A 72,089-nucleotide genomic window follows, 5' to 3' on the forward strand; every position below is an offset into this window, starting at 1 on the left:
ACTTTCTAATAAAGCAACCAATTAGAACAGTCCAGGGCACACACTAATTTGAGAGCGTACTATCGAATTTATCATTGCCAAGTTGCTGCTGGCTTTAGGTGTATTTTCATTCTGGTTGTTGATTCTTGGGTCTATGACATTTTTCCCGCGTTTTTGATGTTTGTACATAATTTTCTAATATAACATCTGGGTATGGTTATTCTTTACGTATGCTTTTTTCTGATATGCTCTGGGATATAGATCATGCTCATGTAACAAAAATTTATTAAAGTAAACAGTATTCATTAGATATACACTTAATAAACTAATCAGAATGCATCTCTGAAGAGGTCGACTTCCGAGGATAAGGCGGGCTCTACGTTGGGAAACAGATTCAAAGTACATCAGTTGTGGTTAGCCCCTGTCCGCGTCTACTCAGGTTTCATGAATTTTAATTTAGCTACAATTAGAAGCTGCAAAAAAATTTCTAAGTGAGAGATTAGCTAAAAGTTTGATTGGTGTCGTCCAGATACTCAAAACAGCCACGCGGAGTAGCGTAACGATCTCACTTCAGTCAGTGAACTTAACCTTCAAATGGCAGGCACAAGCTAGCGACCCTCGATAAGCTTAGCTACCTAGGATTTCTGTGTTCGGCTCATGTTCGTAAGACAGATTTTTTTCGATTGTGCGGAAAATATTCCTCTCTATAGCGATGGCATCATTCCACATCTGAATTCCACTAAAAAAATTTTTAAATTGGTGATTGACATGCAAATAATTTTATTTTGCTGATAGCGCCGACATTTTAGAGTTTAGACAAGTGGTTCCTAAAGTGGGCGATATCGCCCCCCTGTGGGCGGTGGAAAGATCTAGGGGCGGTGAGGAAGAAGAGGGCGTTTGGGGGGCGGTAGGGAGGTGGCAGTCCGCGAAGTCGAAGTCAGAAGTTCGTACGTTTGTTTGACGATTTGTACACGACACGTGCAGAACATGATTCCGACTCGGATAAATTTTCACGAGCTAAAAATCATCGTTTGGTAGTTAGGAATTTATATTAAAAATTTCGTTCGAATCTGTTCATTAGTTTGCGAGATATTCCTTGGTCACTGAATTTGGAGATTGGCAGTAAGACCGGCCACCAGTCCACAAGTCCGGCCGTAAATTTGTCCGAGCCGTCCTGAATTTCTAGTCTAACTGTAAAAGTAACTGTTTTCTAGTTAAAACTGTAAAAAAATATATTGGTTAGCTAAATAGGGCTCTATTTGTGAAATACACATTTGTGTTTAACCTTTCTCTTTTAAAATTTCATCATACTAAATATCAAGAGAGAGGCGTTTGTTTTTATATGTCTGTCGGGGGGGGGGCGCTAGAGATTCATTGGGGAGCCAAAGGGGGCGCCAGCCTGAAAAAGTTTGGGTACCACTGCTTTAGACCCATCGGGCCCCATCCACAGCTGCCGCCTACTGCCCCCCGTCTTATCAGTCGATCTGTGACTGTCGTAAGGGAAGGTACGTAAGGCAAGCATTTCCTGCCTGCTTCGCTAGTCTGGGATAAAGTTTTTTCCTGCTAGGTACCTAGAAATTAATAACTTTTATTAATAATAAAAGAAAATTTTGCAATATCCCCTCTCTTTGGCGCCTGCAACACTCACCATGGACGCATCTTGGACGTCAATTTTATTATTATTTACTTCTTTCAATTACCTTTAAGTCAACATCTTAAAATGCTGTTGGCTTAAATATTATGATAATAGTATTGATAATATTGTTATAATATAATATTCTCCATATCGATGAAAGTTAACTCGAATTGAATTAGTTTATGACGGTTGTAAAAATCTGCAAGAATTTGACTTTTCCTCTTTAAACACACAAAACTATCATTTCTATCGATCTGATTTAGTTTAGAAGTAAAATTTGCAACACATTCGATTGTATATTTTTATTGACACCGTATGTACAAATTTTCGTGAAGTTCATGCATATTGACGTCTCCATAGGAAAAAATCAAGAAAAATTTGTTTCATCACTGTTTGCAAGAATTTTTCAACTTTTATTGTGGCTCATATATTGACTTACTATACAGAAAAATCTAATAGGAATAAATAAAGTTCTCGAATGAGAATTACAGTAGCTACGCCTTTTTGCCGCAGTCCGATTTTCAAATTATGAGACGCCTCAAACTTGGATATGGAAATGCAAATGATTCTTCGGTTTGTCCTTATTTTCTTTTTATCACCTAAATAGCATACCCAGAAATTTCTAATTTAAAATACTCTTCAATGTTTCGTTCATATATTACCTTGGATAATCAGCTTGGATAAATGTTAAGTATGATTGTGAACATTGACATCAATCTGAAGTTGATTATTTTTTCCAGAATTTGCTTCCAACGCTCTTTAAATTATTGAGTCAACAATTTTTATAAGCTCAGAAATTAACTTTCTTCTATCAATTTTAATTTACTTCTATCATTAATGGCTACATATTTTTTTAGATTTCCGGGAAGGTTATCGCATATTTAGTTGAAGACTTTGCCAAAGCGAAGCGAAAATACGTAGGTACAGTGAATTTAAAATTTTTCGTTCAGCAATTATTTCACATGCAGCATTATTTCTCATTTTTAAAACCAGATGATAAATAAAATATTTAGGGGAACTTCTAATAGTTTTTAATGTTTCTTCTGTTGAAATCGGTGTGATGGTTCAATTTTTTTCGTGTCACTCAGAGAACTCAGTCCTACTTTTGCAAATATTTTCATGTGTGTTACAAGACTACATGGCAGGCCAATTGTCAACTTATTATCAACAAATTTTCTATACCGATGCGCTGATGACACTTGTTTTACTTTGCAATCAATCTCGTGTGGATCTTTTCTTTGATAATCTTAACATCCAACCTAAGTCTTTCAAATTCACCGTGGAGTTTGAATATAACAATACTTGGTCTTTCCTCGATTATTTTGATTGCTAGGCAACTACCGCGCAGCAGTCTCCGCGATTGCTCACTTCACTTGCATACCGGGGTAGTGGTAACCCCCCACCTAATGGGGAAGTTAAACATTTTACATGACTAGCAAAAAATTTTGCGCAGCAAACAGAATAAAGTAACTATATGAAATCAAAACCGTACAGCATGGACTTAGTTTTGTCATCGATGTCGTTTGAACCGTCGAATATAGTTTGTATTAATTTGTTGAAGAAGTAGCGAGGTGCCATGATACTGGCGCCGCGGTGAGTCAGGTCCAGCACGCACAACCGCCATTGAATTAAACGATCTTAATTCACTAAAGAAGGAAAAAATAATGTCAACCGCACTACAGTATCATTTTGACATAGAATATCGAAATTTTGAAGACGTGGTGTGTGTAACCGAAGGTACATTGTATAATGCCTGTCATCTTGAAGGGCGCTGCCATCACTGTATCAAGCAGTGTCATAACAACAACACAAACCTGAATATATAATAAAAACTTGTGGGCCCTGAATACAAAACGAGTGTTCATCAGTTATTGGTTTTGCCAATTAACAGCTTAAATATTAATTATATATGTCATGATGAGGATTTAAAATTATCTCATGGAGCTACAGGCACTGAATTTTTTCGCGGTCCTTCAAGCAACCTCTGGTTTTTAAATATGATAAGGTTTAAAAGGGGCATCTTTTTGTTGAAAAACCATGCGCGTCATACAAATAATAAAATTATCTAGCTACCACGTAACCCAGTATGCTCAAAATTTTGTAAAGTATCGTATCATATGAGTTAACAAATGTGCGCGTGCACATACACCGAGGCCATTCTATGAGCTGGAGATGTCATGGTTCGCTCAGATACCAGCATCTGACGAGAGACATCGTGAGGAAGCATGAATTCCCGAAAAAAAAACGTGTAAAAAGAAGCGTAAAATAGCAGAGGAGCAGGTGGCCGAATAACGACTGATTCACCTCAAAGGCGACTCGATCGACTGCGAGGCGACCCAAAATTGAATCCAAATTTCGACTGGGTATATGTTCGATAACATTCAGGTTTGGTGATTGTGGTGGCCAAATGAGTTGCTCAACTTCATTAGAATGTTCCTCGTGTCATTTTTAACAATTCCAGCAGTGGTCATTAATATCGTGAAAAATGTCGTTCCCCTCCGTAAACAGTGCTTGAACCAGTGGATGATCTCGGTCCTCCAAAATTCTCAAATATTCACGGCTGTTGAGTCCTCCATGAAGAGTAAATATTGGTCCGCCAGATTTCTTATAAATAGGAACCCAGATCATGATAGATCCCCCGCCATTTTATACGGTTGCGAGGAGGCAGTCGGGATTAAGGGACTTTTGACTGTCTCCAAAAGTAAACTCGGCCAGAGGTTGGAAGTAAGGTAACCGATGATTAATCAGAGAAAATCACATTTTTCCACTGCCCGATAGACCTATTCTGGAGGTTTTTACACTACTTTAAGTGCTTTGAAGCATTTGTATTTGAAACCTGAGGCTTTCTAATTGCAGCTCTTCTATAAAATCCAGATCTGTGCAGCTCTCGGCAGACAGCCTTAATGGAAACTGGGTTCAGTGGGTGTCCATTAAGGACTGTAGTAATTTTAACAGCCGTGTTCTTTCGGTTGCCCCTCACAATTTGATTTTAGGTACCGACGGTCTCTCTTAGACAACTTCGACTTTCGGCCAGACCTATGCTCTGCTGAGAACTTCTTTCATTCTCTTTCAAAAGCAGTCATAACTTTTGAAACAGTACCTCTAGAAATTTCAAGCATTCGGGAAGTTTCTGTCACACTAGCATCTGCTATACGGGCACCAACAATTTGGCCTCTTCGAAAGTCAGAGAAGTTTGTCACTTATAGATTATAACTTAGGTTATAGACACAAAAATTTTCTAAAAATATCTGTGCAAGGCTAAAATATCAATTAGCAGCAACAATTAACAATAAAATATAAAAATATGTCACGTTTACATTGTTTATAACAGTGGTTCCCAAACTCTTTCAGGCTGGTGCCCCCTTTGGCTTACTAGTGAATTTCTATCGCCCCCCACAGACACATATAGAAACATACGCCTCTTTCTTGAAATTTAGTACGCTGCAATTTTAAAAGATAAAGATTAAACACAAATGTGTATTTCACAAGTAGAACCCCATTTAGTGAACCAATATGCTTTTAAGCTGTTTTAACTGTTTCAGCACTAGAAACCTAGGACGTCTCGGGCAAATTTACGGCCTGACTCGCAGCGATCGCACGACCAATCTCCAAATAATTCAAGTATCAAGTAATATCTCCTAAACTAATGAACGCAGCTCAATGAAACTTGGAACATGTATTCATCAGAACCTAACGGTGATTTTTATCTCGTAAAAAATTTTCAATTTTACCTTCATTCGTGAGTTATATTGCGATAAAGGCCGAAATTCGCAGTGATAAAATAATTTGAACGAAAATTTGAAATTGAACGAAATTTCGAATATACATTCCTAACTACCAAACGGCGATTTTTTAGCTTCAAAAAAACTTTCGATTTTACCTTCGTTTGCGAGCTTTTTTTTCATTTTACCGTCATTCTTGATTTCACACTTCCTTATATTCGGCATGTATCGCCGGATAATTTGTCGCTTAAATTCGCGGCGATCAAGAAATTTCCTCTAAACTACTCAATAGATTTCAACGAAACTTTGAATAAAAATACCTAACCTTCCAACGGGGATGTTTAGCTCGTGACAATTTTTCTATTTTGCTTTCGTTCGCGAGTTATACAGATATAGGAGGAACAACCGGCTTTTATACCGGCCGGTTTAACTAAGAGCCGTTTACGAATATCCGTATACTTATAGCCGTATAACTCGCAAACGAAGGCAAAACGAAAAAAAAATTTGTAGCGAGCTAAACATCACCGCTGCTGAGGTTAGGTATTTAAATAATAAGTTTCGTTCAAATCTATTCAGTAGTTTTGGAGGATATTTCTTGATTACTGCGAATTTAAGCAGGTATTGCTGTTTAAATAACGAATGAAGGTGAAATGAAAAAAAAACTCGCGAACAAAGGAACAATCGAATAAATTTTCGAGCTAACATTACCGTTTGGTAGCTAGGACTGAAAATTCAAAATTTCGTTCGAATCTGTTCAATAGTGGGAAGAAATTCCTTGTTCACTCTGAATTTCGGCCCGTATTGCCATATAACTATGGCAAAAACAAACGAAGGCAAAATTCAAAAAAATTCACGAACTAAACAGTACCGTTAGGTCCTAATGAATACGTGTACCAAGTTTCAACGAGTTAAATTCATTAGTTTGAGAGATATTCCTTGATCATTGAATTTGGAAATATGCCGTAAGAATGGCCGCGAGTCCGGCCGTTAATTTGTCGGAGACGTAAACCAAGGAGAGGTTAAAAAAGCAGATCTGGGTGAAAGAACCATCGCTGGGAGTCATGATGTGCTGCACGTGTTGTGTACAAATTGTCAAACAAACGTTGGAACTTCTGACTTTGACTTCGGACTGCCGCCCCCCTTATCGCCCCCCAAACGCCCACTTCTTCCGTACCGCCCCCCCCCAAAATTTTTCCACCGCCCCTAGGGGGGCGATATCGCCCACTTTGGGAACCACTGGTTTATAACATGTTCGAAAATTACAATATCAAGATGTCAAATGTTTCCCTTATTTTTCTCAACCCGTGTATAATACGTTACGGAATTTAACAATTATAGTTATAATTAAAGTAGTGACACCCAAATTGCCACCTGGCTAGCGCTATTAAACCCATCGCCAGTAAGCTAGTGCTTGTGAACCAACTGTCAGTTGGCTATAAATGGCAACCCAAACTGTCATGCTAGCAATCAAATTGTCAACTTAAAATCGCTAGCAAACCGACTATTAATGTAAAATCAATTACCGTCAGGCTAGTGATAGCAACCTAGTTACTAGCTAGTTAGTTACAGAAGCCCAACTAGAGTAATCTAAAGATAGGAAACCGTTGTCCACTAGGTTAGTGTTTGGAAAGCAATTGCCGGTTGGTGTCTACTTAACGAATTCTCTCTCAATGTGTTTTTATTATTCTCACTCAAACAACTCATATTTTTTAACTTTTTGACATGTTGTTATTCTGTTCGCCCTAATGTCACAAGTTTCACCAGACAACTTTCTATTACCAGTTTAACTTTTTCTACTAAGCCTGGTAGACACCAGCCTTGTCAGGCATTGAGGCATATTTAAATATCGAAATGTTAATACCATCCCATAACTACCAGGGATGAAATGTTACGTGGAATAAATGTTATACAAGAGGAATAGAGTACAATTAAATAATCTGCAGCCCCTCCTAGACACGTGTTCGAAACATTCTCTGCCTCGGTCAACCTATTCGTAAGAAGGTCTAGAAGAGGGTTGTGACGCGCGCATCGTGAGCCATCTGCCGGTGTCTTATAGAGGTTTGAAAAACCTTCAAACTGCAATAGATTTACGTTTAATTATTAACATACAATGAGTTAAATGATACTCATTCCGGATTAATCAGAACAAAAAAATCTGATTAACTTCTGAAAACCTATCACTAAAGCCAAAATAACGCTTAAAAAAATTATAGTTTTTAAATTTCTTTGCAGAAACTCTGAAATGGTTTGATAGAAAATATTTTAGTTGGGACCCAAGTGGTAGGTGTCCAAGTAAAAGGATCATCAACATCAATCTAGAAGCTCATGGCACAACGGAATCTAGATCGTCAAGGCACAACCACAGTCTATAGAAACTCAAGGCACAACCGCAATCTAGGAACTCAAGGCACAAACGCAATAAAAAATCTCGAGATACAACCCCAATCTAGAACCTAAAGGCACCAACGCAATCTAGCTAGAACCTCGAGACATAACCCCAATCTAGGACCTCAGGACAGCACCAATCTAAAACCTAAAGGCACAACCATAATTCGAAACCTCAATATCCAACCTCAATCCTCAATCTTGGCCTCAAAACCCAACCCAATCTACGTTCTCAACACACAACCAGCCTGGGCCTCCAATGACAACCGTAATTGATGATATCAACACTCATTTCTAATTCAGAACTCTAATATACTACCATACTTTTAAACATCTACACTAAACCCCTATTTTGCATCCCAATACCCGACATTTCTCATGAACAAGATGGGTCACGATACCAACTCGAATTAAGATCTCAGAAGACCAAGTAACTACTACTACTACTTTATGAACTACTTTATGACCACAACACAAGCCTTATTATTTAAGACCCCAATTCCTGACACTTGAGCATGAGCACGGCGGGTCAAAGGGACCAAGCTTCCTCCAAGAAGCACCACACCGACAACACCAGCAGGAGCTCCAGGTCCCTCCAGCATGACAGCATCAGCTACCAGGACAACAGGGGTCACTGGGGCAGCAGGATGGAGTTCCTACTTGCCTGCCTCGGCTACTCGGTGGGCTTGGGGAACTTGTGGCGGTTCCCTTACCTAGCGTACGAAAATGGAGGAGGTGGGTGGCTGCATTGCTGAATTCCCTGGTGTTTTATGTGTAACAACGTGTTTTTTTGTACTTTTGATCTATAATTGTTTTGTTGAAAAAGATATGTAAATATTTTGAATTCGGTGCGGACCGGCCAGACCGACACTGAACCGGCCGGATAATATTTGTAGTACTTAAAATAAAACTGGGTAGAAAATAATCTCATACAACCTATGACTGTATCCATGCTAAAAGAATTTATTAATTCTGATTTAAACTATTTTGTGACTTTATTGCCACTGATTCCTAATTTTTACTTCTCAACTCTTCTAAGCTCCTAAGCTGTCTTTAAATTTTTTGCGCATTCAAGACTCACGATATTTTAATAATGTGATTCATCATTCTTTAGTTTTTTTTACAGATTTAAACCTACTCAACTGATGAATGGGCCATTATTATTAAATCGCCATCGGATGCAATTGTTGATTGTACTTACATGAGTTATGGTATAAATTATAGCACATCCTCATCAAGATACCGCGTCTTTTTCAAGTGTTAGAATAGTGGTCTGAAGTTTTATGTACCTTGTCAGCGCAGAGGCTGCCGCTTCATGGATGTTGTCGAATCATTCATGTATTCATTCCTTTGGGGAACAGATAATAAAGATAAGTTTTACTGCTTAATAAATTGCATACTTGACTTTATTTTGCTGAAGAAGCATCTACTGAGGTCTCTTTTTCAGCGGCGTTCCTGTTGCCGTACCTGCTGCTGCTGGTGATCGTAGGTCGTCCCCTCTACCTGACGGAGGTGGCGCTCGGGCAGTACAGTCAGCTGGGGCCCCTGCACACCTACAGGAAAATTGCACCTCTTATGGCTGGTATGTGGGGCCTTGTGTGAAATCTATTTTAAAACAGTCGTGTTTAACGGTGCGGTCATATTGGTGCAGCATTGAGCAGTAGATGAAAAGGTGCATAGTGCATAATCATTTTAGCGGAAGTTGTACGGGATTTGGTTAAGGTTGGAGAAGGGTGGGGGAAATCCATCAGGGCTCTGGATGGTCACGTGGGAAGTGAAGGGTTAATCGTAGTTCAAAATTCAAGTTCTTGAAAATAAAAAAGTAATTTTCACTGTTCACGTGCATTTCGCTCTTTTTAATTTTTTTTTTTTTTTTTTTTGCTTTGTACAATAATTTTTACTTTTTATACAGGATGCTATTATTTGGGGATAGTATTGGAAATGATGATATCGATAACCGTTCTGTGATGGGTGAGTCGCTCGAGGCACATGAGGTAGGTTTGAGTAGTCAGTTTATGCATGGGTTCGCGCAAGGGCATCGGTTTCGTCTTAACCGCAAGTGACTCGGTGAGTTTTGTCAGTCCGTACTCAGCAGCATCGGGACAACCGCACCTGAGCGCGTGAATTCAATAACTGTCGACCATGCAGGCACATGCCATTTGTGTATGTGTTATGTTTCTTTAATGGTTACGTGTACATGAGTGGAGGAGGGGACTAGTGCTGGTACTTTGGATCTTTGGAATGACATGTGTCTGCTTGTGTAAACCCTGGTTTTACTTCTATACGTCAATGAGGTCGCCATGCAGACGTCGATAACATAGATTTGGAAGCTATATAATCTTTAATCTTTCTTCATGAAACTTGCCCTCAAATCTTGGAATTATCCTTGTTGCCCGTTTTTGATCACTCACTACGAAATTTTTGGTCCTTTTCAAGTTTTGGTGACCACATGGCGTCGCCAAACTCTGGGTCCTGACGCACGACAGCAACTAACAATAGCTTCATCGCTTTTGCATCTAGGTACTATGCTATCTAGATGCAGAAGCGAACTATCTATCTACTACTCTAGGTACCTCTAGCTGATCAATCCAAGCTGTTTATACTGAATCGACACTTCTCCGGATCCGCCTGCGGACTCAAACGCAAAACCTAACTACACGCTCAACCGAACTACTCATAACTCCTGCAATACTGAACGGATTTGATTGAATTTTGGAATGTGAGTAGTTATTAATGATACGCTGCGGTAGGAATTATTACAGATTTTTACATAGATTAGTTTTCAATTAAAAGTAATAAACGTATTTTTTAATTAACCGAACTACTTCATAACTCCTACAATACAGAACGGATTTGCTTGAATTTTGGAATATAAGTAGGTAGCATTGATATGCTGCGGTAGGAATTATTACAGATTTTTACATAAATTAGTTTTCAATTAATACTAATAAACGTATTTTTTAATCAACCGAACTACTCATAACTCCTACAATACTGAACAGATTTGCTTGAATTTTGAAATGTTAGTAGTTATTAATGATACGCTGCGGTAGGAATTATTACAGATTTTTACATAAATTAGTTTTCAATTAATACTAATAAACGTATTTTTTAATCAACCGTACTACTCGTAACTCCTACAATACTGAACTGATTTGCTTGAATTTTGGAATTTAAGTAGTTATTATCGATACGCAGCTGCAGGAATCATTACAGATTTTTACATAGACTAGTTTTTAAATAATACGGAAAACCTAACTTCACGTTCACCTCGCAGGTTAACCTGTTTCCGTATTATTAAAAAATTAATTTATGTAAAAATCTGTAATAATTCCTACCGCAGCGTATCGATGATAACTACTTATATTCCAAAATTCAAGCAAATCCGTTCAGTATTGTAGGAGTTATGAGTAGTTCGGTTGATTAAAAAATACGTTTATAAGTTATTAGAAAACTAATCTATGTAAAAATTTGTAATAATTCGTACCGCAGCGTATCATTAATAACTACTCACATTCCAAAATGCAATCAAATCCGTTCAGTATTGTAAGAGTTATGAGTAGCTCGGTTGAGCGTGTAGTTAGGTTTTGCGTTTGAGTCCGCAGGCGAGTTCTTAGGCGGGTCCGGAGAAGTGTCGATTGGGTGCTGTTTATTGGCTTTATTAACTTGCGTTTCAATATGCTTAAAAATTGTCAACTCCTTGTCGACATAAACTTCCAAATCTTTTTCCATTGTTGACTTCGCAATCATCACTCGCTCGTTGCAACCATGTCTTCTCTTGGTTGCAACGAGATCATGCTGTTCATTGTTCTTACTAAGGTGAATTACTTTAAAAGTGGCAGCATTAGAACGCAGCTGCCCCGTATCACTATCAGACTCTACAAATATTTCGACTCCACATATACATATTTGTGATGATTAACGTATTCGGGGCGACTAGCTGGTGCATTGCAACCATAACACCGCAAGTTGTTTTGAGCCAGTTGAGTCACGACTCCGTGAGTGTGCCCACCAGCGTTGTCAGATGGTATATTTCTATATGAGATTTCACAAACCTGGTATTTTCAGAAGGTGTCTGGCATGAATATTATAGATCTGGTATTCTGGTATATTCGCCTAAATCTGTTATTTTTATGGCATTTTCTGACTTACTGCAAATTTACTGCATTAAGTTCCACCTCAGAAGTTTGAACTTTCTCCAGCGCAGGCGTGGATTATATAGATTACCTTCAGACCGGCGCGACTAGAGGTTTCCCGCCATTTTTGGAACCGCAAGTTTACCGCTTGATGAAATAACCCCAATCTAATTGTCAACATTTAACAAAAGTGCTTAGTGCAATATAAGCACGAGAGTGATGATCCTTGATTGATTTCTGATCAGTGATGATATGGCCTTAGGACGAGTGAGGTTGTCGAACCGATCTCTGTGACGCAAGCTCCACCATTTTTGTTTTGTGGTTTTGAAATCTGGAGTGCCACTTATTGAAGTGTCACTTGAATTCTGGGGTGCCATTCAATATTTCACTGATTTTGAACATCGTCATCCATTCATGGAACTGGCTGCCTACTGCATCACTTGTCTACTTTGACCTGTCTCCAATGCATACGTGGAGCGAGTGTTCTCACAAGTCACTTATGTGAAAAACAAGCAACGAAATCAAATTTCAACTAAGGTGCTGGAGTCCCTTATTCGGATCAAAAGCTATCTTCTCAGCCGCAACAAGTGATTACTACGGAAATGTTAGATAAATGAAATATGCAAGCATGTACGAAAATAAGCAAAAGGAAGATGACCTGTTTCCGTGGCTTGCTCATGTTGAGCGAAGGGGAAGAAGTGCCACACTGACACTGATAAAAAAAGGAAAAAGTGTCAATGTAATCAAACACAGGAAAAGAAAAGTGTCAAAATGTTCCAAACAGAGGGAAAAAATATAACGTGTTTAATTTGGCAAATTATCGTCAAGCCAGATAAATGCACAGTACATAAGATAAAATTGTTTGTTCTTTTTATAACCAACGTTTCTGACGAATAACTTCATTAAATTTTGAGGTAATAGTCTGTTTTTGACCAATAGAATTTCTGGTATTCTCGCCGAGAAAAAAACCTGGCAACACTGGTGCCCACTGCCCAGTAATCGCTTCGGCCTTTGTAGTGTGCGGAACTGTGTCGCTCTCTCTCGCTTGCTTGTCTCTTTGCCGCTGTAGTGCGCACAACTGTGGAGCTCTCGCTTGCTTCCACCATGCACACACCTTACTCTACAACTCCCAACGTCGCACTGGTGCGGTGGACAGTCGGTAGTGCCGGCGGACTCACGGACTGTCCTCGTGTACCTACTAATAGAATAGAAGTGTCGGCTTTGAAGAAATAGGCCCATGGCCTGTTGCCGATTCTTGAACTTTTCGTGACTTGATTCACAAGGGATCCGGCCTTTGGAACCCGATCTTACTTATTGCCTGATCCGTAATTTGCTAGGCATTTTAAGACTGAACATATGCTCCTGCATAGCTTCGTCTAGTCTGTTAGCACAAATGTTGCAGATGGTATCCCCGCAACGATCACAGGCCACTGTAGCGTCATTGACGTTAAGCGATCCTAGCTTGCAAAATTTACAAATTTCTCCTCGCTCATTTTGCAATTTGATCTTCGAATTCGGTTTAACAGGACTGGAGGCCTTCTCATTTAATTTTTTTTCCTCTCTGACCAGCCATCATGAAATGCAAGAGCTAGAAAAAGCACAAGCTAAAACTGAATCAAGTTGAGTAAAAATTGTAAAGTTTCCAAAGTGCTGTAAAAACTCGGTTACAGACTTGAGAGTAAGTGACTTACAGTCAGCGGCTGAAAAGGTGTTCAGGGTAGGGGAGGTAAGCCTGGCTATAAAACAAGGGCTCTATTGTTCTACGCTGGCGGGGCAGTGCTCGTTGCCCTCGCTTGACGACCCTCGCTGACTCTAGATCGCGTTATTTCAGATGGAAACACTTTTACTATAGGCTTCTTTTTTTCTATTCGCACTCTCTTTTACTGACTTCACTGAAAAATTCAGTCATTCACTGACACGGAACATAAAAAAATGCAAAAAGAGTTCCGAAAATGGCACAGTAAAAGTTAAAAGTTGAAAATCTGGGACCGCAAAACACGAGCGTCCGCTCTCGACCACGGTTGAAACTTGACTCAAAATCTATATATAGGCTCTCGATCAGCCGGCAAAACTGTAGTCGACACGACTACTCGCCGGGCCCATACTTTCAAAAAAAGTTAAGAGATCGTAAGTTCATCCGCCAATCATTGACGGCCTTTCAAGCAAAATCTACCAATCATAGACAAGAAAATAGAGCGCAAGTACTTACGTTCAATTAGCGAGTTTTGAAAGTATGGCCCAGATAGCTAATGTTGTGTGTGTCTGTTTGTGTTTCATACAACCATGTTGTCTTGCATTGTACCTTTAGTTTTTGACGGGAAGCATCTACCCGTGTTATCACTCGACCAGTCTGTTTTTCAATTAATTATTTTTCAGTAACTTTGCATTCAATTAAATTACTTTCTTTCTCATTTTGATTCAGAGTAATTTTTCCAAACTAATAACAGTTACATTCAGATCAGTTTTGTCATTTAGCATCTAGCACTAGCAGTCACAGGCATTCCATGTGTAAACAAGTCTGGAATTCTCAATCTTAATGAGTCTGTTCTCTTAAATTTGAACCTTATTTTTTATACATTTCGTTAGTTATTTTTATTGCATTTTTCATAATTCTTGTATGACTGTTAGTTCTCCTGTTCATATTGCTAATTAGCTAATGCAGATAATGGTTCTTTGTTTATTCCTGCATTATAGTTAAACAAGCTTATCTAAATTATTTTAGTAATGATCTTTGAACAAAATAATTATTTCTTGTTCGACGGTCACAGTATTTTATGCAATTTAGATTTTTAATCATAATAAATATTTTAGATTACATTCTGGTATTGGTTTAAGAATTTACTTGCTTGTAAATTCTTCCATTAGAACTAGGGTTATTGATGTTATTTATGTTCCTTTAATTTCTCTTGCAATATCACTCCTACCCTGTGCTCCCTATAACCTAAGGTTTTGACCCAGCATTTATAACCCTTATTACTCTCCGTGACTGTACTGCAATCTGAAGTCACTGCCCAATGCCACCTGTTTTCCCTAATTGTTCACTGTATTCATCACCCAATATACTCTTCCTTGGACTCTTTTATTTCAACCACATTAATAGCTTCCTCTGCTAAGTCTCTACAGTGGACAACGCGAATGTCCCACCCGCTAGTACGGTAACATTGCTAGTCGTGAGGTATTCGTTTAATCTGTTGTTTATACAGGGTGCGGCGCGGGAACTTACTTATTTGAATATGGGGATACTTGAAATCCTTAGTGTACACCAATCGTCCGAGGACCCTAGCTGAACTGAAGAACAACATTCGCGTTGCTATTGCTGACATTGGTCCAGACATGCTTAAGAAGGTGGAGCGAAACTTCCGATCTCGTCTGACAAAATGTATTGAACAGCATGGAGGTCACCTACAAGATGTAATATTCAAGAATTAAACTTGTAAGTAAACCCAACGAAACTTTAAATGTAGCTCTTTGTAAAAAAGAAAGAATTAAAACGCTATCTTTAATACTTTTTACTTTGTGATTTTTTTAAAAGAGTAAGTTCCCACGCCGCACCCTGTAGTACTTCATCTAAGAGTTTTCCGTGCATGTCTTGTAGTGAAATCAGTCTGTCGTTTTCGACTTGGTATTGGGAAGGTGTTGGGTTGCCGGAGGAAGATTATGATGGTGTATTTTAGTGAACCGAGGAAATAGTCTGCCTATATGGTTGGATTGGATATGTAAAACAGGTGATAGAGCATGTTTTTGGCAAGGTGTTTGCGTTGGAGGGTTGTGGAGCCAGAAGTACCCGGTGCCCTTGGTAATAATTCAGTGTGACATGGTGGGGATTGAGGTAACGGTTGCGTTATGTACGTTTTCTGTCTAATTTTCTAAGTGTTCCTATTTCTAATAGTGTAAAACCGGATTGTGCATGAACTGTGTGTTGTGATTGAATTTGTTTGAATAAATTGCTCTATGGAAGGATCTACGAAGAAGAATGGGCTTTACTAATATGTTTGCAGTAATAATGGCCATTATGAGAACGTGATTGGCGGGTATGATTGCTCCTGGTAGTAGGTGTATGTTATGGAATTCCTTAATATTGTATATGACTTTGTCTGGTGATTTTGTGTTGTTGTGGGTTATGAGGCTTGGAAAGTAGGGGCCGAGATGAGCACATCTGCGTTGAGCTATTGGAGAGTGTTATTGCCTGCCTATAGATGGGGTTGGAGTTGCAATTTACGAGTGTTGTGTGTCTAGCGTTTAAATCTGACGTGAGGTAAACGGGATGGGTTCTATTCAGTAGTGTGTGGTCATCGATATAACTGATGTAGTCCGCACGTGGTTGGGTGGTTGTTGTAGCTATTTTGAAGTCCTTTTTGAGTGTCAACTGCGATGGCGTGCATGCCTGTGTGAAACTTGTCGTGGAGTTTATAAACAATTCAACTGCTAATGTAATATGTATCACAATTTAACAAATTATTTTTAAATGGATCTAAGCAGCATATTTCGTTACGAGCTTAATAGTTCGCCAAAATCTTTGAACGGAAAAAAAGGAATAACAGCTTAAAATTACAACATCAATTGAACTACAGGGTCCGCCATATTTATGGCAACGCATGTTTTTTGTTATTTGTCAAAGAAACAAACAGGTGCATTGTTTTTTCATTGGATGAGCTAGTAGCCAAGAATTACCTAAACAATTCTCAGACATATTTATTCAATATGACCACCCTTATTTTTAATGACGGCCTCCAATCTACGCGGGAAAGCTTCACAGTAGACACGCAGCATTTCTTGAGGGATCAAGTCCCATTCTCGTGTCAATTTAGACTTCAAACTATCCAAAGAATCATGAGGTGTTCTGCAGACCCTACTCTCTAAAATAGCCCACACAGAAAAGTCGAGAGGATTCAAATCAGGGCTTCTTGAGGGCCATTCATTTTTGCTAATGAACGCTGGGATGTAACCCTGAATCCAGTTTTGGGTCAGTTTGAGCCATGTTTTGGGGCAGAGTCTTGTTGAAAACTCCATGGTGAGCCGTTAAAGTGTTTACGGGCCCAAGGTAACAACACAGCTTCCGAAATGTATCGCTGACTGTTCAATTTCACTCATGAGGGGACAAAAACGAGTGTGGACCTCCCAGTGGCGGTTACCGCGGCCTAAACCATCATGGACATTGGATTTGGACGTCGTGTTGCTGTTCTGGTTGCCACAGATCCATCCCGACTCCAAACTCTGTCATTTTGACGGTTGACGCTTTGTTCAATGTCAAATTTTTTCTCGTCACGTACTGAACACCAAGTTGGGCAGCGTGCCATCCTCAATGAGATCCAGAACGTGCTGGCATCTTTCGAGCCTCATTCGTTCATGACGGTCTGTTAGTTCATGCCTTGTTTGCATCTTGTAAGGCAGTGGTTCCCAAAGTGGGCGATATCGCCCCCCTAGGGCGATGGAAAGATTTTGGGGGCGGTAAGGAAGAAGAGGGCGTTTGGGGGGCGATGGGGGTAGGTAGTCCGAAGTCAAAGTCAGAAGTTCGAACGATTGTTTGACGATTTGTACACAACACGTGCAGCACATCATGACTCCCAGCGATGGTTTTTTCACCCATATCTGTTTTTTAACCTCTCCTGGGTTTACGTCTCGGACAAATTAACGGCCGGACTCGCGGCCGATCTCACGGCCAATTTCCAATTCAATGTTCAAGTAATATCTCTCAAACTAATGAACTTAACTCGATGAAACTTGGTGGTACACGTATTCATTAGGACCTAACGGTAATGTTAAGCTCTTGCTTTTTTTTATTTTGCCTTCATTTGTTTTTGCCATAGTTATATGGCTATACGGGCCGAAATTCACAGTACCGGGTAATCAAGTATTTTTTTCCAAACTATTGAGCAGATTCGAACGAAATTTTGAATTTACAGTCCTAACTACCGAACGTTAATGTTTAGCTCATGAAAATTTATTCGATTGTGCCTTTGTTCGCGAGTTTTTTTTCCATTTCACCTTCATTCTTGATTTAAACAGCAATACGTGCTTAAATTCGCAGTAATCAAGAAATTCCTTCCAAAACTACTGAATGGATTTGAACGAAACTTAGTATTTAAATACCTAACCTCAGCAACGTCGATGTTTAGCTCGCTACAATTTTTTCGTTTTGCCTTCGTTTGCGAGTTATACGGCTATACGTATACGGATATACGTGAACGGTTCTTGGTTAAACCAGCCGGTAGAAAAGCTGGTCGTTCCTCCTATATCTGTATAACTCGCGAACGAAAGCAAAATAGAAAAATTGTCGCGAGCTAAACATCACCGTTGAGAGGTTAGGTATTTATATACAAAGTTTCGTTGAAATCTGTTCAGTAGTTTAGAAGACATTTCTTGATCGCCGCGAATTTAAGCGACAAATTATCCGGCGATACGCGCCGAATATAAGGAAGTGTGAAATCAAGAATGACTGTGGAATAAAAAAAACTCGCAAACGAAGGTAAAATCGAAAATTTTTAAAGGCCAAAAAAAATCAACGCTTGGTAGTTAGGAATGCATATTCAAAATTACGTTCAAATCTGTTCAGTAGTTTGGAAGAAATTCTTTGATCACTGCGAATTTCGGCCTTCATCGCAATATAACTCACGAATGAAGATGAAATTTCAAAATTTTTACGAGCTAAAAAGCAACGTTAGGTTCTGATGAATATATGTTCCAAGTTTCCTTGAGCTGCGTTCATTGGTTTGGGAGATATTACTTGATAATTGAATTTGGAGATTGGTCGTGCGACTGGCCACGAGTCCGGCCGTGAATTTGCCCGAGACGTCCAAGGTTTCTAGTGCTGAAACAGCTAAAACAGCTTAAAAACATATTGGTTCACTAAATGGGGTTCTATTTGTGAAATACACATTAGTGTTTAACATTTATCTATTAAAATTGCAGCGTACTAAATTTCAAGAAAGAGGCGTATGTTTTAATATGTGTCTGTGGGGGGCGCCAGAAGTTCACTGGGGAGCCAAAGGGGGCGCCAGCCTGAAAAAGTTTGGGAACCACTGTTGTAAGGGGAGGTTTTGAGTTCATCTCTGAGGACTCTACGCATTGATGTCTGACTGACTCCTGCTTCTGCAGCCAATTTTGCAGCTGAGCGACGAGGGTTTTTCCTCAACTTCTCCCTCGTGTTTTTGACCAATTGTTTTGTTCGGAAACTTCGTTCCTTCCTTGACCAGGTCGATTGCATGTTTCACCAGTTTCCTTGAATTTTTTTACCACCTTCCACATAGTTTCACGACGAATTTTGCGCTTATTTGCAATGACTGAATTACTCTCGCTCTGTTCATGAAGGGTTAAAATTGCATTTCTATCTACTGCCATAAGTAATAGTAAATTTAGACACCTTAGACTTCTGCAATATAAAATAGATGAATTAATAGATGATATTGAGCTTTATTATAAAAGAAAAGTCTCCTAGCAAATTTATTTTTATATAGCAAACATGTGTTGCTATAAACACGGCGCGTACCAGTCATGGAAAACCTGGAAAGTCATGGAATTTGATTTTTCATTTTCCAGGCCTAGAAAGTCATTGTATTTCATTTCAGGTCATGGAAAGTCATGAAATAAAAGGCGTTTTGATTTACCTCAATAATGTTGATGTTGGTTACATGGGGGGGCGCAGCCGTGCACCACCAATTTTGTGCACCAATAAGCCCTGAATCGAACGCCTAGGATCTCAGAACATCCACGAATCAGCCGTGAACGGAACCTGTCATTCTGCTTTGAATATTTTGAGCTCTACACCCCCCCAGACACGAGGTCGAAGAGCCTAGAGTCGAATGGCCGTCCACCACTGAACGTTGCGTTAAAGCATCACTTCATACCCTGGCCACCGCTCGAACTGGAACTTGCGCGCAACAGCATGCAACCAATCAGCTTTGTCCTCCTCCGGCCTTGCATAAAACCTGCGGTGCACCACCAGACCGCGGATCGAATATGACTTTCGGGCATCGTTAAATTACGTAACTTTACGTTCACCGCATCTGAGGTTAGGTTTCAGATAGCATAGTTCTGTTCCAAAATTTATCGTCCTTCGACCAGTGGCCGTTCAACCAAGGGCTGGTTCTACGAACGGCCTAGATACGGACGGCTTGGTGGCAGATATCATATTCGCTGCACGGCGCCCTACGTCCGAGCGGTGCAGAATTTTTTCGCGGTACGGCGGATGATCCTAGGCCATTCGATCTCCGGCTGTTTCTCCTAAACGCTGATTGGTCAAATTCAATTGATTCGTTCTGTCTGGTGGCTTTCGGCTGCCTATGTGATTGTCCAGAAGTGTTGAAGGCAACGTTCCGGAAGGCAGGATTCATTATGGTCCATTACATCCAGGGCAATTGTGGTCTTCGACAGGCGACCCTTACATGGCCAGGACCACGTTAAAAAAACAGCTTACAGACAAGAAGGCAAGTGCACTGCAAGTTCTCACTTTCAAGACAAGAGCGCGCGACTTCATGCAGGCTGTAGTCCAAAAGCTATTGGACAAGAGCCCTATCACGTATGGGCTTGGTAGGAACCTGAGATGGCTGGTGCTAAAAGTTTTCATCAAGAAGGGCTGTAAGGAAGCCGACAAGACACAGTTGAAGAACTGTCTCACTTTGCTTGTTGATGCTAAGAGATTCCCTAACACAGATGTGGATGGTATTGTGCGATGAGATGTGCAACATTAGAGATGAATCACAACATTGCAGTGAATTGAACGCACAGTTTCAAGCATTTTCAACTTCTGATCGACTGGGCACTTTTTGGCATGCCATTCTGTCAAAGAGCACCTACAAGAAGCTCTGGAATGTAGTGCAGATGCTCATGCTCCTGTCTCATGGTCAAGCCACGGTTGAAAGAGGGTTTTCGTTCAACAGGAAAATCATGACACACAACATGAAAGAGCGAACAGTGGTTGCCCTGCGTGCTGTGGTTGATCATGTTGCACATGTTTGTGGCCTGGACAAGATGACCATCACCCAGAAGATGCTGCTTGCAGCTGGCAGTGCCAAAACAGCCTACAATTCTTATTTGGCAGAAGAGAGAGAGCAGAATGCGAAGGCCCAGAAAACCCATGCAGAAGAGGAATGCTTTGATGCATGAGCTAGATGACCTAAAGAAGAAGAAAAGGCGTACGGAGGAGGGCATCAAGGCGCTTGACAAGCAGCAGATGAATATGCAGAAGCAATGGAGAGAAAGGGGGATTTGAAAATTATCGCAAAGTTCAACGCCATGAGGCGATCTTTGAAAACAAAGCTAGACACTCTTGAACTTAACATTAAAGAAAAAGTTGATGAAATAGCTGCCAGTTGAATGTTAGGATAGTGGTGTTGAAGAGTGTTCTAAACTGTATTGACATTATCATGTACAATCTTGTGTGCTCTACTCAATATTTGTTGTAATTAGACGCTTGAATTCGTACTAATATCAGTGTGGGCTCGATTTTCAGATTTGTGTCATTTTTGTTACTCTGTGTCTGCCTGCTCTATGCATTTACACGTTTGTTATTTATCAACTGTAGGAGATGATAGAATATGCACGGTTAGTCTCAGTCATGCTAAACCTGTCGTATATGAGTCTTGAAAAATTATATTGATGGTCATGGAGAGTAATGGAAAAGTCATGGAATTTTTTTTCTAAATACCAGTACGCACCCTGCTGATAAATATGGCGGACTCTGTAGTCAATTTAGACAATTGATAGATCAATTTTTAATTTAAATTAACTTCTGTGAACGGGAGCTTAGTAAAAGCCTCTGAATATCGTCAAATGAATATAATACTAATTATTTATAAATACATAAATGATTTTGATTTTTAACTTTTTTCTCATTTTATATTTTTAACTGGATTTTGATCCCTACCAGGCCTTGGATATACGCACTTCATCTCTGCGGGCCCTTCGGCCTCCTCCTATATGATCATCCTGGGCTACTCCCTGCACTACCTCTTCACCAGCCTCACGCACATCGGCCATACCGTGCGTAGCTAATACTTAATACTGGCTCTTGTTGCCGTTATTATGTATACGATGAAACATTTCAGAAGCACATCTATTATAACAAGTGATGAACGACAATAACTATCAGCCGTCGTCACAATCCCTAGAATAATTGTGTATCAAAGACTTCTGTTAGCAGGAGGCGCTACCTTAATTTTGAATTTTATAATTTTATTGCTTATTATTTGTAAAAAAGTTTTATAGTCCGTTTGATACTGAAATGAAGATCTTGAATATAATGAAGTTAAAGAAGTCATTAAAAACTTGGTCAGGATAACAAAGAGGAACCGCGTTCATGGGTGCTGCTTCTCATCTTGTAAGTTATTACTCAGATTAATCCGTAATGACACTATATAACTACATGCATTTAATTGCTATTGGAATTAAAGCAAAGAAAACAAGTGCAGTGCGATGTAGCTACTTGAATGAGATTCGGGGAAGCAGGTTTGTTTCCACCCAGGGGAAGTACCATAAAAAAATTACAAGTTTGCGTGGCGGCCGATTTCACGCACGTGCTCGCTTGAGAGCATTTTTTGGCGAAAGAATTTCCAGTCAGCCACGAGTCAGTGATATTAGACAAAAAATATGCTCGGTTCATTTTACTAATTTTGTCATCCTTCAATAACGGAATTAGCGTTCCATCCGAAAGAATGTTGAAAACGAAAACTTGAACTGTTGCTCTTTTGGAGGAGGGTTAGGTTTCTTAACGGTGGTTGGAATGCAATAAGATTTTTGCCGTCCCTCTTCCTTAATTGATTGATGCAATGGTATCTCGAGTAGGGTGGAGTGGAGAATCTAAAGTTTCAGTTATTTATTGAAGAAAGTCGGGCTGAAGAAAGAATCCGCCGATCAACACCTGTATCAGTGATGGCCGTTAGTATTGACATGACATGAACACCATGGAGTAACAATATCATAAATACAGAAAATACAAATGATTCAATTATGACATTATAAAAATATTGAAATGTTTATGGCATGAAAATAATTGAATTTTAGTGAAGAACTTGGCGTCTTACCCCCTTAGATGTTCACCCCACGCGTCGTTCATAAAAATGACTAGCTTATGCGCGATTGGCAAATGGTTCTACACTAGCGTTCTGCTTAACAAAATTCACAATATTTGCTGGTGCGATTTAACATAAAATAATTTCGACATTTACTAAGCTTCATCATTCAATACTTACACGAGTGTTACTCGTGCTCAAAATTTTATGATTAACTGACTATATTTTTATAATGGTTTGATAATGAAATTGATAAAATCCGAAATATGCAATCGAGATGAAGATAATTAAGTAAGATATTGTTACAGAGGTCGATAATCACGAGTTTGAAGGTTTAATAAAATTAACTATGACATTCAAGAAAAATACTAGTGCGAGATGTAAATTCGAGTCACTACACTATCTTCTATGAAGTTGTACATATGTCACTCAACAAGTTGTACATATTTCACTATATGATCGGTGTATGACATGGTTCAAAAAGTGATTTTAGTCCGCCAAACGCGCTATTATACACGAGAAAAGGACAAAATTGATGGAATTACAGTTATTACTCATAACTATCAATCGTGTTGTGCTGCTTATTTCAGCTTCTAAATTGAGCCACTCTTCCATGATTTCCAACAGTGCATATTCATTCAAACGTTGCCTATTAAGTTTACAAATTCACACTGGGTCTTTGACCCTTGTGATAACACTTAGAAATCTAATGCATGCGCGTGATTTAATGTGATGAGAAAGCTCAAGGCACCCGTGATTATGAACAAAATTAAATTTATATCTAATTTATATCTATTATTCAATAACGAATTTTAACACATCAGCCTTAAATTCACTCATAAATGTTATGATCTCAACATAAATGATAATTGTGATGAAAGTTTTTCGCAAATATTGGATATATAAGTTGATCAAACAAATAGTTACTTATAACCCATTTTCCCCATTCAGTTGCCGTGGTCGACGTGTGACCCCGCATGGGCGACGGAACAGTGCCACGTGATGGGAGTGGCAAACTCATCCTGCCTTGGCAACAACACTGGGGCGTGCACCTCTTCCGACCAATCGTCTGCTATGCAGTACTGGAAGTAAGATTCAAAGCGAATTTAAAGGTATTTATGCTATACACGGGGCAAGTTGTAACGGCTACTAACAACGTCTACAACTAACCACCAGCAGTTCTAGAGCAAGTAATCATATACACGAGACAAGTATTGGCAATGAGTATTTTTTCATCTCTGATCATTTTTTCATCTGCGCTCTATAGAAGCCAGAAAAATACTAATTAGAGGACAATTTGTCTGTCATTTGTTTTACGGCTCTTCTAGGGTTGGCCATATTTCGACGTTGATATAACGTTTAATTTAGGTTCAGCATTTCAACCTGAAATCAACGATGATTTAACGTTTAAAAATAAATCAACATTCAATGTACCAATATCGCCGTTATTTCAACTTTGAAATAAGGTTGTGGTACGTCCTTTCTAGTTTTGGTCAGATTTCGACGATGATTAGAAGTTTAATTTTGGTTGTTCAGCATTTCAACCTGAAATCAACAGTGATTAAACGTTCAAAAATAAATAAATATTAAACGTAACAATATTGACGTTATTTCAACGTTGAAATATGGTTGTTTTACAACCATTCTAGTTTTGGTCAGATTTCGACGATGATTGGACGTTTAATTTAGGTTGTTCAGCATTTCAACCTGAAATTAATATTGATTCAACGTTTAAAAATGAATAAATATTCAACGTACAAATATCGACGTTATTTCAACGTTGAGATAAGGTTGTTTTACGTCCCATCTAGTGTTGGTCAGATTTCGGATGTTGATATGACGTTTTATTTTGGTTGTTGAACATTTCAACCTGAAATCAACCAATAATCAACGTTGTTTCAACAGTCAGATGCCTGCTGGGAAGTTACACACTCGTAGCCATGACTTTTTGTTGAATGTGGAATTCTCTCAATATGAAAATGTTAAATCAGTTGCATAAAATCTTCTAAAATCAAAAGAATTTCCAAAACAGTAATATCTATCTATTAGTATTTAGAAACAAATCTGAAACTTAAAGTACCACAGTCTTTGATTTACAGTGGGTGCAAAAAGTATCCGACGCGGAGGAGAAACTTTATTTAATTAAAGCTTATTCAACAAAATAACACAAACAAACACTATTTTAATGTAAACTTAAATGGAAAATACAAATATAATATCAAAACAATAATATTATTAAATGTTTACTTGATAATTGCAATTTTGTTAAAGTCAGGCTTCAAAAAAGTGTCCAACACATCGTGAAACAAGAATTTGATTCTCCAATAATTTCTTATCCATTATATTCGGGGAATATTCTAGACTCAGAACACGTTGGAATATTCTTGAATGCAATAGAATGTCATAGACATCTTTCTAACTGCCGTCATTTATTACCTGGCATCGTCATTAGAAGGTGGCCAAAATGTTACGCTCGTCAACAATGCCTAAAACGGCAGAATCGTCTGAAACCTCGAGAAAATCGATCATTCAGCTACATATAGATGGTTTGGGATATAGAAAAATTTCATCTGTGTTAAATATCCCTATTTCGACAGTTTGTGATACTGTTCGGAGGTGAAAACCATCCCATCTTTCGACTAGTCTGCCTCGTTCAGGGCGTCCTACCGACATTTCTGACCGTACAGCTAATAGTTCGAAAAGTACCGAATAATCCTCGACTGACTCGCTCTGAACTGAGAAGAGACTTGCAATCAAGTGGGACAAATGTTTGCGAGAATATTATTAAGACAGTTCTCTTAGAGATAAGATAAGATTGTTCAAAAAAGGTGACAAAAGCTGCCCGGGCAACTATCGCCCTGTCAGTTTGACAAGTGTGGTTTACAAGGTAATGGAATCTGTTGTGAGGGATCGATTGATAGATCATTTGACTGCTAATAATCTCCTATCAGACTGTCAACATGGCTTTATTGCCGGGAGATCCTGCACCACTAACCTCTTGTCGACTCTGAACGAATGGACCCGCCTGCTGGACAAAAGATTATGAAGCTTCCAAGCCTCCATTATTGACGTCTGCGTGGGGACCTCATTGAAGTATACAAATATACTCATGGCTTATACAAGGTCCAAGAAGGATTACTAAAATCTGAAACAAGAACCAACACCAGGGGCCACGGCTATAAACTAAAAAAACAGCGTTGGGACACATCCATGCGACAACATTTCTTCTCGCTTCCAGTCACCGACATGTGGAATAGACTCCCTGATAGCATCGTTGAAGCTCCGAGTATTAACATCTTCAAAAACAGACTAGACGAAGCTATGCAGGACCATATGTTCAGTCTTAAAATGCCTAGCAAATTACGGATCAGGCAATAAGTCCAGCAGCTATTTCAATCAATCGTCAGCTATAGAAAGATCGGGTTCCAAAGGCCGGATCCCTTGTGAATCAAGTCACGAAAAGTTCAAGAATCGGCAACAGGCCATGGGCCTATTTCTTCAACGCCGACACTTCTATTCTATTCTACTCTCGGGCACCAAGAAAAACCCCTCTCTTGTAGGAAATTCACGCAAAAAAAACGCCGGAAGTTTGCTAGAGGACACGTGAGTAAACCTTCAAGCTTTTGGGATAAAATATTATGGGCAGATGAGACTAAAATTTAGTTATTTGGTCAAAACTGTGTCAGCCGTGTTTGGAGACAGAATAACTCAGCGTTTCACCCGAAGAATACCGTCCCAACAGTGAATAGAGGTGGTAGTAATGCTTCTGGGTTGTTTCTTTTCTGCAGGTCCTGGGGAATTGGAAATCTTAAAAGGAAGGATGAACTCCGAAATGTATCGGGGGATTCTTGAGACATGTCTCGAGAAGTCTGCCGAAAAATTGAACCTTAATCGAAGTTTGATATTCCAACAAGACAGTGACCCTAAGCACACGGCTAGGACAACTCTTGTATTGTTTCTGGAGAGGGATAATGAGCTATTCAGCTATTGGAATGGCCAAGACAATCACCTGACCTCAATGCGATTGAAAATCTGTAACGGGAATTGAACTTGAGTACAGGAGAGATCCGAGAAATCTAATCCAATTGAGAGAAATATGCAAGGAAGAGTAGGCTAAAATTCCTATTAGCATTTGTGTTAATCTTGTGAAAGTAAATGTGTTTACTATGTGTTGGATACCTTTTGAACCTTAACTTTTACAAAATTGCAACTATCAAGTCAACGTTTTATGATATTATTTTGATATGATATTTGTATTTCCCACGTCAAATTACATTAGAATAGTGTTTGTTTATGTTATATTGTTGAATAAGCTTTAACTGAATAAAGTTTTTCCGTTGTCTCAGATACTTTTTCTACCCACTCTATGTTGTATCAACTAATAATCAAAGAATGACGAAAATAATAGAATACTCCTCAGATTTTGTAACTTATTAAACTTTACGCAAAGTTAGATATAAGCAAACCGTTACTCTGCAATATGAACCTTAGCCGTGTTCATTCTCAGCCAATCAGCTGACGTGACCAGCTCCTCGCTACTTGTTCCTGTTGCATCGTTGTTGCACTTGCCTCTACACGAGGCAAGTGGACAGTTGATTAGTTGCGGTTACTGCTCGCAAGATATGTAGCGGCAACAACTTGCCCCTCGTACATTCACCGCAAGTTTTTATTGTCAATCATGACAATGCATCGGCTTATTCCAGTTTTTTGAAGAAATTTAGTTTTTGAAAGTAGATCAGCAGCAACAAGACTACACATAATTTTTTCGTATCGAAATGATTATTCATTCCTAGTGAGTAGTTCTGACTAATGGTCTAGGCTAGGCCGCAAGCCTGAGGCATGCGAGTCTTTGTTTATTGGTCTTGAGTCACGCAGGGTGCTTCTTTGGGATACGCACTGAGTTTTGCCAAAATTGCCCTATAATGACTCTATAATCTAAAATGGCTTATACATTTCTGGTATGACACGCTCGTGTCATTGACGTGGACCTTTCATATCTCTGATTAGGCACTAGAACTTCGATATTACTTTCTTATAACTCTTACACGACTTTATCATATCTCTAATACGGCTGTATCACTTCTTTGATATTACTAACATCTCTGAAACAGCTCACCTATGCGTTCGGGCATTATTCCCTCACATCTGTGATACTGCTTTCTCATATCTTTGAATGAACTCGCTCATCTCTCTGCTCTGAAACAGACACGAGGTGTTGCAATTGGACTCGGAAGGCCTCGTGAACTTTGGGGAGATGGGAGGCCTGATCCCCTCTCTGGTGTTGTGCCTCTTCGCGGGGTGGGTGATTACGTGCCTCTGCCTCATTAAGGGCATCAAGACTTCGGGCAAAGTCGTCTACTTCACGGCAACCTTTCCTTTCGTCGTGTTGCTTGTCCTCATGACCGCTGGAGTCTCGCTAAGCGGAGCATCGAAAGTCAGTGAATTTTATCCTAGATATATTGTTTTTTTAATCTGTACATATTTAGAACTTCATGACAAATTCAACTCATGCGTATAGGTTTTAGCTTGACCTTGGTTTACAATTCAACTCCATAAATTTCAGAAACGAGCGCATCCAAAATAATCGTTCAAGATGAAGCAAACATAACTCTAAAGGATATATTCTTGAATTTCATTTAGTTTTTCTCACCCCGTAGCTGGGTGCCACGGTCATAACTTTTTATATCTTGATCTGACACAACAAAAACATTTTGGTCGTTCATCCAAGAATGCCCATAGTAAATCCGCGGCTAGAATGCCCAAAGTATCCGATTATTATTAATATCGGGTTTTGTGAACATCTTTCTTTGCCACATCCCCAAAGACGATCATCATGTTAATCAACAGGAAAGTAGTCATGAGACAAGGTTGATCACGGGAAGTCAAATGGGGCTGAACCAATGGGGTTTCTGATGCCGGCTCTCTACCGATGAAGGTTATGATGAGTGGGAACCTTCTACTTCTTAGTAGAACCAAAGATGGGAAGTAATTTTGGCACTGAAATCATCCTCACTAGAAGTGTTTGATGCATTCTTTACCAGCATATTGCTAACATTACATTACCAGTTTGCATGTTAGAGGCCAGTATTGCTCTGTACCGTCAGCACTTTCATATTCTTCCCGTGCGAAAGCATGCTACTAAGTAAATTAGCATTTTAACTTGAGTGCTTGGAGCCATAGGCGCCGTAAAGGTGCTTGTACACGGGACAGTACTGGCAGCCGTAGTAGATCAGAAAAATGCCAAATGTCTGCCTCTTGGTGTTTATCCCGCAAGTAAGCTTAGACACGAGGCAAGTTTAAGGTGCCGCCGTGCCGGTATCTAGTCGTTACCGGCACGGTGGCACCTTAAACTTGCCTCGTGTCTAAGCTTACTAGCGGGATAAACACCAAGAGGCAGAGATTTGGCACTTTTCTGATCTACTTGCCGCCAGTACTGTCCCCGTGTACAAGCACCTTAATTAAGCCAGCAGCCACTGCTTCAGCCAGTATAGTCTTCACGGCATCTACAACCCAGCATGCGTCTTCCTCCACACTTGCCCCGAATCTCTACCCAAACAAACCTTTACGGACCTAACCTCAATGGCCACAGTAAGGTGGAGAATCGGGGTAAGGCCCCTATCACACGGGGCGTGAAATCCCGCCGGCGTGAAAAAAAACCGCCGCGGGATTTCCCGCCGAACCTCAGCGGACATACGAAATGTGCACTGCTATTCACACACGACAGCTTTTCACGCGGCGTGAAATTTCACGCCTGACGATCGCGTGTGTCAAGCTAAAAGTGCGGCGGAATTTCCCGCGACAGTTTAGCTTGCAATGGGATTCAATGTAATCTTTCACACGGGGCGGTTTTTCACGCCGCTACCTAGTGTGGTACAGACAGTGGGTCGGCGAGGGTGTGTGTGAGAGTTAAAGCCAGTTTTTCAATAGCAGGCACGGCAGCACGGCGTCTCTCATCTGCATGCTGTTGTGGGTTAATTTGCCTTGCACACAAGACAATAATTCATCAAAACTTTCGGCAGACATTCGAAAATAATTGGAGAATTTTACTTCATCTTCTCTTAATTTTCAGAATAGAGTGGCAAATTCACCTTCTTGTGGCCTTAATTTTACTATATTGTGAACCCAGCACCTCCTTTTATTTCTTTGCTGCCTTTTATGCAGCAAATATTTAAGGATAGCTTTCTTTTCTTTGCTATTCATAGATATAGTTCACAAAAACTGAGGACCACTTTTACGGAGAACAGCGCTGCAAGACTGATCGATTCCAGCGTGAAAAACCGCCTCGTGTGAAAGATAGCGCGGGAAATCCCGCGGCGGTTTTTTTCACGCCGACGGGATTTCACGCCCTGTGTGAAAGAGGCTTAAGTGGTGACTGGAACGACTGGAGCCGGTAATTAGCTGCAGCAAAGTCGGGAGGTCGGGTAAGTGTGGAGGAAGGCGCATGCTAAGGTGTAGTTGCCATGAAGACTATAATGACTGGAGCATTGGCTGCAGGCACACACCCAGTTAATATTTAGGACAGGGAATAGAAACGGCAGCCGCCGACTATAGAATCGGCGTGGGGACGCGACAGAGCCGCGATAGAGCAGGAATGTCCGCATTAGGGACGATATCACTAGCCGCAGAGCAGCGCTAATTAGCCTCTCAACACACAGCTCTTGGCAAGCTCTTCCGGTTAAAACCAGCTCTTCGCCCGCTCTTGAGCGGCTCTGGCAGCTCGCGCAGCAGTCGAGTTTGACAATTTATCGACTACGCGACAACGATTTAAAATTATTTTTTCATTCTCTCGCCGAGATCAATGGCAAGTTAGATAGTCTTCGCTGTCGGACATTCACATCGTATTTACACTTGCGATAGCAATTACAAACAAACGAATTCAATAATTAAGGATGTGGAGAAGCTTCAAATAATTTACCGCTAAGTGCTCTCACCGGATAAACGTCTACGGCAGCTACGACATGCGAAGGCAGGTTTCTTGCGTCCGAAGTTCGCGTCATATCACGCTTGACCACCAAGACACTTTATTGTACAGAGCTTCATCAACTACGTAACTACAAAACGAAAAGCTTTCTATCGTCGATTAAATCGAGGTATAGCAACATTTGTGGTTGAACTGTTTAGAGATGATTCATTTATATTTATTTTAGTTTAGAGAAATGAACGCAGTTGCTATTCAATTAAAAATATATTCGTATTGGATTGGGTGAAAATGTTCGTGATCAATATCGTTAATAAATGGAGGCAGACAACCAGTGCTTCTTTTATAACTTCTCCTGATTTTCGGCCAATCGAAATGCTGTTACTTCCATCTATCTGTAATTAATTTACAAGTTAGTTCTTTAGTTAATAAGCAGTAAATAATAGTGCTCAATTTATAACGTAATTAATTTCTCATCAGTTTCATTGACTACTTCAGCCTCATTGAAAAATTGAGGCAAATTTGTCATGATTACAGAAAAGACGACTATGATAAACTCATTGAATGCAGTGAATATTTCGAACTTTGTCAAGAGACTGCATCAAGGCAGTCAGCTGCGATAGTTGCCTATGGCGTTTCTTAGCTATGAATTCGTCTAATAACTCCCCTCATAAATAAGATACAAGTCTGAAATTTTGAATGCTATTCTAGACAATTATTTTCAATTTGCAGATATTAAGATAAATCTTGTAAACTTTTTATTTCAACTGTTATCAGGAAGGATACAATGTTGCTTCTCGATGTTTGTAAAGCGCGACTTTTCTACCATTTTCTCGACGTCCGCAGGTTTTGTATTTGGTCTTCATTGATTGGTTTACCATGCATTTCTGAATCAGAATTCATTGTAGTAGATATAAATCGATTCACTTTAAAATTTACGATAAACTTCCGTAGATTACCACACGATTTGTCGATTTCTGCTTCGAGTATCCTGCAGTGAAGGAGCCAAGGCATGCACAAGGTTTATGAGGGAACCGCAAAGCTCATAAATTAATCGCCTACCGCTGTCGAGTAGTTTCAGCCCCTCCTCCTCCTCACTCCTCAAACTTGAAAAATGCTAACAACTGAAATCTTAGGGTACGTACACAGTGAAATCAGGTTGCCAGCGTGCTGGTTACCTGCTGAGGCTGGCGCCTGAAACAAGCGCGAGAGGTTCACAGAGGAAGCAGGTTGCCAGCGTGCTGGTTACCTGCTGAGGCTGGCGCCTGAAACAAGCGCGAGAGGGTGTTCACAGAGGCAGCAGGAAACCAGTTGGAAGAAACCAGGTCTTTTTCATTAGTGAGGAAGAAACCATTCGCAAGATGAAGAAACCAGGTCTTTTTTTGATATGCAGTTAAAGTAAAATTAAACCAATTCCCTTACCTTCAAGTTCATCTTCTTGGCAATGTCAGCCCAAAGTTTCTCAACTACAATTCGGTTAGAGTGCTCTTTACTCCATTTGTCCCAAATGGGTGTTCGAGCATACACCTCTGTGATTAATTGATCACTGCCGATGCTCATCATGTGTTATTACCTCTCAAAAATCCCTCCAATTGAGTGCAAACGAAGAAAATGGTGGGTTTAAAGGTACAACTGATTCAAAAATGACCATATGCCAAGCAGGTTGAGCAGATAAGAATGCGCAGGACATTCCGGTAAATAGGTATACGCAGGTTGTCGGCAGAAGCCTATTCGTACAGGTTTTCACTGTGAACACTTACATTATAATCCTATGTTCATTCTTGTGGCAGGTTGCCCGCGCGGGCAAACCTGCTTTCACTGTGTACGTACCATTAGGGTACGTACACAGTGAAAGCAGGTTTCCAGCGTGCTGGTTACCTGCTGAGGCTGGCGCCTGAAACAAGCGCGAGAGGGTGTTAACAGTGGAAGCAGGAAACCAGCACGCTGGCAACCTGCTTTCACTGTCTGCGTATTAATTAATTAGTGATTATTAATTGCTTAATGCGTACTAATTGTAATAATAATAATAGTATCACTAATAGTGATAATTCTAAACTATTAATAATTAGTGCGTATTAATTAATTAATTAGACAGTGATTAATTGATCACTGTCGATGCTCATCATGTGTTATTACCTCTCAAAAATCCCTCCAATTGATTTTCACTGTGAACACTTACATTATTATCCTATGTTCATTCTTGTGGCAGGTTGGAGCAGGTTGCCCGCGCGGGCAAACCTGCTTCCACTGTGTGCGTACCCTTACACGAGTCCACGCTGGTCGTGGAAATCCAACTACCGAAATTTCGCTCAAAAATAAAGTCATATCCGGTTTGATAAGTGCTACGCATATCTTAAATACATTGTACATACTGTAACGTACATCTGGCCGTCCAACTTCAGCAGCGTCAATGATGAGTTGACAAAATTAAATCATGTATCATGATCATACGATTTTCTGATTCCTTGATGCAGTAACGGGTCATTCGACTGCCAGCAGACCATCTGTTTCTAAATCACATTGAACTTCAAAGCTTGTATTTTCGTGTTATTTCTGTTTCGCATTTCTTTTTCAGTTATTGTCTGATTTATAGAAGTTTACTATATGGAGCCTTTACTTCTAGCACACTTACAGTTCAAAATTTTATTGGAAGTAGATATATACAAAATTCTACCTGAACAGATCCAAATTTGTTTGCACTCGGCACCTGAGCTCACAAATTTTTGACGCAAATTTCACAAATCTCTGAACTTCGTCCAAAATTTAGCTTTCAGAACGACCACACATTCTGCAAGTTGTGAATTTTGGTTGTCATTTGTATTTTTGCTTATTTTTCTCCGAACTTAACGTAGTGTCTTTGCAGGGACTGATGTTCCTGTTCGTGCCCAAGTGGGAGAAGCTGCTGGATGTTAACGTTTGGAGGAAGGCGCTGGAGCAAGTGATCTATTCGCTCTCTGTAGGTGGAGGCGGATTAATCGTTTTCGGCTCCTACAACGATTTTAACGCCAAAGTGAGATTTTACCCATTTGGAATGTAAGAACAAACTGTATTTAATTTCTTAGTTCATTCAACTTTTACTACTTCCTGCACTTTTTGCGCCATAGATCTTCGTAAATTTTACAAATGCGCAATAACGCTTTACAAAGCATGGCCTTATGATGAGTTTGAGCCTTATTAGTCCAAGGTCACGCTAATGCACCGCCTTTGTCGTCCTTCTCCAAGTTATCGATAGGCATGTTGATGCCTGAAATAGTATCGAGGTGTTCAAGTTATTAAACTCTTGAATTTCGTGTGATCACGCGAAATCATTTACGAGTACCATTGAGTTTGGAAAAAGTCGGTGTAATCAAATCTTTATTTTTTAAACTACTATCAGAGAGAAAAAAAAATGAGGATTTACAGTAGGTAATTGGTTGATATTTGACACCTCTTTCTATATATTAAAAAGAAATTTTTTTCTAAGAACTTTCACATTTTTAGGTGCACGTTGACGTCTTGATTTTATCGGTGTTGGACCTGATTGCGTCGTTGATGAGCTCCGTGACCATCTTCTCTGTGCTGGGCGCCATGGCCTATGAACTGGGCATCGCTGACGTCAGCAAAGTCGTGGCGTCCGGTGTGTTTTTGCATTGTTAATATTGATGACGTCATTAATTCCATTTTATCAACATGTGTCCAGATGACAATCGATTTAATCCATCACTGTATAATTCACTCTTGTGACCATTAATGCATTGCATCACCATTTTACCCTAAGGTCCGGGCTTGGCATTCGTCGCGTACCCTGAGGCGATCGCCCGTACCTTGCCAGTACCCCACCTCTGGAGCTTCCTGTTCTTCTTCATGGTCTTCACTCTCGGCCTTGACACCTTGGTAGGTGCTTTCTTAGGTACGGATATTTCTTGGTGCTTAGGGGGAGCTTCTGGGTCAAAGTTTAATTCGGTTATTTACAGACGGATCACTTTGAAACTTGGTACACATATGTAAAACGGACAAATAGACGGCTTCTATTCATGTCAATTTTTCGAAAAAATTAGAGAAAACGCGAAATTCTTGGAAAGCGGCTAAATATGGGGTACCGTAGAAAACAATCTCCTAGGATTTTCAAGCTCAAGACGAATATCATTCGATGCGTAAAGACAATATCTATCGATTGGTCGTAGCTTTTTGCGAAATTCTAATTTTTGCGGGCGGGGGGGGGCATTTTTCGTAAATTTTGCATTTCTGTCCCCCCCGCCCCCTTTTTTCAGAACATTTTCAAAACTATTACGAAATTGAAAAAAGCTACGACCATCCTCTAGATCTTTTGTTTGCAAATCGAATGATATATCTCTCAATTCTGTAGCTTCATAACTGTAGGAGGAGATAGTTTCCCAGTGACAATAAGTTTCCCAGTTCAGAAGAGCGCGACAAAGCCCCGAGCACCACGCGGCGCGCTATATAATGGCATTTAAGGTGCAAGGATAACAGGCAAGACGTTACTTGAGCTAGAATTCAGTCACAGATGGAGGGAACGACTGCGTGGGCACCTTCCTGCATGACAGCTACCTGGTAGCTGAAGTGCAGCGTCCACAGACGTTATTCTTATGTGCCCTGACCGCTAATTTTCCCCGTAACATAATGTGAAAGAGCTCCACGACACCTTACCCTTTCACGATCTGTCGTGAACGCATAAATCAACGTACAGAGATGATTTTGGCACCGTTGGATAGGTCAGAATGTCAGCTTTAAGATCATTTACAAGTTCACAACAGTGATCCGCATGGTGCCCGTTCCCTTTGACTCAGGCTCCCATTGATGCGTGTTCTCCTTAATTTTTATTCTTCGCGCGCACCCCACAACACGCGCCCTCGCTATATATCATTGTTCCGTGTAGTTCGGGAACATGGAGAATCTGCTGACGGCGCTGATGGACGAGTTCCCGAAGATGCGGCGCCACAAGCCTTTGGTGGTGATAGGCCTCTGCAGCGCACTGTTCTGCCTCGGCCTCCCCTACTGCACCCCGGTACCATTGATAACCATAATGATCATTATTGATTTATGATGTTAAAGCCAGGAAACGGGCATTCGCTAATGTATTGGACATTTTGATTATTCACTCGCACGATTTTAAATGCATCCAAATGCTCTTGGTCCTTAAAGTTGCGTGAGCAGTGGTAGTTTGTTTATTGTCGTCAGTCAACCTGAACAGTCTGGTTCAGTGTGTCTGTGCTCCTGTGCAGTATGGTTGATCATTTAGGCCCGGTTTGTCAGGAGCTGCCGGGATTTCGGGCTGTCATTATATCTTGCTATCTTTGAATTTGTCAATCTAACGCGAGTTGTACTTTGTGCAATGTCAACTGTCATTCGTGCTGGTCACTTTACTTCTAATGGATGTCATTTTTTGTAAAATAAGCACAATAAACTTATAACTACTATATCTGGCCCAAATATGATTGTGCCAGATATAGTAGCCTATGAAAAAGGCCTAGGTCAAGTGAACCATTGATTCAGCACTTCTCAGACTTTGACCAGTGTGTTTAACCGAGACAAGAGATTCAACGGAATAGCACAGCTGCCTGAAAGTTTTATATAATTTCCTGATGCTTAGACTGGAAATGCTAAACCTTGTCCTGACCCAGACCAGTGATAGGTAAATGATAGTTTCATTAATGGGTGTTGTGACGTGAAGACAGTTGTAATAATGTTGATAGTATTTCTGGAATACTTTTCATAATGTTTGCTATATGGATTTGTGGATATTGTTCTATTGCTGAGTTGATGGTAATGATGTAGGTTATATAAGTATCAATCATAATAATAATACTCTATTCTCATCCATGCACATTAATTACTGAGTAATTACCGACTTTATGTTGTATATTCATTATTTTGCGGCTTCGTATGATGACGTCTACAACAAACAGCCGAGGGTTTTCCTCTGGTCATTGATCGCGCGTATATAAACAAGCATATTCTGCCATCTAAAACTAATTACAGGACTTCATTTACATTGAAACGTTATTATCAGATCCTGCGTATTGATGGTCGTTAGAATACAGACACGACATGAACCAAAAGGGAATAACCACAATATCAAAAGAATATTTAAATACAAATGGTAATTCAGTAGTCATAAGGTGGCACTATTTAATCACAATTATCTGAATTTTATTCTAAAGGTTGACCTAGCTGGCAGCTTACCCCTAGCAGTTCACGTGTCGATGCTGACCATAAAAATGAAGCTAATCTATGACTGGTTACTGTTGCCCGCTGGCACACTCTAAATTAAAAGAATTCACCATTTTTTAATTAGAACGTAAAAGTAATTCTATCGTTAACTGAATTTTTATTTTTCAGAAATTAGATGAGTATTGTTCATGCTTGAAAATTTATGTTTTTTATTTATTATTTTACAATTGAATAATAGTGATATTTGAAGTAAATACTTGAATTTCAGCTAACAAGGTTACGTGAAGCTACTTAAATGATGTTCAACGAGCTTGGGGATTTGATAAAAATAATTATGACGTTCACAAGAAATGATAGTGCGAGTTTAGTCACTACAAAGTACACGCAGCTGGCTATTTCTCGTCTGTGGTTAGTAGGTTGATCTAGATTGAGATAAGCGGTCAATTATTGGCAGATGGAATAACGAATTCAAAATTTTTTAATAGTGTGATACTAGAATAAAACTACCGACGTACGTGCTGTAAAATACAAGGCCCTGAGTCTATGTTATAGACAGGTTGTAATCACCTTGAACAAGTTTACTGTCTGTGAATATACAAGTTGGCTTCAAAAAGTTCGTAAAAATGGACATAGCTAAAAATTATATGAACAGAATAAGATTTCAATTCACCAGAATGATCCTGTATCAACGTTTTAAAACTTGTTCTCACATGGACCCTTAAATGAATGTTACAAACGCGGGGAGCTCTTTTACAAGCAACAGCTGTTCATGCAACATGGCATCTACCGAAATCGAGGCCAGGTCAAACATGAAATTCGTGGTAAAACTTGAGTGAAAGAACATCCAAATCGTAGCTTTTCTAGAATAAGTTTATGGTGACGGTGCCTCACATAAATCAGCAAACTACAAGTGGATCAGTCGTTCCAGAAGCGAAGGAGATGAGACCAATGATGCATGAACCTATCAGAAGCAGGCCACACGCATCAGTTTGTATGGAAAACATTGATGCTCTCAGTGATCTTACTGAAAAATAGGCGAATAACCACCGTATCAGCAGCAGACGCACTCAACACCACCGTGGGTTCCGGGCACACAATTCTGGCGGACAGTTCGGGACCGAGCAAGCTAACCTCTCGATTGGTTCCTAGGCTATTGCGCCCAGATCAGCCGGAATCAAGGACAGATTTTTCTACGGATATTTTAAAGAAATAGGATGAGAACCCTGGACCTTTTCTACCGCGAATTGTGACCGGTGACAAAACAAGGCTCTTCCAGTATGATCCTGAAGACGAAATCCTAACAACATTTAGAGCCGGGGCGACAACTTTGACGTCATTTTTTCAAAAAACTTTGAACGAAAGGATCTTGCCGGCTGACTGGAAAGAAGCTCAAGTGACACCATTGTTCAAAAAAGGTGATAAAAGCTGCCCGGGCAACTATCGCCCTGTCAGTTTGACAAGTGTGGTTTGCAAGGTAATGGAATCTGTTGTGAGGGATCGATTGATCGATCATTTGACTGCTAATAATCTCCTATCAGACTGTCAACATGGCTTTATTGCTGGTAGATCATGCACCACTAACCTCTTGTCTACACTGATTGAATGGACCCGTCTGCTGGACGTAAGGGATCCAGTAGATTCAGTGTACCTTGATTTTGCCAAGCCATTTGACAGTGTCCCACATGAGCGGCTGTTGCGTAAATTGAAGTCTTTGGGAATTGAGAGTAATGTACTCAAATGGATCAGAAATTTTCTAGTAGGGAGATGACAACGTGCCAGTATTAACGGAACCGTATCAGACTGGGCTTCAGTGCGCAGCGGCTTGCACAAGGAAGCGTTCTTTGGCCTGTTTTATTCGTTGAGTTTATAAACGAAGGCACGCCTTATGAAGAAAGGTTCGAATTGAACGTTTATTTGATTCTCTTACATTAGAGTATTAAAATGAAAGATATGCAAATATGAAGTTCATGTGATTGTTTAAATCGTAAAGTGAAGCAATCGAGAACAAATGCTGGCGAATAAAAAAACAAACACGCACGCGAACGGGCACCGATTGCATTTTGGCATATATTTCGTTATACAGGTGCTGACAAGCTCGCCCATGCACCTCTAGGAGGGTTCTGCCCACTGCCTTCCGCTGTGGGCTTGAAGAGTAGCCTCTGGGCAGTTTATCGGCTGGGTAAGCTTGGCCAAGCCCACTCTCACCATACTCTCAGGAGACTATAAAGTCGGCAAGGCGACTCTGATTAGCTCGCTGATTGTGATCGAGTGGCCAAGCCGACCTGGAATAACCTTGCCCCAACTATAGCGAGTCTGTCACAGTCTCTATCATACCTTAATTTTTGTTAGGGAAATCAATCTAATTAGTGACTGCACAAAGGTGGAAGTGGGCCAGCCAAATAAAATCTAAGCGCTCCTGAGGAGAGGTTAATTATGACCTCTGTCTCCAGTGACGCAGGAATATCTTGTTAGTTGTTTTACTCGAGAACAAGAAAACTATTAACGCAGGTTATAATGGAAAGATTTTAAGAAAATCGCCCGAAAAACGCTTAGGGTAGCAGCTTCGGCGTATCACCACGACAGTGCAGCATCACCACGACAATACATACGCGCATGACGCTCGGCAAACAGGAGATGTGTTATACGATTTTCGATGTAAAATCATTCGACATCAACCTCATGGCCCCGACCTCATTCGACTTCATTTTGTTTCCAAACCTAAAATATTCATTGAAAAAATTCCCATTTTCCAGCAGTTGAAGCTGTAGAGAAAGCTGCCATAACATGATTCAAATAGCATGACTCAGATAGACTTGAATGCCCGTATTAGTATTTACAGAAATGTATTAACCTAGTTAGATCATGTGTTGAAAACCAACCTTATGACCTTGACCGTTTTTCAAACTGTTGTTTTGCCAAAAATTTTTTGAAGCCCCCTTGTATGTTCTTGCTGTATATCCAACTTTGAATGTGTTGATGTTGACATATTAAACATAGGCGGTAGGGGTGTTTTAGGTGTTGCTTGGGTCGAAATATATTGTATAAGGTAGTAGACTGTTAGCCCGGGGTTGCCCGGGAAAAATAATCCCTGCAATTTTATGATCTTGAATCCCGTTAGTAAAAATAATCCCGCATATTACATATAAAGCCAGTCCATGTAAAATAAACATCTTTTAAATAAAATTTATAGATGCAATTTATTAATCTAATTTCAATTTCTGAATCGAATTTTTTTGCCTTGTATTGCCTAATGAGAATACTATTCTCCCACTAAGAATAAATTTTCAGTTCCAGGTAATATATCCTGACGCGATAAGTATCATGAATTTCGCGACAAACAGTCCCTATATATTTCCTGTGCCAAGCTACAAACACTTAACACACGAAGAAATTTTAACGAACATATACAAAAGATTTGTGCTGTCGTACGTCGCAAAATGGATTCGAGTTGATATATATGACGTAGGATTCGTTAACAGAAAGGGCACTACGTCTTCTACCTCATCGACGTCTTCAAGTTCGGCATAGGAAGTTTGATGGGATGCTTCTTCACCTGCGTCACCGTCCACTGGGTGTTTGGTGTCAACAAGTGAGTTATTTAGGGGGTGATGAAACAACAAGTGAATTACTACTAGATGACGAATTAGCAAGGGAGTCAACAGTGGGTGTTTAATCAGCAAATTGGTTATGAGACATGATGCGATTGATTTGCGCGCGTTGTGTACATTTTCAACCTCCTTCCCTCATGTTGATGGCAATAGCCAAATCTTGAACGATGAACTGCCAGGATGACCTCACTTTAAAACTATGATAAACTTTTGTAACAGTAAGAATAGTCTGAAAGTGTGACTGCAGCTTGCAATATTACTGTGCTAATGATGCTGTATTGTGATCAGTTTCAGTGACATGATCGACTTCATGCTGGGCTTCCGTCCGTCCGTCCTCATGCGCGTTGTCTGGGCCTGCATCGCTCCCGTCACGCTGCTGGTGGGTGCCAACGATGGTAGTGAGAATAGGTGCAGTGATGGCAGTGCGTATAGTAGCGCTGGCGGTAATGTGAATGTGGGTGCTGCGGTGGTGGGTATAATTATGGTGGCTCTGTGACAGTGGGTATAGAGGTGCTGGTGCTACTGGGAATAGTAGCGGTACTGGTGGTAGTGGATTTGGTGGCGCTGGTAGTACAGGGTGCGCCAGAGAAACTAACTTATTTGAAAGGTCAAAAAAAAAAACAGAAATTCAAGGATTATTTTAAATTTTTATTTATTTGAGAATACAATTTCCTAATTTTTTTCATACAGTCTTGAAAATGGCATCGGATAAATGGCAACCCCCATTGCGCATACACTGATGAAGTCGATTTTTGAAATTCATATCCACTCTTTGCAGCATACCAATCGGTATGTTGGCAATGGCGTCGCGAATGTTGTTCTTGAGGTGTGCTATGGTCCGTGGTCGATCGACGTAAACCAGAGATTTCAAATAACCCCATAAAAAGAAATCGCATGGAGTCAAATCTGGAGAGCGTGGCGGCCATTGGAGATCGCCTCTGAGAGAGATGAGGCGGTCGGGGAAATGTTGTCGCAACAAATTCATTGAGTCTCGTGCTGTGGCTCCATCTTGCTGAAACCTTTTTACCGTCGCTTTTCTCGATTTCGAGTTTCCAATTGCGACAGCTTGTACTCTATCTGTAGGGAAGTTACGGATTCACCTTAACATGAATCCTATGCCCCCCAACAGCATCAGCTTTCTGAAGAGCACCCCATGGTCAACTTTGTCGTAAGCTTTAGCAAAGTCCAGGTATACCACATCCACGCCAGCTCCTTCCTCCAGCTGAGCCACCATGCAGGCGGTGATGGTGCTCCAGTAACTGTGACAAACAGGATCGATTATTATACTCTTCCATATACTGGGCAAGCCTCCTGGCCTCTACCTTCTCAAAAACCTCGATCACATGTGAGAGGTCAAGGTCACAGGTTTATAATTTTGGGGTCTGTCCCTCGGACCTCCTTTGTGGATTGACGTTATCAATCCCACTTTGAGGCCTTCAGAGATAATTCCCTCCATCATCGAGGCTTTCCAAAGCATTGTGAGCGGAGCCTTCAGTACTCTAACACACTTCTTCAACAGCACTGCCGGACTTCCATCGGGTCCTGGTGCTGAAAACGTCGCCAGTTCTTTGATATACTTATTTCCATGTCTTCTGGTCCAAACTCAATGTTCTCCAACCCCCTTCCGCCTGGCAACTCCTGGAGAACTTTAACTTCATTCTCCTGTCTTGAGTAGTAGCAGGGGTTACTGAACACTGATTCAAACTGCGATTCCAATAACTCACACATGCCATGGTCATCTCCGACAAGGACTTCGTTATCCTTCAGCGGGCCCATTGGCGTCTTTATTTTAGCCTTGGACTGAGCGTATTTAAAAAAATACTTGGGGTTCTCTCTGATGCCCGCAACCACTCGCTCTTAAGTAGCTTGTTCTTCCATCCTGTACGAGTCCTGCAGACGGAGTTCGATTTTCTTGTGCAAATCTACTAGCCTCTGTCTCCCTGTTTTTCTCTGGGTATGACGCACACATACCTGTGCTAGTTTCTCACATAGTTTTGTGTAGATTCCCTCTGCATTCATCTCACAAAACTCTTCTCTCCAATCGATTTCGTCAATTTCATTCCAAATTGTCACCCAATCCGTTCTTCGATGGTGGAAATTAAGTCCTGCCAGTCAATCTCGCTGTATAGACCTGGGCTGGATTTCAAATCGAATTGTCGTATCCACCATCACTAAGCGATGGTCAGACAGTGAGGTCTATTCTACCCGAACGTCAATTACCATTCTTTCATTATTAGTAAAGAAGAGATCGAGGGTATTGTGTTCCATTGTCGGCAGCCGTAATTGCTGACTGAACAAGTGTTCCTCTGCAAACTACATTAGTTGGGCTTCTTAACTTCTGTCGCGGTCATCGACCTCTAAGCCGCCAGGCCTTGTCCAACGGATACGTGGGAGGTTCAAGCACCCCCAATTATTAGGCTGAAGGCTGGATCACTCAGTTCAGCTACCCTGGTCTGTATTTTCTTAAGGGTTTTGTTAAAATTTTCCGGTGGGCAAGCTGGCGGTCAATAGACTATGGCTACGCACAGGTCGAGTTTTTTTATGCGGAGTAGCGCGTGTTCAACAAAGCCGACAGAGTTGCCAGATTTTAATCTTAATTCCACAGTGCTTCTTGTGAGGGAGTTCCTTAGGTAGATAATTACTCCACCCTTCTTTCTCCCTTCTTTCCGGTTCGCGCGGTAGTGTTGGAATCCTTCCATTGCAATTTCTGCATCGAGGATATCTTTTCTTAGGTGCGACTCCATTAGTGCAATCATAAAGATCCCACCCTCGTCGGCCATTTCACACGCAGCACGCCAATCTTGTGACGCGCTCTTTGTGGGAAGAGCCCCTCGATGTTGCCCAGCAAAATGCCAGACTTTCCCCTTCTTGGTGCGCTGACCTGCAGCGACACCGCTCTGCCAGGCACCTCTAGCTCAGCAGCTCCTGCATCTGGAGTTGCATTAGTTCCAGCTGTTGCATCTGGTGTTGTATTTGCTTCCTCATTTCTAAAAAAGCACTGAAGGTATCCTCTGGTCCCCCGCGTGCGTCTCTGTCCCAAACGCATGGGCCCACTCACTGGGGTAGCTATATCATCTAGGTCTTCTCCATCTTCTCTCACCAATAACTGCACAGGTATGAGATGTACAGATTACATCAGCTGCCGCAGGTGGCATTAGTGAGCTTAAGTAACTACCATAACCTAACGCAAGGTATAAGATATCTAACTCCACCTACCGCAGGTGGTGTTCGTGGGTTCCTTGCTGCAGTGGCGTTGGCCGCTGTACGCTGGCACCATCCACTACCCCGTGTGGGCCCTGGTGCTGGGCGCCGCCGTCCCCCTCGTCACCCTCGCTCCCATCGTAATCGTCGCCCTTAAGCACGTCATAAAGCTCGTCTGGAACGGAGTAAGCGCTCGAATGAGTTCATCTAAATTTGTTCACACGAATTAACTAATTACTTTCCATTACATAGATGTGTGTTCTTTCTTACCATCACATCGATGTATATTATACGACACCTGGGGACAAATTATTATTGCCATTGAGATGTATCAGCATCTTCTCATTTACATGAATGCCTTCAAACATATCGGGAGGTTAAATCAGTATCAATGTCAGTTAATTAGAAACGAATACTCGGCTAATCCTTTTGACTGTCAGGCCGACGTGCTCTAACGACAGTGAGTGTTACAATTCTACATGTGGCAGGCGGCAGCTGCCATCTGGTCATCTTCCGTTAGAACATCCTGTCCATAATAAACATGACGCTTCCGCTCCAAGGAGAAGTATTGTTGAGAGGTGTCTCGTGAAGTGTCATCTCAGCGTTCGAGGTGTTAGAGGGCATACTTTGGTAATAAAAACCGTCTGGTCTATAATACTGATTAATTCCCACCTCAGCATGTAAGCTGATACATCACTGACTGTTTTACTGGAATGAGATCATACCTGGAATAGTTTTGATGGAATGAGGACATGGCTGGAATACCTTTAATGGAATGAGGTCATGACTGAAATGGCTTTAAAGAAATGAGGTCATGACTGGAATAACTTTACTGGAATGAGGTTATGACTGGTGTAATGAAATGAGGTCATGACTGGAATAGCTTTAATGGAATAAGGTCATGACTGGAATGTCTTTAATGGAATGAGGTTATGATGGGAATAGCTTTGATGGAATGAGGTCATGACTGGAATAGCTTTGATGAAATAAGGTAATTATTGGTATGGCTTCACTGGAATGGGAACAGAATTTGAATCCCAAGCGACAGGGAGAGAGGGAAAACTGGAACGGGTTGGGAAACCTCAGCATAAACTGAACAATCCGATGCGGTTTTTAGTGATTACATCTAGTTTGAATTTTTATGTCAATAAATCAACTATTTCAGTTCTAGCTTTTCTTCCACAGTACACAAATGCCTACCTCCACTCATCCCCACGGTCTTGTATTTCTCCTCCAGAGGGGACGCGACATCCTAAAGCACCATCACCAATGGGGTCCAGGTTGTCCCGAGGCCCGTCAACGACTCAACGAAGCCGTGCGACTCACTCGAGAGGCGCAGAGACTCAACACCCGCGTCACAAAGGGCTCCGTCAACATAGCCTTCGACAGCACCGATCTGTAGTGTAGCTTGACGAACCTTCGTCGGTGACAAATCACTCTCTATTGCAAGCCTTGGTTGATGTTGTTGTTTTTTGTTGTGTCAATGCTCATTTGCGCGCGGCTCAGGTGGGAATCACAGGTCGACGAAAGAGGAAGAAATACGTGCAGGCAGGAAGAGCGGCCAAAAAAGCCGTCGCCTCCTCGGGACTGTCCAACAGATGAGGTGCTGACGGTCGTGGCAAAGAGGTGTTAGATGCCAGGAAACTGCAGTGGCCCAAACAAAACTGGGCCAGCATTGAGCGGTGGGTCAGGAAAGCGGAGCTCCATAAGAGACGGCGGGTGGCAGCTGAGTAGCTAGAACTATGTGTTTCTCAGCGGATTCAATCAGAATCTCAGCAGAGAGTCAGTTTAGCTTCCACAAATGAGCCTGCATAATAGGGGCCACGAAGAGACCAAATCTGGGAAGGATAGTAGCTTTGACGGATCTGTCTCCAGACGGAGCAGAAATTATGGGAAATGAGGCATAAGGACCGAAGGCAGCTGGCAAGGCATTGTGCACATGCTAGGTCCAAATGGGAGAACAGGGGAAGAACGGCTGTCATTTTGTGACATTCGGTTGCTTTCAATAAGGCCGAGTTTTTATTCATCTGTATAGGCTTGCCGCAGAGGTGCGGAAGGCGCCGAGGTACCAGATGTGACCTGAATAGTTTAGGATTAGGCCTGTTATAGTTCTTAAGGTGGCAATGATCGTCCTTTTTGAAACCCAGTTCGTGCCGGCCAGGCTTCTCGGATACGCAAAATACCGGTCGCCTCTTATACAGTAATCTTGACATATGTAAAGGATATGTGTGAGTTTTGTCCAGGTTAATGTAGTTATTATGAGTGTCCGGCACTGACCGACATCCTCAGCTGTTCATTGATTGTGTATGTCACCTTCAGTGACATCACTCTTGCGGTTCTTTGCTGTGCCTTCAGCACCGATAGTCGCAGTCACTACCCAGCCGCTCTTGCAACGCGTTTGCTGGCTGGAGCTAAAGCCTTGCTAACCCCGCTTTGTCACGCGTTCCGTAATATAAATATAGTAATCTCCTAAAGTAAACTCAGTCTTTCAGTCTTCTTGACTGTCTAAGACCACTTCAATGAACTCTGACCCGATGAACTAATACCTCAATTTGCAGTCGTAATAGACGAGCTGTGGCATGAGCATAACGGAAGGGTGAGATCAGCACCGCCAGACCGCAGCATCGACTCTAAGGAAATGCACGAAAACGTTGAGGTTAAGGTTGTCAGATAAGTCAGAGATACAGTGATTGAGGAGCACAGTGTATATTATTGACAACATCGGGAACTCTAGAGTGAACTGACCTGAAGGAAAATCAGGATCTGAGGTAGATTAAGGGCGCCGGCCTGTCAAACGAAGGTAATTCTCGTTGGCAGGCCTTTAGGTACGAATGTCATGTGTAACGGTTAGTGCATTCATGTAGATATTGAATAATAATAATATGATAAAAGCAAGACTGGGCGTTCCTGTCTACGCCCAGTTGAGGCATGTAATTCCGCATTGCCACTAGAACATGACTGAATTATATCGTGGTATAACGGACATCAAGTCTAAAAAAACACAATTTTTGACGAGCCCCTTGGGTGTGTCTAGAAAAGATACGAGTCTCCAAAATTAAAAACAAAACACGGGCTTCATACACGACAAATTTCTGCAGTCAGCTGCTGACCTGTGCTTCCCAGCTTCAAATTATAATAAAGAGTTAACGAAAAATCTTTTCTCAAAATTGTTTTTTATAATTTATTGTATTGGAAATACTGCATTTATAGGGAACGTTTAATATTCATGCGTCATTATTTTTAAGCTATTTTTCGAATGTTTATTTTTCATTATATTTTCAAATTTACCCTTCATGATTTCTGCGGCATCAATCAATCTGTTCAAGTATACGTATGCCTGTCAGACTAATGAGTCTGACTAACTTCGACTGTCAGACTAATGAGTATCATGTTCCAATATATTAATATCTTCCACGTATAAGATTTCCTTTTTATCACCGAACATCATAAAATATTTAATGAATAATTCAATAATTAAATAATAAAATTAACGGGTAATTAATTTTATACTTGGCTCACTGTAAGACCTTGCCCTACCAGTTATTGTTTATTGACTCATTTATGATTCGTCCCTAATTTATTGGTGTTGTAATTTTTTAGTTTTTTACACACAATGTATTGGTGTAGTTTTTTACACGGCTACGTTGCCTGAAGCTTACTTGAAGCAAAAAATCAATGCCAAAAATTTTTGGTGGGAAAATTTCTCTAATTAAAAAATAATTTAAATATTTCTTCTTCTCCCTTCAAACTTTTACCGAATTTCTAGGTAGTGAAAATGCTGCCTCTTTATAATTTCGGTATGCCTTGTTGGTGAAAGAACTCGTGACTTTAAAAGAGAATTTGCAACATTGGTACTCGATAAGCACTAACGATGTGACATCGGCTTAATCCTTACTACCAAGTTCCTTCGCTAATCAGATTAATGTAGTAAATTACTATTTTCCCTATGGTTTCACCTTTGCATAGCCCAAGAATGGCTGCACTTATTCAAACTCAAAATTGACTACAGAGCATATACGTATGTTTTTACTGTCCAAGGCGTTTCATGAAGCGGTAAAGTTGACAATACAAAAAGCAGTCAATAAAATCGGAGTGACGGTCGAATCAAAGCTTATTTTTCTTATTTTGAAAGCTGAAGTTTAAAAATAATAGATCTTTGTATAGGGAAAATGTAAGGCAAAAGCTCCGACGCACTCAGTTCTTTATGTTACTTTCTTTGTCGTCATCGGCTACGTCGAGGATAAGGCACTTGGATACGATGATACTAATATGTACTGTCGTGCACTTGAAAGGTTACTTCATCATATTCAGGACATGAGTGTGCGGTGTGACTTCACAATTAGGTAAAAGTATGATGCAACATAATTCTAACAGCAGTGATTAGATCGACCTTCAATAATCCCGATCGACATAGTCATAAAGGTTTCGATGAGGAAGTACGTCCGCTGTTTTTTGCTATGTAGTATTAGTATTTTAATTTACTTCGATCGTGTCCACTTGCCTGGTGGGTTAGCTGAAGAATCTTCTAATTTATTTCCTGGATATACCTTCGTTCTATACCTTGACAATCCTTCATTGGCGCGCCACAGCTCTTCGCATGCAACCCCGCTTCGCGGAATGTTCTATATAATACATTATATATTAAGTAAGTTGATATTGAACTGCTGCCTACGCTTTGTGCAAAAAGTTATGATAGAAAGAACAATACATTTATCATCTGGACATTAGTTTTAACATACATTTATTTCATCATCAGTATGTATAAATTTTATTTTATTCCGTTTAGCACAGTGATTTTTTTGCGCAATTATGCTTTGACATTATTGTTGTTCTATTGTGTAGTCGTTTGGTAACCCCGGTTTAGTTTTTCATTTGGACATTTAAAAAATTTTCTCTTAGAATATTTAGGATTTGTTAAACGAGTTTATTGATAATTGCACATTTTATAATGTCATAGTTTAACACGCAGAAAAATCAGTTCAACGGGAATATGCTAAAGTTTAAAACAAATTAATAAATTATACAGCGATGATATTCTCACGCTTCTGTAACGCCACAGAGAAAAAACGGAACAATGTCCAACACTCACGCAAGTTATCTCACTGCAATTCATATATTACGTTTAACGTCATGGTAGCCTTGTTTATTTTCAATTAAAATATTTATTTATGCAATCGCCTATAACATTTTATTTATCATTCACCATAAACCAGGAATTGGACCCAAAAACTGCTCCACTGGCTAAGCCAAATAAAGTTCATGCCTTACCAGCGAGGCTTCTGTTCAGCTGCAGACCTCACAGTGTCGGAAAGAGATTATGGCAAAGCGACGTTCTTTAAATTCTTTGCCGCAGATCCTTAGATCCGCATCCTTTGATCCCATGGTCAGCAGATCCTTAGATCCGCATCCTTATATCCGCAGATCCTTAGGTATAACGATTGCTAATGCATGGCTTGTAAAATACTTTTAAAAAATAAATTTTGTATACATGACGTAGTACCTGCATGGGGAATTGGCATTTGGTTTTCATCTATACTAAAGCTTCAAACGGTCGTTTGCCTGCAAAAATTTCCTGACAAAATTGAACGTGGAATTGCATTGAAGAATACATTTACAGATGGGCAAGCTCCCGTGACAGCGTGTAACGATTATTGGCACTAGCCCAAGTAATGGCAACCTTTTAGGCATAATGCTATCACATGCAGTGTCCTGAGATTGTTATCTAATGAAACTTATATTGAGTAATCTTGGCATGTGTTTTCTTTTCTTTCTTTTTGTTACCTGTTCCAAAAATGCACCTCAAAAAATTAAATGCAACTCAAAAAATTTGTTCACAAAAATTGATTGTGTGCATTTTTTAGCTGAGAACATACGAGTAGACAAATAAATCTAAGAATTCGAGGTTTAGGTTACTGCAAGCACAGTATATTATGAACTACTTTTAAATTCTTCCGTATTGAAATGAACAGACCTACAACCTAAGCTAAATTCTACACGCCAAAGCAATAAATAGCATTCACCAGTAACGCCATGATTTACTTTACAGACGAGTCTACGAGGAAAATTTCTGCCGCCCGTTTTTAATTGGGTTCTAGATAAATGAGAATAACTTCAACAACATATTTTTCAAACGTTTCTAGGTAAATGAAAACCATTTCAACAACATTTTTTTCAAACGCTTCTAGGTAAATAACAATTTCAACCACTCGTTTAGAACAATTTAAACAGTTCCTCTTTTAGACGGTCCTAGGTAAATAAAAACAATTTCGACTTCTAGTCTTCTATAGGTTTCTACGTAAATTAACACAATTTTTACCTCTTCTGCTAAAGGCCTACAACTAGGTAAATGTAAACTAGTCAGATTTCTCGTCTTTTATAGGCTTCTTGATAAATGAGAACTAGTAAGATTTCTTATCTTCTAGAGGCTTCTAGGATGATCTCTTCTAGGATGATCTTGATGAAAATCTCTTAATTAATCAATGCTTCTCTACAAAAAATATATATGAGTTTACAATTTTCGCTGGTTTCAGTTCAGAAAGCACTGCACTTGAGTCTTCGTATGGACAGACTGAAAAGATTCTTCAGCATTTATATGTTTTTCTCCAGTCATATCTCACTTCTTCAGCGAGCATCATTCATATCTCAGTTCTTCAGCGAGCATCATTCATATCTCAGTTCTTCAGCGAGCATCATTCATATCCTGTCTCTTATACACATCTAGATGTGTATANATCGCAGTTCTTCAGAGCGCATCATTCATATCTCAGTTCTTCAGCGCGGATAATTCATATCTCAGTTATTCAGTGCGCATCATCCATGCCGTGGTCCTTCATTCGCTCAAGCCTGGCCCTCGCCTTGGGACAGCCTGGGCCCCACTCGGCGCTGGGCCGGAACGCTGACATTGGATCCTGAAAGTCCAGATTTGTACAAATTATGCCCCATAATTTCAACTACTATATTTTACCTTGCTATTAAGTGTTGATTTAAATCCGTTATTGGCAATTTTAATTGATTTTTACGATTCGATGATATTATCAAGTTATGCTCACCCTATTGACACGAGCTACTGCGACATTACAGTGCATCAATTACATTGGAAATTGGTACCCACCCTCCTGAGACACGCCTTGACCACATTCCATACGAAGACGATGGGGGTGAAAGAAAGAGCGAAGAGGGCGAAGAACCACCCCAGAGCGGCCGCCCATGGAGGGTAAGCGACCTGCCCCCCATACCGAGGGCTCGTCCACATCACCAGTGAGCCCACGAAGAGCGCCTTCAGAAACACGGTCACAAGAACGCAAGAAATTTAACATGATGAGTAGAAATCTACCTTGAAATCGTAGGAGGCAGACTAGAGATCCACAAATTCAGCATTACTTGTGGAATCTCATGATTATCCCACAGTTATGCTGAACTAAAGAAGAAAAAAATAATTACTGCATTAAATTGTACAATGTTTCGACGCATGGATTAATTTTGAGCCAAACAGCAACATAGTATAAAATAATGTAGGGGAATAGTGATTCCCAGTAGACTGGAGAACTCACCATAAAGTTGAGGCACAGTATCAATCGAAAATATTCAAAATAAAAAAATGTGATACAGAATAACCACTCTGTTTTTCAGAACATTTTATTGATACCGATTACATTAGCTCATAGTCTACTGTAACTCACAATTAGAGTAATTGGTGCAATGAAAGCCCAGCTGATTCTGAGAAGCAGAGAGGGCATGTACCCCAGCATGAAGTGGAGGTCCGCTGAGAATCTGCGCACCCCGTACCCCCACTGTAGGGTGATGCTCTTCATGATGCAGAAGAGGAGGGCTCCCATCCCAGCACCGTACACGTCCATTAGATGGAACAGGTACTGTGCTTTCTAAGAAGAACAGGCACTAAGCTTTATAGGCGGAAAAGGTACACTGATTTCTAGCTAAAAAATAATCTGGGCTTCCTAAGATGAACAGGCTCTGAGCTTTGCAGGTGGAAAAGGTACTCCAATGTTTTGTTGGAACAGAACCTGAACTTTTCAAGATGAACAGTTGGAACAGGTACTGAGCGTTATAGGTGAAGAGTATCATCTGGTGTATAGGTGAAACAGAATTTGGGTGTTCTAAAATGAACAAATGGAATATGAAATATTCTTTCTACGGTTATCTGGTAGAACTGAAACTGTGTTCTCGTCAAAAAACGGTGGCTAGGCATTGCGAGTTGAATAGTTACTGAATATTTTGGGAGAAACGAAACAGATAAGGATTTCTCTATTGAAAGAAGTAGAGCAACTACTGGGCTCTAAAAGTGCAGTAGATAGATCAACTACTAAGCTTTTTATTTGGAACATGTACAGCTACTTTGCGATCAAATTAATGCCCCAGATAGAAACGGTAATAGTCTTCAAAGACTTGTGCCAGTGAAGCATAGTGGCTTTCTATTGAAAGCAGACTTCATTAATATTTTCAGCTCTTTTGTGAACAATCTCGCAAATATTTTTATGTGTGGCAGGCATCATAATATAAGAAATATAAAATGAACGTTAGATTATTGGGTTTTTCTCACAGCTGTGCAGAAGACGATGCCCAGGCCGAAGAAAACTGCACTGTAGACTAGCACGACGAGTGCCTTGACACGACGCAGGCCCGGGAAAGAGTCGGTGATAGTTACTGAGATAGTCTCTGTGCCAGCAAACTGGAGAGAGAACCATTTACATTTTTTATACAGAGGTAAACAGTATGTTTTTTATTAGAATTATTGGGTTTCTAATCCTGCGCAATTCGTTTGCAATAAGAGAAAATTCGACCGTGACTACGATATTGCGCTATCTTCACCGGCTTCAAGGTCGCTCTTCCGACGTTCCGGTGTCTTTACTGTCGGGTACCTCCTTATCACACGGAATGTCTGCAGTGCGTGTCAGATCTGCCTTATAGAAGGCGATTACGTTCGTCATCAACAGCGGACCTTGTCGTTCCATCTACACGTCTATCTACCGTCGTCGACAGAGCGTTCGCAGACGCCGCCGCTAGCACCTGGAACAGTCTGCCGACTTCCGTAACTACGGCTCCTTCATTGCAGATGTTTCGTCGACGCCTAAAGACGAACTATTTCGTAGAGCTTATGAATCAAGTGCTTAGTCATTTATATCCATTTTCATCCTTTCTCATGTCTGTTTATTTTTCGCTTGCTATTAAACTTATGTGTAACGTGCCCTCGAAGTTTGTTTGAACCAGACACCACGATAAGTGCTTCCTAGAATAAATGAATAAATAATTAAATCGCGAGAGACTGTTTTCTGTTTCAAAACATTTGAAAGCCAATATAGCTTCATTTAAAATACTTTTTTGGCTCTCGGTAGGTATAATGTTTAAATTCCTAATCTTGCCCTAAAATATCACTTGACTTTTAATCAAAATAATTCTTTCGCTGCGGTTTATTCTTCACAGTCACATTCGGAATCACTGTTCCACGGCACAGTATCATAAACTGGAGTGGATTCACATTGTGTTTGATATAGTCACTCACCATGCTATCGAGGCCAAGAGTGAGTACCATGAAGAAAAAAAGCAAGGACCATAGGTGTGGTAGTGGCATGGTACGTGAGATCGCTTCGGGGTATGCAATGAATGCTAGCCCTGGTCCTGAAATAGGGAAAGTCATCTTTAGTATAGCCTTTCCTAGTTCCAACTAATTTATTTTCTAAAAATATTTTTTCCTCGGACGTAATTCCCAATATTAGTTTGCAATATTTTATAAGGCTCGTTCAATTTGTATTATTTGTATATTGCAAGATGCTGAAGCAATATTTAATTTTACTGACTCAGCAATGCAATTCCTGAAGATATATAATACACGATGAAGCCGTATGATGTTAGGTCAAAAAAATCATGGCATCCAAAATTACCATAACTTTGAATTTAAGGCTGAGAAATAACTACAAAAAATACCATCTACATTTAAAATATTAACTCTATTAATGCCATTAATCACCGGACGCCACGACTTTGCTGACATCATCGATGCCCAGTTCATAGGCCATAGCCCCCAGTACAGAGAAGATGGTCACGGCGCACAATAACGACGCAATCAAGTCCAACACCGACAGGATGACGATGTCGATATGAATCTGCATGATTAAGAATAAAATGAATTTATAATGTCACTTTAGTCGTTTACTCTAATAACGAATAACTAAATTATATTCAAGGAAATAATGGACGAATCTGGATGCAATATAATCGTGACGAACTCCTGCGGGTATTATCGTATAAACTTGCATTCTATCAGTTTTCTTATCGAAATGGCTCTCACCTTAGAGTTGAACTTATTGAATGAGCCGAAGGTGATGAGACCGCCTCCCGCTACAGACATGGAGAAGATGACCTGTTCGGTGGCCACCCTCCACACCTTCACCTGCAGTAGTTTGTGCCACTGTGGTATGAAGAGGTACCGTAGACCCTGCCACCGTCGGGAATTGTAATGGTGCGACCGAAACATTTGGGTAACTTGCTAGCACACGAGTGCAATAATAAACGAATGAATCTTGGTTGTTCTTCCTTAACTGAAAATTCAGGCATTATCTGAATATCTAGCATTTAATGCGAACAGTTACCTTTTTCAAGTATGATTTTCACCATTACGAAAACGGACGTTCGATGTCATGAGATTGAAATAGTAATTTGAAGAGTTTCTTGAATGCATGAAGTAGAGTTTGTGATTATAAACTTTTTGACAGAAGACAACTTTGGGGAAGCTGATGAAACACCGGAGTTTAAATTAGTTCTATTTCCATTAATTAAGTTGCTTATGTAGTAATGATGTAAGTTTCCGTTAGTAATTTCCGTTAGTATTACGTAGTACGAAATGTAATTTGTGTAATTTTTCGTCTTCAAAAACAAAACTGGAGAATTTTTAGCTATTGGACAATCCCCTTCTCGTTTACATGAATATTGAAAACCTAATTCTCTGACTATAGGCTCACCATCCCAGCTCCTGGCAGTGTCATGCCAGCAATGGCGAGTACCAGCAGCACGATGAATGGGAAAGTTGCGGTGAAGTACACGACTTTTCCTACACTCTTGATGCCCTTGATGGTACTAGCTGCAACCACCACCCAGATGACCAGCAAACTCAGGACCAGGTGGATGTGCAGCTCACCTAAGTCTCCAATCTCGCCCAGACCATCTGGGTCCAGACCCAGTACGGCCTTTCTGGAACGCAGTGACAAACAGAGAAACATGGAAGGACAAATTTGAAAACTGGTGCGGCGAAGACAATAATTGTGAGATATGCGTAAAAAACTAATGGAGAGGAGTAATGAATGGAGAGCTAGAGACAGTATATATACACTTCGTCGGAATTTGTTTGCAATTTAGTGACACCTGATTTACAGGCCAGCTATTTTGAGAAGATTTCTGGTACCTACTATAAACGCACCTTTGAAGCAGGAAAATTACGCTTTTTCCCGTTAAGTGAACTCACCTTTGATGTCTTTTCAAAATATGTTCTATCAGTACGAAATATTTCAGCGATCAGAGTACAGTATTGAAAATTACACTTCATGCATTGCTTACTAGCTTATAAATTACAAAGAAACTAGTCATGTCCTGGAAAGGGTAATGAGTTCCTACTTAAATTTTCGTTGACAATCAAACCTTTTGAAGAAAGTAGCAACCTTACCTCCTAAAAAGGGAAGCAATTTTACAATTGAATAAGGCACTTACTTCACTTCGGGAGGAAAATAGCGTTTCTTTCTCGGAAATGGGAGCAAGTTTACCTCTTAGAGCGGCTATAGCGGTTTAAGCGTTGGTTAGGCTTTAGATCTGTCGCCGATTCTTAACATAGAAGAACATTTACAACTTGTTGGGGTTTCGAACACGCAATTCACTGCTCAAATTCTGTGGTGCTTGACCGCCCGGCCTCCTCGCCGATTCTGACCAGAAACTGGCGCACAGAACTGGAATCGGGATCAAACCCGCACCTCTCTGCTCCAATCTTGGCACACTAAATTGTACCCACTGGGCCATCCTACCCTCTTGAAGAGAGTCGTAAGTTTACCTGTCGACAAGACTCGGAAGTTTACCTCCAGAACAGGGTAGCTGATCCCAAAGTAGCCGTGGTACAGTTGACTGAGTCAGTGGGTTCAGTGAGGTTGTAGTGACTGCACGGTACTTCCTCTCCCACGCTGTAGCAGTTGTTGCCCGCCCATACGGGGTTGCACCAAGCCCAGGGCACCTAACGCCGTTTGCAAGTTCCAACGTTAGTGGATTTCGGAACTCATAAAATGGTCGTGACTTACAATAATTTTATGGTTAGTTTCATCTATTCCATCTTACAATACATTGTTTTCAATAATATCCGATAATATATTCAATATTTAAACAGCCGCGGTGGCTGTTTATAAACTGAATATCGTTTGAGTTACTCCAAAAGTTGTTAAAAGAAATTCTAGTAGCTGGAGTTCCATATAAATGTGTGACATTTAAATGTCTATCCTAGTATAGGTTACCATAACATTGCTCAGGATCAATAATCCCTGCAATTTTAGAATCCCGGTGATTATTACAAAATTACCGTACGATCAAGAAAAGAAAATTTTTAAATTACATTTAATTTGTCCCAAACCTTTTTAGCGTATTTTAAATTGAATTTATGTGTACAAATTTAGCGATTGCTTACAATTTTCTTACCTTACAACTCTTATGAGATGCGTATATGTGTGTGTTTGTGGCACGCATTCTCAATTCCTTATATCTCAAGATATGAGAATACGCAGAAAAGCAAACAAAGTTATTGGTTTCATCTCAAGCTAGAGCTGATTAAATATCGACTGTTCTTCTTCTTAGAGAATTACCAATAAAAAATGAAGGTGTATTAGAGGTACAAAAATATAGATAAACATAAAAAACTCTACAGCTCATCTAAGTCTTAAGCTCAGGGTCATTCAATTTTAATCGTAACTTTGATATCAGTTTTATCAGCTGATAAACCAACTACGATATGCGGTCGTAGTTGACTCTACGCGATTTGACTCGTATAAAAATATTGACTCACGTGGTTGGAATGCTTCAAATCAGTTATTTTGCTGACATGTGACATGAATGAGGAATTTTTTCCCCATTCGTACGAGGTTTTAGTGTGAAGGCATGTGTCCTCGATAACGCTCTTTCAAAAAAGTATTGTTAAATTTTCGCACAATCAGGCTAACTATTAAATTTAAACAATATACAAAATCCGTAATTATAGTCATCGAAGTCATTCAGATTTTCTTAAAAAACTAAAATTGACAAATGTAGCATGGTGTCTGAATTGATCTTGTCCAAATTTTCTTAGATAACTAAAATTGACACATGTAGCATGGTGTCTGAATTAACCTCGTCCAAATTTTCTTAGAAAACTAAAATTGACAAATGTAGCGCGGTGTCTGAATTAACCTTGTCCTGAACTCGCCTGGTCGCCGATACTGATGATAAGTTCGTAGATGAAGTAAGCGGCGTAGGCCAGAACTATTGTGTACACCACCAGGCCGACTACGGCGCTCACGCACAGCGTAACGCCGAGACCTGCACGTCCAATATCCTTTTATCATCACATGCTATGTTATTGTGTGCTCCAAACAGAGCAACGGGTGGTATTTTTACTGTCTAGAGTAAATATTTTTTAGTAAATATTAGCTAGGTACTCACCGGACATGGCTGGGATGCAGTGCCGCCATGTGTGCAGCGGCCCGCGCTGCGTGTACTGGCCGAGTGCTACGTCACTCATGAAGAGCGGGCGCCCCACCAGCACCACCATCACCACATACGGGATCAGAAACGCCGCTGTTTGAACAAATAAGATAATGTGTCTTAAATGAAGTTATTCGTCGAGTTAGGCATTGAACCGATTACTCTGATATTTGAAATTATTGAAACATATTATTTCGTGTTTCTACTCTCATAAACATTTTTTCCTTTTCGCAATTTCTTTATTTCTTCAGAAGAATTGACTAAAAACAAAATTTCACTCATTATACTGATAATTAGAAGCGAAAGACAAAAACATCCCTATAATAAATCGCTGATAATGCAGAAGAATGACTCCCTGTTACATTTCGTGACTCACCTCCTCCGTTTTCATAAGCCAAGTACGGAAATCGCCAAAGATTGCCCAACCCCACTGAGAACCCGAGTACGGAGAGTAAGAACTCCATCCTATTCTTCCAGTGACCTCGCTCTTCAGCCGAAGAGGTACTGCACTCGCTAGAGGTCAAGTCACCGCCGCTGGAAAGACGTCTGCTGACCGTCGTCCATGTTGCGTTTTGTCTGCTGGTATCGGACGCGTAGCCATTTTCAGCATTATTTACAGGCCAGTCCACTCTCGTCTCAGAACGGTCATAGTCTGTGTTCCGGTACACTTGTCGCGGTGGGAACTTTTCGTGAGCTAGCAGTGTGGATGAAGTTGTGTAAGTTTCTAGCTCAGTCTCGACTGGAACTCTGGCAGGAGGCGGTTGGGAAATCGGATAAAGTCTACTCCAGCTGGTCGATACTGACATAGAATCCATCTTTGCTTATTTAACTTCCAAACTCTAGATTTTAAAGCGTAGCACAGTGGCATGGAAAAGTAATAAATTCATTCTACTGCATCTCTGGAAAAAATTTTCTTTCTTAAAGGCCCCTTTCACACAGGGCAGTAAATACTGCCAGCGTCCGACAGTATTTACCGCCGAACCTTAGCGGACATACGAAATGTGCACTGCTGTTCACACACGACTGCTTTTACCGCGGCGTAGAATTTGACGCCTGACGCCAGCGTGTGTCGCGCTAAAACTGCGGCGATAGATTTGCCGCGACAGTTTAGCTTGCAATGGTATTCAATGTAATCTTTCACACTGGGCGGTTTTTGACGCCGCATCCTAGCAAACAGTGGTGCCGTATTTTAGGTTCATAATAAACAGCACTGCATGACATAGATTATAGCATAATATTATTACATAAATATCGGTACATAAATAATGTTACATAAACATAAAGATATACATTGATAAATATATATATCCTTGAAGTGATAGAGATATATTTCCATATAGCAATATTGTTACATAAACATAGAGATGGACTGATGAAGCATAAAGCACTGCAAGACTGATAGATCCCAGCAGTAAAAAGCGCCTCGTGTGAAAGATTGCGCGGTAAATACTGCCGCGGCATTTTTGACGCGCGCAGTATCTACTGCCCTGTGTGAAAGGGGCTTTATTTCACAGTTGCTTGTTGTGCTGCGTAGTATTTTCTGAAAGGTCACTTTTCGAAAATATTGATTGTCAATGAGAGATTTAACAATCGGCACGATTGAATTCTAAGAATTCTAACTAGACAAATGAATTAATAACCAATCGACACCAAGTATTTACACGTTAAAAACAATCTGAAGCCTCGGAGACAATAGAATGCCTAGATGCTTCTGCAGCGTTCACTCGTAAATGAAATCCACTCTAGACATTGCGCACCTGTGTCACTGCGAGTATCACAACAATCGAGTACCTTATTCTTCAAAATCTTCTTTCGTCTATCCCTCCTTGTCGTCAGCATTGACTGTGTCTAGTCTGAACACGGCTTCAGTACCTTATAGCCTTAAGGCTTGATCACATAGAATGAGCAGATGTTGCCGGGATCTCAAGGACTACTCCTCTTGACAGCCAGCATGAAGAGAACATACTGATAGACACTAGAGGTCCGCTATCTAATCGCTCGTACCGAAAGCCTGAATATCACTCCATTATTGTATTTCTGATAGTAATCTGAGCTTCACTAGTAATTTATATGTCTCAACGAGGCAGTTAGAAGTTTTTATCGTACACGTCTAGCGTGAAGGGTAGATGACGTGCATGTGCTGAGTAAGATCCACGTTAATTATCAGTAAATTGAGTCTATACACGGGCATAATATATTGACTATTCGACAACTTTTACTCAACGTTCGCATCATATGTAGTTTAAGTTATCCTCCCACGAAAGACATTGCCTGCAACTCTTTCGCCAGTGGTTTAGAGCATTTTTTTGTACTTTTCGAATGCCTGCCGGAACCTTTTACTTCAGGGTGCAACTAGTATAAAATCAATACGGTTTTCATTCCAATATCAACAGAAACGCTTCTCTGTATTCGAACTGGAAACGTTACCGTAACAAGTGCTAAAGTAACGTATTAATTGCTATTTGTAGGACAAAAGCAAAATAACTTTGGGTTCAAAAGAAATAACATTACCAGCTTTGAGATTGGAGTGCTGCCAAAAAAAAGTGTTTGGTGTTAGGCTATATGCATTAATTGTGTAGCTGCAACGTATTTCCAAATTGAAATGAGACAATTTATGTCCTCACCATCACAAATACGTATGAATAATCTAATGCTGTTCTACGCATACACATTCTCCTTATCAAGGAAGGTTTGGGGAGGTGTAAGGTGGGATGAGGCCAGTCGTTGTCACAGGTCAATTTTGAGATAAATGTGCTAACATAGTAATAACTTATAATATTGCCTAAATTCTTGTGTATTCAGTGTAATTAGGCAGTTTTCTCTAATGCTATTGCTTAGGTATGCTTCGCACCGTAAATGAATTTTTTCAACGCACACTCATCCGTAGTCTCCAATACTACCTACTAATAAGCCTTTCTTCTTTCAGCTGCAGAAGCAGTTATAAACTTCAACCGACTAGCCTAGTTTAGCAACATTCCATCTATCCAACGCTCTTTCTTACAACCCTGCATCTCCCTCATCCATTTTATCCCGGTAGCCTACATTTGTTGATCGAAAAAATAATCGAATTATCTCCTTCCACAATCTCCTTAATAAAAGGCCCAGCCTCTCGCGTGTATTGCATTTGAGGTTACGTTATCACGCCTCTAACAATCTCTAAGCATCTTCCCATCCAATTATACCTAACATCATCCCCTGCCATGGCCAGGAATTAAAATATGAGCGGTTAAATGAAAGTTTTGACCTGAACAATTGAATTGACGTCCTGGTCGCATTTTTTTAAAACATCGTAGGAAGCAATATCAATTTCTTGAATTTAAAGTATATTGAGAAAATTAAATAAAATTGCAGCTTGATAGTTTTTCTTTGTAATTGAATTAATAAATTGAATTTTTTCCTTTTTTTTAGCAAAATGACGACTTGCCATAGAATTTTACCGAATTACCCAATATCATTCAATATTTGATGGATCCATAAGGGTAAATTTATCCATTAACTTTGGGGAAACTTCAGAAATAATTGTATTAATTTATTAATTAGTTAGCTTAGACGCGAATAGTAAATAGTTAATATATAATTTGCGAATGCCCGCGTGAACGCTCATTTGCAATTTACGCATTTAAGTCTTCTACCAAGTCCAGGCTTCATTGTTGACAACTACATATCAAAATCTACGCCAACACAGCGCTGCTGCTGTAACTGTAACCATACAGTATATGTGATGAAAAAAAATTGCAATCCAAAATGGTGCTGCATGTTAAGCGAGTTAAAAATATTATCAAGTTCTATTTCTTAGCGTTCGGAGGGCAAAATATAAGATTACGATATATAAGTAAAGTTTTATGTAGCTAGCTGAGATTATTCCCAAAAATTTTCCTGGCTACGCTTAATTATGAAGCCTGCTATGTACTGTGGTACCATATTGTTCCGCTCGGAGTATTCGAGTACAAATATCTTCATGTATCTATTTTCGGGTTTCACCCTCTGAATGAAATTTCAGGACATGCACTTGAAACCAACAATGAAAATGACATAATATTTGAACCACGTAATGTTCATAACACAGAAGATGCTGTGTTGATGACCTGCATTAAAACAACAATGTCGACCAACTTTCGCGTGGACAGCTCTAGGCATGGTGCAGAATTTTCTTTTCTTTCTTTTGTTGGAATTTATGGGAGCCTCTGAAGACTAGTTCAATGCGGCCCCATGTCAGGACAGTTCAAGGAATTTGAAGAGATGCTCAAGATTTGTGAACGACTGAGAAGCTACAGCGAATCGACACTTCTCCGAGCTCACCTGCGAATTCGCCAGCGGACTGAAGGAAAACGTAACATTTGGTCAATGGAAACAATCATAAGTCTTATTATTCTGAACGAATGCGCTTGAAATTCAGAATAGAACTAATTATTATCACTGCGACACGGGAGAAATTATTACAGTTTTTACGTTATTACGCTAACGGCTAAAAGGAAAAATCTCAACTTTTGAGCAACTGAATCAATCATTGTCGATCCAGTCATATTGTTGATCATTCGCTATGATTTATTTCCGATATTTGGTATTTTGATTAAAAATAAAATCTAAACTGATTGGGAACAAATGCCTCATCAAATTTCTTTTAAAGCTGAATAATTAAAATTAAATGGAATAATTCAGATTTTGTACTCGCATTATTCTAGTGTTACCATATCGTACTTTCTCGGATCTCTTTTAACCCTAATCGTCTCGGGTTTTCGTGTCACGTTACAATCTCGTATGCAATGATTTCTGCCCTTCATTCTCTCAAGTATTTTTTTCTAAGGGGCCTTCCATCTTACATACGCCGCGATTGTTTTATCAGGCATTAACATAGATTGTTTCCTATCAATCTTCAAACGCGCAATAGTGAACTCGAATACATTTTTAAAAATTAGGTAAATGATATAATCGAATTTCTGGCTTTAATCGGGGCCAATTCCGTGTACGGCAACTCCGACAGCTCGATATTGTGGTGATGTACTGATGTTCCCGATGGTGAGGAGATTCAAAGTCATTCATGAGTGCGTGTGCCTAAGAAACATGAGAATCTTTATCGCTGGTGTTTGTGCATCTCCATCGCTGTTTTTTTCTCGGAGTACATTTGTTCTAATAGTTTTTTATCTCAACGTCTGTGAGTTCATTGCTCGCCATTGCAAAAACTACATGAAATGGGACGTACGAGTGCAACGAAAAGCTCGAGCACCACTCAACTCCGTAGTTCATGTCAATGCAGTGTGGAACACTCGGAGCAGTTCACTGAGAGTTATAAGTTTATGCGTTGTTTGCTAAATAACCTACCAAATTATTATAGATTAAGCGGCCAAAATATTATTGATCCAACTCCAAAAAAAAAAGATCTCACTTAAAGAGTATCTCGACAGACAAGGTTGTTAGATTTGCCGTTATTTTTTACTGAGGTAATTATACACATTGTCGAACCAAGATTATACATACTACTAGTTCAACCATGGTTCTACCTACCTGAACTCAGTTTGAACTCCCGGTGTTCGCAAGGAATGAATATTTTCCGGCTTGATGTGACTCCATAAGATCGCGATGAAATAACTACTAGTTAGTTGTCAAGGGTACAGATGTAATTTACGCTAATTATTTCCTTTATTCGCTTCAATCTTCTCAAGAACCGCGATCTTCGACCATTTATCACTTCTTTGACTTAAATTTTGCCTTTAATTCTTTTGAGATACTGAAAATTTTTTCTGAATTGCAATTAGGCTGAACTAGCTACGACAACGCATAGGACATAAAAAAAATTTCGAGTTCACAAAGAAATTATCGGACTACCGAAGTGTCTGAAAAACTCCAAAATGCATACAAATGAAATCCCACAGAGTGTGTTAATATGATCTTCGCATTCAAATCCCGCGAATGTGAAACCGGGTTTCTGTCTACATTTCTCAGAAGTAACTCGAGTTCACTACAAAATAATCTTCAGAAACGGATAAACTAACCAACCGGAGTAACTCGAGTGCGTTTTCCGAAGTACCTGCAGAACTGAATCGACGCCGCGATGTGATGCCTTCTGCTGTGTCGTTTAACAAATCATTAAGAAGTAATTGTAATATGTTGCTCATGAAGAGATTATCAATGAGAGGGCTTGCATGCCCTTGTGAACCCAATCGTCGAATAACTAAAATTGACAACAATTTCAAGAATATTTTTATTCAAACTTCGAATATGTGCGTGAATGCCATTGAAGGAAGCAAGCCACGTAAACAGACATCGCAGATAAAGAGTGATTTTGTTTCTGAAGACAAAAGACTGAATCATTTGAAAAACTTCTACAATTCCGATTATTTTGCTTCTCAATTAAATTATGACAATGAACATTTTTCAGCTCATGTTGGACACTTATCATCAAGTAAACAGACACCAGAATATTTCTTGGATGAACACATGCCAGATTTTGCTTTGTCAGCCAAACTCTACTATTCTCAAACAAAGAGATTAGCTTTGAAGAGAATAATTCATGCCTTTTATGGTAAGTTGGCCAGGAGTAAAATAGTAAATGTAAATTCAGGTTAGGGCCGTTAGGCTATGATATTTTAATAAATCATGTTGAATTCATATTTCATACTTCAAGCATTCAGCTTTTAAGTACCTAACAACTTCATTATTCAGAGTATTGAGAGTAAGAAAAATAGGGTAAACACACCATATTCCGACTCAAAGGACGTACCGGCAAACGGGGTAAAAAGGGACGGTTTTTTTCGCGTTTTTTGTTGATAACTTCTTACCATGAAACATTTCAGAAACAAGTTTAGGCTCATTTTATAGCTCTTTGCAAGGGCTATCCAATGGCATCTTCAAAAAAAATCCATATGCCTATTCGTAAGGTGCCAGAAGCGAAAAAGGAGTGTCCTGAGTTAGGTAGCCCCTTTGAACAGGGGCTACTTGGGACACTTGGAATAAAACTTCATTTAAAAATATTTGAAGCATGCAGAGTGTACTCGTCCATCACTAACAGTACTCTGAACTCTGAAGTCTGAAGTCCTCCTCTTTCATTGTAGATGATATAGAGGTAAAATGAATGACATTTTCTGTGATTTTTACTTGTTTTTCCTTTATTTATATGATATTACCATAAACATTAATTACCCTCAAGGCCTCAAGCCTCAACTGGAGTGACTTTGGCTGCATTTTTTATTTTGTTTTGCAAACAAAAATGGGGTCGTAAATGCCACGGTCATAAACGCCAGGGTCGTAAACAAGGTCATAAATGCCAGAGTGACTTAGGCCATCGTTTATGACCCAGCTTTTGTTTGCAAAACGAAATGAAAAACTCAGCCCAAGTCACCCCAGTTGATGGTACCATATTATTGATGAGATATTACTGATTTACTGTATTATTGATGCAATATTACCGTATCCATGAAGCATGAACATGCCATTGAGCATTTACAACAACCTTGTCCACTGCAAGCTTCATATCAGCAGCCTTGTAGCATTTTTTCTGTATATGGAAGCTTACAGGATGGCTTGTAATTTCACACCATTTTAATTGGGTGAAGTGAATTTACTATAAAAAAAATATAACTCAGTACTCACTGCAGTGAGTGACAGAGAGCGCATTTTCTCATTGACAGAATTTCACAGAAACTTGTGGTCACAGATGGACGGACAGACAGACAGATGGACATGGCAAGCACAATAGTGCCTTTTTTTCAGAAATGAGAAAATGCGCTAAAAAGATCGTGAAAAACATACCTGAAACAGAAAGGAATGTTTTAGTGACAACCGTCATATGTTTTGGAGAAATAAATCATAGTTTAGGTCAATTACTTTTCATTCTATGATGCCTGGTGCACAATTCTAAATATGACATTCTATGCACAATTTTGTGATGACCGATGATGCACTAATTTTTCAATAAGTGAACTTTTTTTTTCACTCAGCGAGGTAAATGTAATCAATATTCTTTGTTTTTAATCAATTTTTTTCTTAACTGGAGCCTTTGCTAACTGGGGTTCTACTGTAAATGTGCTTTTGGGGGTGTCCCGAATAGCCCCGGGGGGGTGTCCCAAGTAGCCCCGCCGTGCAGAAATGACCGCCTTTTTTTAGGAATGAGATAGGCAAAATCTGTCAATTACGTTTTCAAGCCAACACCTGGGTGCAACTTTTATGTAAGTAAAATTTTTTGATACGGTGAAAATTTTTTTACTACAGACCTTAGCTGCAGTAACTTTTTAAAATATCGTTTTTCACAATTTTTTTTCAGGAATTTTTCAAAGCTAGTGAATGTAGTATTTTTGAACTTCCTTTATACTACATAGATAGGAAAAATGTTGACATTTACGCCACTATATTTAGTTTTGCAATATTCCAAGTAGTTTTGCTACTAAAACAGTTTTACCCCGTGTTGGAGAACTGTCCCGAGTTACCCTGCCCATCCCGAGTAGCCCCGGTTGACGGTATCTGTAAGCTTACAGGATGGTTTGTAAATTCGCACAATTTTAATTGGGTCAAGTGATTTCACTATAACAAAAAAGATTGTGAAAAACATACCTGAAACAGAAAATAATGTTTTAGTGACAACCATAATATGTTTTGGAGAAATAAATCATAGTTTAGGTCAATTACTTTTCATTCTATGATGCCTGGTGCACAATTCTATATATAGCATTCTATGTACAATTTTGTGATGACTGACTGTGACTAGGGTAAACACACCATATCCTGACACCTTAAGGACGTAGCAAGAAATAAATAGCTATAAATAGATTGCCGGATCCGTATATGCAACTGGAGTTCTGATTGGTTTACGTCACTCTCAAAACACCACACTATGCGCCAGCAATGATGAAATGTCACAAACTGTTGTCATATTTATTTAAAAGCCTTTAGAATTCAAATCTACAAAATCGCTGAATTCTAACACTGTGTGTGACTAAATGCGGCATATTGTGAGACTAATTCCAACAGCGCTTCAAAAATTGTAATTCGTAATTCCGACACCGTGTGTTGAAATTCCAACACCCTGTGTCGGAATACAACACCCTGTGTCAGGCTGTGTCATAATTCCGACACCCTGTGTTGAATTAGTTTTTATGTGTATAAAACGATCTCTTAAATCAATCATCAATACATTTATTTACCACTTAAAATCAGCAAATACAAGTATACTTAAAGGACTCCTAATATATTCACAGACTTATTTAAAAGTCTCAAACCATAATATTTCTTCTACACAAACAGTTTATCACTGCCTATTTAGCAAATCAAGGTCAACTATCAACTTTCATACCTTTTTTGATGTTCTCACTATAGCTGACTTGGACTTTCGCTCTGCGGATCTTAACATTTTCAGCTAGACATTAACATTTTCAGCTAGACCTAGACCTTGCGCGCAATAGTGTGACGTCACTATTTCAACCATCTAGGCATGAGTGGAACTAAGACCAAGCTTAATATAAAGGAAAAAGTTGAGGGATGTTGGAATATGGTGTGTTTACCCTATGACAAAATTTTCTGGAAATTTCAGACACAGTGGCAAACCAGAGATTTTTTAGAGTCAGTTCATTTTTAATTTCCTCATTTACCATAAGAGGGGGTAATTTAGACTACTTTTTTTTAAATGATGCCTTTTTTTACTAGCTAAATTAAACTTAGATTGAAACATGCAAAATACAGGTCTATACTCTAGGTTCACTCACCATAAATTGCTGGCTCCTGCCTCTCATAGTTTTTATGTAATTTCAAAAAAAGTGATGGTCTTTGTTACCTCAGCTCTTGGGGTAACTTAGACTGGGTGGTAAAATCAATTATATTTTTTGGTAAAATAAATCCAAATAACTCCAGGTTTTGGTGCATTGTAGTAGAACTCTTCTAGTTACATATGCAAATGACAAATTTGAGGAAAGTGTCATAGTTTGCTAATGGGGGGCGCCGCCCCTGAATGGGGGAACTTAGACCACCTAATGTCAGCCGTGATGGGGTAATATTGACTGGCTTGGAAATTAAGTTAAAATTACCATATATAAGACTCTGTAGAGTCTGAAATATAAAGAAAAACATTTTTAGGTGTGTCAAACATGAAATATGTTAGGTATATAAGGTAATTTTAAATTAATTTCCAAACCGGTCTATGTTACCCCGTAAGGGCTGACATTAGGTGGTCTAAGTTCCCCCATTCAGGAGTGGCGCCCCCCATTTGTAAACTATGACACTTTCCTCAAATTTGTCATTTGCATATGTAACTAAAAGAGTTCTACTACAGTGCGCCAAAATCTGGAGTTATTTTACCAAAAAAAATAAAAAAATTGGAGGGGGTTCTATGACAGGCTTTAAATAATACATTTAATAGCTCTTTTTCGTGGGACACATTTTTCATTTTTTAACCTATTAGATATGCATAACTTTTTATCTTTCTATTGTATTACGTAGCCTCATTATTAGGCCTTCAATGCCCATTGATAAAATTTTTCTATGTCAAATAGTTTTTGAGTTTTGGGGGTTTTGTTGAAAAAACTAAAAGTGGTCTAAGTAACCCTCTTTTATGGTACCTATTTCATCCTGTGTATTTAAAAATTTTTTTTTTATAAATTATTTCCTTTTTCTTGCAGGCTCAGAAGGTGATTCCAGTGACAATAAAAGCATCGCACTGTGCATTAAGATGATGAGGGAGCATCCAAATCTTATATACAGTCCTATGTATGAAATTGAGCAGTGTTTCAAGATATTTTCTGTAAGTTTGATGTATCATTATTAACCTAATTTAAGAAAACAGCAACTTGAACATTCTGTATTTTTCCTTTTTACTGGTGAAATTAAGTTATAGATATTTTTGTAAGGTGTTAAAACTTGAGAGACTATAATTTTTGGCGTTCCAGTATGTACTATTTTGTCTATGAAAAAATAGCAATAAACTACCATAATACAGTACATAATATATTCATTACAATTTCCACAATTTTTAATCAGGTTATGCAAAAAATGTGTGGACAATTTATTGGGTTTGTTTCATTATTTACTTAGCAGATTTACCACAATTTCCCTCTAAATGCCTGACTGTGGATACACTAGCTTATTGTTGCCTGCAGGATTGGGGTGTGTTGGAGGAAGAATTATTGGAGGCTTCATTCCTGTTACTGGAAGGATCCTCTTCCTTGTTGGCTCGCAACAAGCTCTTCCAAGAACTTGGTCTGCAATGCCGCCCCAGTATTGGCCTTATTAGGTTAAATAGATCAAACCGTTTTAATGCATAGTTATGTATAATTATTAATCACTCATGTTTCTATTTTAGATATAAGTTTAATGGTCTTTACAAAACTCAGTTACTAATAGAAGTTTTAAAGTTTTAATTCACTGAATGAAAACGTGATAAATATTGTGCTATAAATCCAGCAGATTGACTGCTCATAGCTACAATATTGATTCATCAATTTTTAAAGTTACTTTCATCCATAATTTTTCAAAGTTTTCAATTTCAAAGTTAACAATTTTATCATGAATATTTTCTCATAGGCTTCAACATCTAATGGAAGTTCAGGAGCAAGAACTGGTGGCAAGAGGCTTGCTACCATCAAATCGATCATTAACAGCACACTTGTTGTCAGTTGTGGGAGAGGACCACGTGGCAAACAGTGAAGATCTTCTCCGCAATGCATCTCCTCAGGCTCCCATCAAATATTCTTATTATTCCGTGCTAGCTGGATTTTTAGCTCACAGGTGTGCAAGATGTTTTCAGGTTTCACTCAATATTATGTAGAGAAAGAGCATAGTTGAGAGTATATAGTAAGGATAGTTATAGCTACAAAGAATATCAATCATTATATGGGTTGTCATAAATTTTATAACCAGGTTGCAAATAAGCACTAATGTCATAAACTGATTAGTGATTACCTAAGCAAACGATTCTCTCTGGTTAAATAACTATTCTTTACTGTTCCTCATAATCATCAATATAAACAGTGTCATAATCCAATTAGTAGCTCATCAAAATTTAATGTTAAATATATTTGGCATTTTATTTTTTTCATGGCAGATTTGGTGTGAGTTCTTCTGATACACAAAGGGTTCTTAGTTCTTATCGGCCCTCTTACAAACCTCTCAGCCATTACTACATCATCTGTGATCTCCTAGAGAGGAAGCTTGGTGCTGATTTTCATCAGGTCAGTTTTGCATTTCTATGATTGTAATATGGTCATTTTCACATTATTTAGCTTTTTGGTGTTCACAGCACAGCAATTGGACCAAATGGTCATTTCTCTCACATATTTTTCCTGTGTATTAACAAGTTAAATAGAATTTAGTGCTTCCTCCTCCCAACTAGCTTCGCCTAACCTTTTAATTACAATTCGTTTGCATTAACTGTTATATTGAATCTTTAAATTCCCAATATTCCGACCATTTTACATAAAAATTAAGATAATTTCCACTCTAAATAAGATATGTAACATGTTGCAGATCGCAGCCAACCCACAGCTGCTGGATGTGTCCCCCATAGCTGCTCTGTCCCTCCTGTCCAGACACCCCATCATCTGTGGCCGCCCCACCCCTCACATCATCTGCTCACACCCCTCCCTCACACATGGCTCACCCGCCCTCCTCTCACGCTGGTTACACCTCCTAGCCCAATACAAAGGTGATCAATATTATATTATTATAATAGCCGTTCAATTTATATAATTTGTACGAAGAGCTCATATGTACTGCTTTATTGATGTAGTGGTCTTTGGTTGTTGGATTATTTTAGGATCCTGCTCTCATGGTTACAATCTTCAGACAAATATCAAGGTGATCAATAGATTGGGTCTATTTTAGATTTCATTCCCCAGGGATAAATAGCTCAAGTTTGTGACTTCACTAATGTAAAATATAGGTATTATTCCGATATTTGTTTCTTAAATGTTCTATTTTATTGTACTTCAATGAATGATTAATTTATTTCAATTTCACCCCTTGTCTACTTCTTAATATTTTCAGCAATGTAATTTTAGGGTATTTATGGAGAATAAATCTATGAAAAATGTTATTGAAAAAATGCTGTTTTTGTCGTAAAGATGAATGAATTATAGTTATCATAATCTGATTGTGAATAAATTTCTTGTTGCTTCATATATCGACTTTCTTATTATCTTAGTTCAGAATGATCGACTGGTTCCCTAATTTGTCTAATTGTTTAATATTTAAGGGAATCGTGCATGCTTCTCATATTGGCCTGGGAAATGAAATCATATTTATAAGCCACAGAAAGAGAGATGATTTTATGAAAAAATTTAAATTTATGAAAAAATTGAACAATACTTTCGGAAGTAGTTGATAGTTTGCAACTCCGTCAGCCAATCACTAACAGGTTTTCAAGCTGAACCCACCAATCACAAGCGTGAGATCAGCCGCTACTTTTACATGAGCTCCTTCACTAAACAATGTGTAATTTTCCATTACAGCAAAGCCATGATAGAACTATTATTATTTTCTATGTTTTCCACATTCTATGTTAAGCTTTTTAGTTTGGTAAAGTTTTTAGCGCATTTTCTCATTTATGAAAAAAATGTAATATTGTGCTCGCCATGTCCGTCCGTCTGTCCGTCCGTCCGTGACTTCATGTTTTCGTCGGCGAGAAAATGCGCACTCTGTCACTCACTGCAGTGAGTACTGATTTATATATATATTTTTTTTACAGTGGAGAGCTTCCCCTTAACTCCTCTGGTGCTGTGGGTGCTGAAGCAAGACTTTTTGGACATTACAAAACTGGTGCTGGAGTACTTGCCTAGTCATTCTCAGTGGGAGGTGAGGTACATAAACTTATTTAGTGAGTTATTCTGTCCTGCTGTTGCTGAACTCAGTGTGGGTGATAGGTGCTGGTTGTTATGATTTATCTCAGTGGAGCAAGAGACGCTGCTGCTGAGAGATGCTGCTTTTGCCGAATTCAATGAAGCAAGCAAAGACGCCAGTACTGACCTCAGTGAACATATGGTGTTTACGTTGCTGAACTGTTGCTTTTGAAAATCCATAGGTCTTCTGACTGTCATTGTTCCTAAAGCAAGGTCTCCTTGCTTCTTTGTTATTTGTACAATACACAGTATCTGATTTCACTACCTAACTTTTTCATTCATTGAGCCCATATCAAATTAAATTATTGTGAAAGTTTCATCCCTCACATAACTGCTTGGTTTATGTGCAGGCAATCAAGACATCGCCGTACTTATTTGAAATTTTTATCGATCCATCAGTGACGAATAAACTCGTAAACAAGAACTACGTTTTTTTGACACGCCGAAGCAAGAAATCCTCATCTTCTTCGTCGTGCAGTTCTAATTTAATTGAAAAATCGGAAGAATGTAGCAGCGCAAACATAACCTCTCCTCAGTCAACTTTGTATTCGAGGTTGAACAGTGCAGACTCGTCAGCATATAACAACAAAAAGTTGGACTATGTTCGAGCTTCGGCTGCCAAAACTGCGCAAGTCTTGAATCGGCTAATGGGCCCAGATGGCGCTGCTTTCTATACAGGTTAGGAACTTTTTACCGCTATGTGAACCAAACCTATCTATCTCCAACCCGGTTGTAAATCGCGTATTTGTTTTTTACAGATTTTTATTTTATTTATGGATGGAAAGTTTGGTTGG

The 72,089-nt window shown here is 39.7% G+C and overlaps 4 protein-coding genes across 7 annotated transcripts in view; 3 read left to right on the forward strand and 1 right to left on the reverse strand.

Moving 5' to 3' along the window:
* The first annotated feature begins 20,910 nt into the window (after nt 1–20,910).
* On the forward strand, nt 20,911–33,819 carry LOC108666715 (sodium-dependent proline transporter-like). Its single transcript, XM_047879876.1, has 5 exons — nt 20,911–20,989; nt 21,724–21,836; nt 23,816–23,952; nt 28,070–28,298; nt 33,646–33,819. The coding sequence occupies exons 1-5, from the start codon at nt 20,911–20,913 to the stop codon at nt 33,817–33,819; spliced, it is 732 nt and encodes a 243-aa protein (XP_047735832.1).
* A 1,848-nt stretch (nt 33,820–35,667) lies between these two features.
* LOC125177681 (sodium-dependent dopamine transporter-like) lies at nt 35,668–45,261 on the forward strand. Its single transcript, XM_047879878.1, has 5 exons — nt 35,668–35,787; nt 40,433–40,542; nt 40,850–40,940; nt 43,783–43,947; nt 45,000–45,261. Exons 1-5 carry the CDS (start codon nt 35,668–35,670, stop codon nt 45,162–45,164), a joined length of 651 nt encoding a protein of 216 aa, XP_047735834.1. The 3' UTR covers nt 45,165–45,261.
* A 5,269-nt stretch (nt 45,262–50,530) lies between these two features.
* LOC108666718 (sodium-dependent proline transporter) lies at nt 50,531–58,390 on the reverse strand. Its single transcript, XM_018153634.1, has 12 exons — nt 57,858–58,390; nt 57,440–57,574; nt 57,204–57,316; nt 55,837–55,988; nt 54,736–54,964; nt 54,066–54,212; nt 53,745–53,880; nt 53,280–53,395; nt 52,320–52,448; nt 51,442–51,642; nt 50,874–51,038; nt 50,531–50,670 (listed from the first exon to the last, which is right to left on the reverse strand). The coding sequence occupies exons 1-12, from the start codon at nt 58,294–58,296 to the stop codon at nt 50,563–50,565; spliced, it is 2,070 nt and encodes a 689-aa protein (XP_018009123.1). The 5' UTR covers nt 58,297–58,390; the 3' UTR covers nt 50,531–50,562.
* A 5,022-nt stretch (nt 58,391–63,412) lies between these two features.
* Nucleotides 63,413–72,089, forward strand: part of LOC108666731 — a 10,848-nt gene continuing 2,171 nt past the window's right edge. For 3 of the 4 annotated variants that reach the window (XM_018153647.2, XM_047879867.1, XM_047879862.1), the window contains exons 1-8: nt 63,413–64,001; nt 68,083–68,204; nt 68,560–68,693; nt 68,984–69,187; nt 69,504–69,630; nt 69,926–70,103; nt 71,145–71,251; nt 71,646–71,973. In XM_018153647.2, coding sequence (XP_018009136.1) covers nt 63,536–64,001; nt 68,083–68,204; nt 68,560–68,693; nt 68,984–69,187; nt 69,504–69,630; nt 69,926–70,103; nt 71,145–71,251; nt 71,646–71,973 — 1,666 coding nt within the window. In that variant the 5' untranslated portion in view covers nt 63,413–63,535. Of the gene's footprint in view, nt 64,002–68,082; nt 68,205–68,559; nt 68,694–68,983; nt 69,188–69,503; nt 69,631–69,925; nt 70,104–71,144; nt 71,252–71,645; nt 71,974–72,089 lie in introns of those variants that run through there. The other variant, XM_018153649.2, reaches the window with a different exon arrangement.

This window comes from Hyalella azteca, unplaced genomic scaffold, assembly GCF_000764305.2.
Source record: "Hyalella azteca isolate HAZT.00-mixed unplaced genomic scaffold, Hazt_2.0.2 contig422, whole genome shotgun sequence".
NCBI lineage: Eukaryota > Metazoa > Arthropoda > Malacostraca > Amphipoda > Hyalellidae > Hyalella > Hyalella azteca.

Coding starts and splice junctions, on each gene's coding strand:
- LOC108666715 (XM_047879876.1), top strand. CDS start 20,911: ATGCGAAGGCCCAGAAAACCCATGCAGAAGAGGAATGCTTTGATGCAT. Junction 20,990..21,723: donor CCTAAAGAAGAAGAAAAGGC/GTACGGAGGAGG, acceptor GATCCCTACCAG/GCCTTGGATATACGCACTTC. Junction 21,837..23,815: donor TCACGCACATCGGCCATACC/GTGCGTAGCTAA, acceptor TTCCCCATTCAG/TTGCCGTGGTCGACGTGTGA.
- LOC125177681 (XM_047879878.1), top strand. CDS start 35,668: ATGGAGAATCTGCTGACGGCGCTGATGGACGAGTTCCCGAAGATGCGG. Junction 40,543..40,849: donor TGGGTGTTTGGTGTCAACAA/GTGAGTTATTTA, acceptor TATTGTGATCAG/TTTCAGTGACATGATCGACT. Junction 43,948..44,999: donor TAAAGCTCGTCTGGAACGGA/GTAAGCGCTCGA, acceptor TTTCTCCTCCAG/AGGGGACGCGACATCCTAAA.
- LOC108666718 (XM_018153634.1), bottom strand. CDS start 58,296: ATGGATTCTATGTCAGTATCGACCAGCTGGAGTAGACTTTATCCGATT. Junction 57,575..57,857: donor GGCTTATGAAAACGGAGGAG/GTGAGTCACGAA, acceptor TTGTTCAAACAG/CGGCGTTTCTGATCCCGTAT. Junction 51,039..51,441: donor TTGCACCAATTACTCTAATT/GTGAGTTACAGT, acceptor GTGTTTCTGAAG/GCGCTCTTCGTGGGCTCACT.